The sequence below is a fragment of the Melospiza melodia genome, chromosome 17, assembly GCF_035770615.1.
Source record: "Melospiza melodia melodia isolate bMelMel2 chromosome 17, bMelMel2.pri, whole genome shotgun sequence".
Classification (NCBI taxonomy): domain Eukaryota; kingdom Metazoa; phylum Chordata; class Aves; order Passeriformes; family Passerellidae; genus Melospiza; species Melospiza melodia.
In genome coordinates this window covers 11653390-11708384 of record NC_086210.1, presented here as the reverse complement: position 1 = coordinate 11708384, position 54995 = coordinate 11653390, and the positions used below count along the sequence as shown (strand labels likewise).

Here is a 54995-nt window from a genome sequence, read left to right as displayed (position 1 = left end):
GAAATTTTGATGCATGCAACATGCAGGAATGCTTTTCCCGCAATTTCCCTGGCTCCAAGATGGACCACGGGAGTGGCACGAAAAAGTGCGGAGGCCTTTTCATCCTAAACATCGGCAATTGCAGTTTTGATTCAAATTTTAATTAAAGGCTGAAGTGTTGCTGATACTGCGATAGAGTCAGGGCCTTTCTCTACATTGTTGTCATCAAGCCAATTCCCAGGAGACATTCGAGGGGCGCTTGGAGGCCAGCTGGGGGATCATTAAAGGGTCTGGAGGGGCGCTTAGGGGGCGGGGAGGCAGGTGCAGAGCACTTGGGGGTCCGAGGGGACACACAGGCAGCATTTGGCGGCAAGTAGGGGTCGGTGGAACTTCGGGACCCTGAGGGGCACTTGGGGGTCAGGAGAGGGAAACTGGGGGTACTTACGGGGCCCCGGGGCGCACTCACGGTTCAGGGGAGCACTCGGGGAGCAGCTGGGACGGTGCTTAGGGGACAGTCCCGGCCCTGACGGGCCTCTCGCGGGCCGCGGGGCATGACGGGAACCGCAGTCCCGGCTCTATCGGTGTCCTACGGGGCACCGCGGTCTTTTGGGAGTTGTAGTCCAGGAAGTGAGTAAACTGGCGCGGAACCAGAGGCAAGTGGGAGGCGAGGGGGGGCCACGAGGGATTTTTGGGGGCTCAGGGGGAGCTTCTGACCCCCCCCTTCCCCCCCCAGCGCCCTCAGGGGCGGAGAGCCACCAGAACCCCCCGGCGCCACGTCAGTCGTGTGAAGGTGAAGAAGACAGGTGAGCTCCACTCCCACGGGTTTGGGGGCTCCCTGCTCCGAAATGCCCAACGAAGCCCCAGGCACCCCTATAGACTTGCTGGTCCCCATAGACCTCCCAACGCCGTCCTGGGCCCCCCAAAACATCCCACAGACCCCCGGACCGTCAAAGATCTCCCAAAGCCCTACCTGGACCCCCAAATCCTTTCACAGATTTTCCTCAGCACTCCTAGAGTCTCCCCCAAAAATTCCACAGACCTCTTCTAGATGCCCTATAGATACCCAGTGCGCCCCTAACCACTCCCGATTTCCTGCACTCCCCATACATTTCCCCCAAATCCCTTCTGAAATAAATAACGCAGGAGATCTTTCTCCTTTTTAACGCCTTTATTAAAAATCAGCTTGGGTGGTGTGAGAGTCTGTCCGAAATATCCCTCATCTGCCTCACGATTGTCATTGGGGGACCACTGAAGAGAAGACCCCACTGTCTAGGATCTCTGGCTCTGAAGGAGAAAGTCTCATGCCAAAGGCCCTGAGACCTGAAAGCACAGTGTTAGTTGTTTTCACAGGAGTGTTTGCTGTATTCTAAGAAGGGGGCACCATGCCCCGTTTGCAACAATAGCCTTGGAAGCTGTCCCACCTCTCGGCCTGGCCGGACTTCTCCTGAGTTTCAGGTGGGCTCCCACAAAAGACCCTCACCTGTTTTACAACCACCGTGACAGACAGACTGGGATGTAAGAAGCCTCTCCATCAAGGACTGAGACATGAAACTCCTATGTGAAAATGCCCCTCTGCTCCTTCCAAGGACTGGGACTGAAACCCCCAGCCCGGGGGAGGTGTGTGGGGGAAGCAAGCTGACCAAAGCGAGATGTTTGCCTGCAGGTTGTGACCACTGGACCAAGAAAACAATGGCTCTCATTTACTGCTGAGAACATAGACTACCTGCTACATCTATTCCCTATTGTATCTGTTTCCCCACCCCTCACAATTTTCAATAATAAAAACCTCTGAGTTAGCTAGAGATTTTGAGATCTCCCCGGACATGGCCTGGTGAGCTTTCGATGGCTGGACCTTCGAAGGACAAAAGCAGCATCACGTTTCGGTAGTTATATCCATCTCCCCTCTTCTCCTCCTTTTCCTTATCTTCTCCTTTTTTCCCCAGTTCCCCCTTACCAACGCATTTCTGTTGTGGTTATTTTAATAAAACTGCATTTGTTGATTCTGTTACTGTAAATCCCCTGTGCCTTTGTTGGTTCTTTTTGCACCTTAAAATCATCGCATCACCCGTTCACTGGAACAGATCGCGACATAATTGGCGTCATGGACAGGATTCTGGTAGCCAAAGAGATTTGCAGGTTCTGTGTAGTCTGTAACAGGGGAGAGAGAGTCTACTCCAAAAGGGTGTGATTCGAATCTCTCGCAAACTGCACACGCCTAAAAGGCAAATCTCATGCTCAACTGAGCGCTCAGGCTCCGGAATTGGCACAAAAGATTTTTCGGTGCAAAACGGGGATAACTGTTACTGTTGTATTTGTGTGTATCTGGACTGTGTAGGAAGGAAGGGACAAACTTGAAGCAGCCACACAGAGCCTCCTAGACAGATTTTGTCCCTTCACCTACACAGGGGAGTGAGGGGCGGCGCAGCAAAGGCTGAGTGACTTTCCCCCTGATGTAGGTCCTGGTGCCCTCACAAAGGAATCATGTGTGTGCGTGTGTGCATGTGTATACACTGTCTGGGAAGGAAGAGACAAACTTGATATAACCACACAGAGCCTCCCAGCAGATTCTGTCTCTTCAACTACCCAGGGAAGCAAGCGGACACTAGTAAGGCTGTGTGATTTGTGTAACTTGAGTTTACAATTAACTCCCTGGTGTAGTTTTGGTCCCCTCACAAAATGACTAAAAACTTCAGTGCTAAAGCAAAAGCTGACTTTTACTCATTGCTTGCTAAACACAATGCAAAACCATCACCTGGTGGAGAAACTTGGGCAGAGAACAATTGGTTTAATTTGGAAAATGTCATTGATAGAATATGTTCTCTGCAACACGAATCAAAATTCAAACTGGGCACAAATAATAAAACAATCCTCTGCTCAGTTTTGGGAGCCTGCCTCACAGCAGCCATAGAAACTCGCTTTAAGCGGAAAAGTGAGGAAAATGCTATCATAGACTCCCTCCAAAACCTAGTTGAAGTTTTGCAAAAACAATTAGATGAAGAAAGAAATGTAAATAACTTGTTACAGGCTGCCCTGAGAGAGGAACATGTTAAAAATTCACATAATGGAGATTCCTCAAAGGAAACGGAGGAGAAAGAAACTCCTCACATTAATCAAAATTGCTCTCAAATAGAATGCAACCATATCTATAATGAAGATCTTGACCCGCACATAACCACTAAAGAAATTCCGTACACTGCTACTGAATTAACAAAACTTGCAAAGCAGTACGGGCTTCTCCCTCAAAAATCTGAAACAGAACACATTTGTCAAGTGGCTCTCACTGGGGGAGATCAGATTCTTTTGTCAGAACAAGAAGTCGGTGGGTGCTGGGGACATGGGGTGTTCTTAACAACAGCAGACAGACGCATCCCATGGTCCCTAACTCAGCACACAGCTCATTGGGCAGGGGGGCTTAACCCCTTAGAAAGGAGAGACCCTTTGATTGGTACCCCCGACCAACTCCAGGAAAACATTCACAAAGCCACAAATGCCTGCAATTGATCCATGAAAAGAAATTAATTCCTGGTTTTGAGTCAACAATGAAATCACCTGTAAAGCCTGAAATTATGACCTCTTTAACTCAAGGGCTTCCAGGAACACTTAAGCCTACAGCAATTCTCCTTCAGAAAACCATAGTAGCTCTGTCTCCTATAGAAAGACCAGATAAACTTCTTAGTAACCAGAATGACCTTTTTGTTCCCTTTTATGACTTGCTGAGAAAAAGAACAAAATGTGATTTGACTTCTTCTCAGGAAGAAACATTGCAATTACTGATTTTTGAAGTGACAGCGCACCAAGCACTGGACCCTATGCATCCTACAGATCCCTTTCAGGTGGAGTGGGGATTTGCCTTCTCACAGCTTTCAGTACACATTTGGCAGTGGGGTCCTGAGGGTCTGACAAAGCTTGTTGGTTTTTATTCCTGTGGTTTCAAAGATGCTGAGAAAAGGCATGCTACGTGGGAAGGAGGGTGTTTGTGGTTGGCTTGGCTCCCAGGGAGGTGGAGGAGAACTGGGCGATCCAAGAAACTGGGAGCTTGGGTAGCAGACCTCTGAAATTTGGGGGTGGGGATGTCTTACGAGAGGCTTCCCCTTACAGCCCAGCGGTGGCATCACAGCATCCAGAGGAGGAGGTCCCCAAGAGGGCCTGGGGGGGCTGCATGTCACGGGAGGTGGCAGTCTCACTAGAGACTTCCTGAGCAAGAAGTGTCTCCCCAACCCACAAATGCCCCCTCAGCCCCTCAAGTGGCTGCTGACCCACAACTGCCCAACTGCCCCCCCCCCCCCCCGCCCTACAAGTGACCATCCCAGCCCACAAATCACCACCTGGCCCATCGGTGACCCCTCTGACCCACAAATGCCCCCCAGCCCCACAAAAGTGCCTCATGACCCTGAGTAGCCCCCAGCCTTTGAGTGACAACCTTGTGACGGTGTTCATAGGGGTCTCAGGTTGAGGAAGGGACAAGAATTTGACTCTATATTTCAGAAGGCTTGATTTATTACTTTATGATATATATTACATTAAAAGTATACTAAAAGAATAGAAGAAATGATTAAAGGATTTTCTCAGAAGGCTAGCTAAGAATAGAAAAAGAAAGAATGATAACAAAGATTTGTGTCTCAGACTCTCTGTGTGAGCCATTAATCAGAAACAACCAACATGGGCAAATAAAAAATCTATCTGCTGCATTCCACAGCAGCAGACAATGAATGTTTACATTTTGTTCCTGTGTCCTCTCAGCTTCTCAGGAAGAAAAATCCTAAAGAAAGGATGTTATGAATAAGAAGCACGACTAGGCCAATATTCAAGCAGCAATCAATTTATTATTTAATATGGTAAAGTATGAGGAATACAGCGCTGGGTACAGTGGGGGAAGTTTTCCCTCCAACTGCACACTGATAGCTGAGGCTTACAGGTATTTATAGGGGTACTCACAAGCTTTCTCAGCAGTTTCTATTCCCAATTTTTACTCATCAGCAATTTCTATTCCAAATGCTTATGTCACAATTCTATACACTATTGTGATTTAATTTTTCTCAGGATGTATCTCAAAAGGAGTATCCCCAGATGGTGACGGTCCAGTTTCCGAAAGAAGAAAGATGAATCCCATCTGGTGGAGTCCAGGTCCCCAGATGTGTGTCCACCTTTTAATTGCAGAGACTCTAAATCTCATAACAGTGATGTGCAGCTCCCCTTTGGTCGAAACTATAAATCCTTGAGGTGATGTTCATCTTCCTTTCTCAAACTGTTTTTCTCTGCTTCAATAAGGCGTGAGATAAGCATATTTCCTTTATATATATTCCAAAGCTATAGTTTCGAGGATACAAGTAATATTCTAAAATTATACTTCAAAAGGTTATTATTGCAGAGCTTTTTATGGATTAAATGCAAGCAAAAAGCAACATCCTTAACACCTTAAATCCAACGCTCCTAAATTAACCAGGGTTAATTGCAAACAAAAGACAGGTTCAAAGGCCTTTTTCCATTCTTTATTTTCCTCAGTTATTATTAGAATTCCCAACTGTCCCATTCTCAGTGTCCACATATTTCGCATTCACAAGTACGCACGTCGCCTGTTTGTACCTGACACGAAACACAGCTTTGCATCTCACACCAGCATCTCCCATGCCCGCTTTTGTGAAATACAAAGCTGTGTTTTGTGTCAGGTACATACAGGCAACGTGTGTATTTGTGATTGTGATATCTGTGGAAACCGACCATGGGACAGTTATAAAGACGAATTCTAATAAATAACTGAGGAAGTAAAGCATGGAAGAAGGCCTTTGAACCTATCCTTTGATCACTATTAATCATTATAAGTCTTAAGCTGATTTAGGAGCATTTGAATTAAAGCTTTAAGGATGTTGCTTTTTGACAGGAACTTTCTGCTTGCAGCTAAGCCCAAAAGAGTTTTGCAATAATAACCTTTTGTCCTGGGGTGACGTTATGATGCTTGTATCCCCATTCATCTGTTCTGTGCCTTTAAGACCGGCTCTGAAGAGTGAAAGTTTTGTTTGGGTTTCTCTTATCAGGGACACAGAGACGGGCAGTACATAGGGCTGTTTTTCACTTCTTGCTTTTGGCTTGCTGCTTTGCTTGCTCTCTTTCTGCTCTTGCTTTTGCTTCTGCTTATTAGCTAGCTCTAGCTAATCGGTCCAAATTCCTTCCTGGACTGTTTCTCCTCTCCTGTTTCCGTGACCATCTCGAACCTGCTCCGGACTGGGACCTGGGAACACCAAGGGTTTGCACCGTTGCCCCAGCGCCGGAGGGACTGAGAACAGAGCAACCACCCCCGAAAGAGACTTTCTGATTTTGCCATCTTTCTCAGAGTGGTGTCATCTGGTATTGTTCATTTTGTGTGCTGGAGGTGCTGTGTCTGTCAAATAAACAGGTTCTTTCCACCTCTCTCCCTCTCTCCAAGGAATTCTTCCCAAACCAGTTGGGGGGGGGGTGGGGGTGTGCGCGTTTGCTTTTCTGAAGGGGCCCTCCTTTGCAGATTCTTTAACAAATTTGCCCTAAACCAGCACAAAATATTGGCACCCATCCTGGGGGCTCGAGAGAGTGGAAAAACCTTGTTTTGACTGCATTTTTGTTGCTATTACTCTGTGTTCATTTAAATCAGCTAATAGCCATGCTTTTTGGATTCATAATGTCTATTGGGGTGAAGGTTTGCATACATTTCTGGTCCCTAGAGTTTTTTGAGATTTTAATACCTCTCTGGTCCCTAGGTTTATTTTCTTATCCAGAAATAGCTTTAGTATTGTCCCTAATATGTAGTTTTTACATCAGAGGGGTAGTGACCAGAATAGCTATCCTGCTGGGCTTGGTGGCAATGATGTGCAAGTAGTTTATAAACATGCTAGGGTCTGCTCCAGGTATGAATGGTTCATGGCTGTGGTTACGCATCCAGTTTGTGGCAGGAGGAGCAGGAGAGAATGAGGTTTTTCAGCCTCTGCTTTCCTTCTTCTCCTATGAATCAGTTGCATCACTAGTGAAGACTGTTCAGTTTCCCCTCAATGTTAAAGAAACCATCTTTCTGGTATTCAATCTGGTAACCTTCCTCTATACAGCCTGCTGCTTCTCTAGAATGAGGGCTGAGATTTCTAGACGGGCTGATGAGACCCCTGACTCAGGAGTAAACCCCGGTGTGGAAAATCCTAAGTGGTGTGGAAAATGGGAGGATATGGGCCAAATCCTGAAGGAATTCTCTGACCCTATAGTCTGGGATTTTCCCCATGAACAAATTCAGAACCCAGCTGAGGTGGGGAAATATCTGAAAGAGAAGTACCAGGACGAGCCTAATGAGAGGAAGGTCATTGCAGTGAGCGGGGCCCTGGCATATGCTTATCTCACTCTGTTAGAGACTGTCGGGCAGCAGACAGAGGCAGGGGGCAGGGAGATAAGTCAGCAACTATCCCAGTGACTCAGGCTGCAGCTAACACTCCAGGCTCGAAGCCAGCAGCCAAACCAGATAGTGAACCTAAGCCAGCAGCTAAACCCATGGCTGTTGCTACCAGCACTAGAAGTGGGAAATGCACGGACAAGACCAATCAACCAGTGGATAATGATGATGATGATGATGATGATGAAGGAGAAGGAACCTCAATGCCTCCTCACATAAAATCAGGAGTCAAAGCGGCAGGTGCAAGATCAGAAGCAAATATTGAGTCTTATTCCCTGAAGGACCTTCGTGGCTTACGGAAGGATTACACACGACGACCCGATGAATCCATAATTAGTTGGCTGGTCCGTCCCTGGGATGCTGCAGGCGAGGCTACAATTCTGGATGGCACTGAAGCGAGGCATTTGGGATCCCTGTCACAGGACCCTGTCATCGACCAAGAAATGATGAGGGAGGCTAATCCACACAGCCTCTGGGCACGGGTCTTGGACAGTGTTGCACAAAGATACCTGTGTGCAGATGATCTCTATATGCAACAAACTCAGTGGAAGACCATAGAGCAAGGGATCCAATGCCTGAGAGAAATGGCAGTGGCAGAGATTATCTTCTTAGATGATGTAACATCTAGGAACCCAGACTTAGTGCCATGCACGTCTGTGATGTGGCGAAAACTTGTACAACTTGGGCCACATGAATATGCTTCTGCCTTAGCCATCATGAAGAGGGATGAGAGGGATGAGACTGTGCTTGACATGGCAAGGAAGCTCCGAGCATATGCAGATGCTGTGCAGGGCCCAACACATGCCAGAATCGCAGCGGTAGGAACACGTCTGCAGAATTTAGAGGATAAGATAGAGGAGAACCATAAGAAGCTTAGAGAGGAGATTAAAGAAGACCTTCTCCAAATTTCAGCAGTACAGATCCAAGGTTCTGGTATCCAAGGCAGACGTTTCCCAGATGGTGAGAGAAGGTACACCCCATGAGCTGAGCTGTGGTTTTACCTGCGTGATTGTGGGGAGAACATGAGAAGGTGGGATAGGAAACCTACTGCTGTTCTGGACGACAGGTGCGTGAACTGAAGGAAGCCACCAGGAGGAAAGCAGCTCCAGTTGCCCGTAGCCGAACAGCCAGGTATGATGATGATATGTCTGATCCCCTCAAAGGAACATTCAAAAAATATGCCCAGGGAAAGAAGGATAACCAGGCTTAGAGGGACCCTGCCTCTAGCCAGGTAGAGGCCAGGGAAAATCGTGTTTTCTGGTCTGTGTGGATTCGTTGGCCTGGCACATCGGAACCACAAGAGTACAAAGCTTTGGTCGATACTGGTGCGCAATGCACATTAATCCCATCAAGACATGTGGGGACAGAGTCTGTTTCTATTGCTGGTGTGACAGGGGGATCCCAGGATTTCACTTTGGTGGAAGCTGATGTGAGCCTAACGGGAAATGAGTGGAAAAAGCATTCTATTGTGACTGGCCCAGAGGCCCCATGTATTTTGGGCATAGACTACCTTCGAAGTGGGTACTTCAATGACCCAAAAGGACTCAGATGGGCATTGGGAATAGCTGCTGTAGAGACAGAGGGCATCCAGCAATTGAACACCTTCCCTGGGTTGTCTGAGAATCCATCTGCAGTAAGATGCCTGACGGGAGAAGAGCAACGAGTACCAATTGCCACTTCCATAGTGCATTGATGACAGTATAGGACCACTCGAGATGCTGTGATCCCCATGCATAAGATGATCCGAGAGCTGGAGAGCCAAGGGGTGGTCAGCAAGACCCACTCACCCTTCAACAGCCCCATTTGGCCTGTGAAAATCTGAAGGAGAATGGAGATTGACTGTGGACTACCGTGCATTGAATGAAGTGACTCCACCACTGAGTGCTGCCGTGCCAGACATATTAGAGCTCCAGTATGAGCTTGAGTCCAAGGCAGCAAAGTGGTACGCCACTATAGACATTGCCGATGCATTTTTCTCCATTCCTCTGGCAGCAGAATGCAGGCCTCAGTTTGCTTTCACATGGAGGGGAGTGCAGTACACCTGGAACCGACTGCCCCAGGGGTGGAAGCAAAGCCCCACCATCTGCCATGATCAAGACTGCACTAGAAAGGGGTGAGGCTCCAGAACATCTGCAGTACATGCATGACATCATTGTGTGAGGGAACACAGCTGCGGAAGTGTTTGAGAAAGGGAAGGAAATCATCCAGATCCTCCTGGGAGCTGGTTTCGCCATTAAAAAGAGCAAAGTAAAGGGACCAGCTCGTGAGATTCAATTCCTAGGAGTGAAGTGGCAAGATAGACGGCGTCAGATTCCTACAGATGTCATCAACAAGATCACAGCAATGTCTCCACCCACCAATAAGAAAGAGACACAAGCTTTCCTGGGTGCCATAGGTTTTTGGAGGATGCATATTCCTGAGTACAGTCAGATCGTGAGCCCTCTTTACCTGGTCACCCGCAAGAAGAACAATTTCCAGTGGGGCCCTGAGCAGCAACAAGCCTTTGCACAGATCAAGCAGGAGATTGCTCATGCAGTAGCCCTTGGCCCGGTCAGGACAGGACCAGAGGTAAAGAACATGCTCTACTCTGCAGCTGGATACAATGGCTTGTCCTGGAGCCTTTGGCAGAAGGTGCCTGAGGAGACTTGGGGTCGACCACTGGGATTTGGAGTCGAAGCTACAGAGGGTCTGCAGCCAACTACACTCCCACAGAGAAGGAAATCATGGCTGCCTATGAAGGAGTCCAGGCTGCCTTGGAGGTAATAGGCACTGAAGCACAACTCCTCCTGGCACCCCGACTACCACTGCTGGTGTGGATGTTCAAAGGCAAGGTTCCTTCCACTCACCATGCCACCAGTGCTACATGGAGCAAGTGGATTGCTCTCATCACTCAGTGCACCCGTATAGGTAAACTGAATCGCCCTGGGATTTTGGAGGTCATTACAAATTGGCCCGAAGGTGAGAATTTTGGTGTCACAGATGAAGAGGAACAAGAACCAGTGACACGGGCTGAAGAGGCTCCTCCCTGTAACCAACTGCCACCAGAGGACACATGCTACACTCTTTTCACTGACGGTTCCTGTCGCATCGTAGGGATGAACCGGAAGTGGAAAGCAGCCGTATGGAGCCCCACACGACAGGTTGCACAAGCTACCAAAGGAGAAGGTGGATCAAGCCAACTTGCTGAACTCAAAGCTGTTCAACTGGCCCTAGACATTGCTGAGAAAGAGAAGTGGCCAAAGCTCTACCTCTACACTGATTCATGGATGGTAGCCAATGCTCTGTGGGGATGGCTGGAGAAGTGGAAAAAGGCCAACTGGCAACGTAGAGGGAAACCAATTTGGGCTGCTGATGAGTGGAAAGACATTGCTACCAGGGTAGGGAGGCTACCTGTGAAAGTCCACCATGTAGATGCCCATGTACCCAAGAGTAGGGCCAATGAGGAGCACCAAAACAGTGAGCAGGTAGACCAAGCTGCAAAGATAGGGGTGTCCAAGATAGACCTAGATTGGGAACATAAGGGAGAGTTATTCCTAGCTCGATGGGCCCATGATGCCTCAGGCCATCAGGGCAGGGATGCCACCTATAAGTGGGCACGAGACCGAGGGGTGGATCTAACCATGGACAGTATTTCTCAGGTTATCCATGACTGTGAGATGTGTGCTGCCATCAAGCAGGCCAAGCGAGTGAACCCCTCTGGTACGGTGGGCGGTGGTCCAAGTACAAGTATGGGGAGGCCTGGCAGATTGACTCCATCACACTGCCCCAGACACGCCAGGGCAAATGCTACGTGCTGACCATGGTGGAAGCCACCACTGGATGGTTGGAAACCCACCCTGTGCCTCATGCTACAGCCGGGAACACCATCCTGGGCCTTGAAAAGCAAGTCCTGTGGAGACATGGTACCCCTGAGAGGATCGAGTCAGACAATGGGACTCATTTCAAGAACAGCCTTATCAACACCTGGGCTAGGGAACATGGCATTGAGTGGGTGTACCATATCCCTTACCATGCACCAGCTGCAGGAAAAGTGGAGAGGTACAATGGACTACTAAAAACCCAGTTGAAAGCTTTGGGTGGGGGATCTTTCAAAAATTGGGAGCAGCATTTAGCAAAGGCCACCTGGTTAGTTAACACCCGAGGTTCCACCAACCGAGCAGGTCCTGCCCAGTCTGAGTTCCTGAATGTAATAGAAGGAGACCAAGTCTCAGTGGTACATATCAGAGGTTTGTTAGGGAAGATTGTGTGGATCAATTCTGCCTGGAGTACAGACAAACCCATTTGTGGGGTTGTCTTTGCTCAGGGACCAGGTTGCACATGGTGGATAATGCAAAGAGATGGAACAGCATGATGTGTACCTCAGGGAGATCTGATTGTGGGGTGAGAATGATATGCAATATCGCTGCTCATTGGATGTTACTGCCATTGTCTGTACATTAAACCATACAGACATGAGATAGAAGGAAATGTGTAAGTGTTGAAGGTCTGGGCAAGTGGAAGATGGAGAAGGAAATGTGTAAGTGTCGAAGGTCTGAGCAAGTGATAGATAGAGCTTTAAGTGAGAAAAGTAAAAGGGGGGAATCCTGCAGATCTGTAATATAGGGCCTGGATTCAGTGGTCCAGTGTGGGGATGTGATGAAGGCATGATGGGTATTGCTTGTAAATTTTGGGGGAACAGATGGAAATTTTGTATGAATAATGCATGATGTGTTGTAGTATGTTGATGATATGGTGATAAGGGGTGGAATGTCCTGGGGTGACGTTATGATGCTTGTATCCCCATTCATCTGTTCTGTGCCTTTAAAACCGGCTCTGAAGAGTGAAAGTTTTGTTTGGGTTTCTCTTATCAGGGACACAGAGATGGGCAGTACATAGGGCTGTTTTTCGCTTTTTGCTTTCGCTTTTTGCTTTTTGTAGAAGTCCATCCGAAAATCCTTCATGTTTTGCCTCACAATTGTCATGAGAAAAAGACTACCGAAGGGTTAAAGCTGCTGAGCTGGTTGGGAAAGAAAGTCTCCTGCTTATCTAGTGATGTTTGCAGAACACGCCATGCTGTACTCGAAGGGGGCATGCTGCCCTTTTCTGGACAATTGAACTGGACTTTCTTCCAAACTCCTGACCTGGCTGGACTGAGCTCTGGGGTTGTTCCCCTCCGCTCCATGAGAAGACCCCTCTTGCCTGTCTTCAACCACCGTGACAGACCAACAGAGATGCAAATCCCCTCGTCAAGGAACCAAGAACCCCTTTGGCACCCTACTGGCACCCCCATGGCACCCCCCTGGACTGTACTCCCTCCCAACTCAGGGAGGGGGAAAACCCTAACGTACCTGTGAGCATTCGGCCATGAAAACAATGGACTTCTCCCCTCCATGGAAACCTAATTTCAGCTACCTTCCCCCAACCAAGAACAGTATATATATTGAGGTTCGGCCCGACTGTCCTTTGAGATCTCCCCAAGACGTAACCAGTGAGTTTCGCTGGCGGGACCCCGAAGACATCACGTTTTGGTAGCTATACCCCATTCCCTGACCTCCTTTCCTCCCTTTTTCCTTGTCTTACCCTTCTCTTCCCCGGATCCCTTAACCAAATGCATATTTAGCTGTGGTTATAATCAATAAATTGCACCTTGTTGATTTGTTACTGCAAAACCCCTGTGCCTCTTGTTGGTTATTTTTGCACCCAAAAATCATTCGTCACCCGTTTATTTCGGGCGGACCTTCACAGCTTGCTGCTTTGCTTGCTCTCTTTCTGCTCTCGCTTCTGCTCTGCTTTGGCCTCTGCTTATTAGCTAGCTCTAGCTAAACAGTCCAAATTCCTCCCTGGACTGTTTCTCCTCCCCTGTTTCTGTGACCATCTTGAACCTGCTCCGGACTGGGACCTGGGAACACCGAGGGTTTGCACCGTTTGGCTGCAGCAGCTGCCCCAGCGCCAGAGGGACTGAGAACAGAGCAACCACCCCCAAAAGAGACTTTCTGATTTTGCCATCTTTCTCAGAGCGGTGTCATCGGGTATTGTTCATTTTGTGTGCTGGGGGTGCTCTGCCTGAAATAGACAGGTTCTTTCCACTTCTCTCCAAGGAATTCTTCCCGAACCATTTGGGGGGAGGGGCTGCGTGGGTTTGCTTTCTGGAGGGGCCCTCCTTTGCAGATTCTTTAACAAATTTGCCCTAAACCAGGACATATTATTTTATATAATTTTATATACATTTTATATAAATATAAATTATATAATTTTAGAATATTGCTTATAGTAAGGATCTTTGAAACTATAGCTTTAGAATATATAAAAAGGAAACATGCTTATCTCACGCCTTAACAAAACAGTGAAAAGCATCTTGAGAAAGGAAGATGAACATCAACTCAATGATTAATAGTGTAGACCAAGGGAAGCTGCACATCACTGTTATGAGATTTATAGTCCTTGCAATTAAAAGGTGGACACACATCTGGAAACTGGAACTCCATCAGATGGGATATTTTTTTCTTCTTTCAGAAGCCGGACCACCATTATCTGGGGATACTCCTTTCTAGGATACATCCTGAGAAAAACTAAATCACAACAGTGTATAGAATTGTGACATAAAAATTGGAAGTAGAAACTGCCGATAAGTAAAAACTGGAAATAGAAACTGCTGATGAGTAAAAATTGGGAATAGAAACTGCTAAGAAAGCTTATGAGTACCCCTATAAATACCTGTAAGCCTCAACTATCAGTGTGCAGATGGAGGGAAAACTTCCCCCACTGTACCCAGCGCTGTATTCCTCATACTTTACCATAATTATTAATAAATTGATTGTTGCTTGAATATTGACCTAGTCAAGCTTGTCATTTATAACACTTTGTACTAAAATGAGGTCATTAGTCCTTCATGAGTGCACATTTCTTCTCTTGAATTGGGTTGGTGGTCCTGAATTGGGTCAGTGGTCCCAGGGAAGAAGACAGGAAGGTCTTGGTCAGGTCTCTGTGACCCTCTGGCACGATCCAAGGCCCCCTGCTTCCTGATGGATTGACACAGAGTCCAAGTGCTGGGCATTGTTCTACTGGTTTCAATATGCTCCTATAATGGTTCACTTGCTCCACTTCCTTCAACAAATGAGCTCATAATATAACAATTAGCTTCAGCTTAAGCATCTAATAATCATTAACCTATCATTGGTTTATCTAACTTCAATATGAACTGGTTCTAACTCTCACGTAAAATCCTAAATTTTTAAATCATGATTCACGGGTGCTGATGTTTGGCTCGGGCTCTCTCGCTGCTCCCGGCTCCTGCAGGATCCCAGCGTGAGCGGGCCCCAAGCGCCCGGCGCCGCAGGGCCTCGAGCCCCAGCTCAGCCCAGGGTCAGTGTCCATGGCCAGCCCCTGCCATGGGCTCCGGCCACTGCCCGCCCCGGCACCACCTGCATCTCCCAGGGCAGCTGGCTCCAGCCACCACTGGAGGTTCCGCAACGAGGCGGAACATTCAGCTCATGGAATCTTTGTTATCTGTGCTTACAAGTGCAAAACCAGCTGCTGCTGAGACAATGCTAGCTCTGAGTGAAGGCTTTCCACCTGTTAGAGATGCATATTATAATAATGGCTTTTGCCAATAAAAAACGGATTTTGTATGTGTAATGTTAAACTAACTTTGTTATACGGTTTTTCTTTCTATTGTTAATTAAGCTTAGACATAGAAGTGAAATAGCCATGCTTGTGTTAAAATGCCTGCTTGGATGGGATAACATCCAATGAACATAGGATGAGGACACCTGCTACAGGTATGTCAAATATCAGCACTCACCATATGAAGACAGTGTGGACCAAGACCCAAAAACTGGAGGTGATAAAAAAGGACTAAATCCACAACCAAGGAATCTGCATGCTGTAAAAAGGTGAACCCAAGGAAGAGCCATGCTAAATAACTCTTGGAACATGTAAACTAGTTTGGGGGAAAAGTTTACTATGCATAAGGATCTATGAATATGCAACAGGCTGATGTAATGGAAAAGGTATTTAAGGGGTATCCCCAAAGGTAACGGTGGTCTTGCCTGAGTGCCAAGGTGCACCCGGCCAGAATACCCTTTGCTCTATGGTCCCTGTCTCCTATTGTCCTTTATTACACTTTTTAAATTTTCACAGGAGACTGAACATGTTTTTCACACTACCCAAAATGCTGCATTCAGTTCTGACACACCATTAAGAAATCCCAGAGCAAACTGAAAGCTGACTACAGAATCTTGCAAAATCACATCCAAGAACATTTTGTCATAAAATCACAAATATTAACAGATACTGGGAAAGTCAACAACATTACAAAACAAGGTTCCAACAGCTGGGCCTAGAAGAGTTCAGGCAATGCATTTGATTGGAATGAGCCCTCTCTTTCTGACATGTGAGCAATGCCATCGAATTTCCCAAACCAGGGAAATGGGGAGCCCTGGCAGCAGCAGCTTCACACACAGCAATGACACAGAACAGGGCAGGGCAAGAGGCTGAAAAAAGGATAACTTCTACTTGCAATTAAGAGCTCTTGTTTCAAGTTCTACTAAAGACACTCTTAATATAGAGTCAAAAAGATTAAAAAATACAAGTAGTAACTGTAATATTAAGAGCAAAAGTAGCCAAAATAGCAATAATAAGAATGAATAATGGTAATAAAACCCGACCATACTTATACTAGGATTGCATGGCCAGGTTTTGGTAAGAGGGGGCTCTAGGAGCACCTTCTGTGAGAGGATGATGCAAGCAGCTGCTCCTCCATGTCCCACAGAGGAAATTCGAGGCAGCTCCAGGACAGACCAGCTGCTGGCCAAGGCTGGGCCCGTTAGAAATGGTGGTAACACCTTTGGGATAAGAGATTTATGAAAATAGATTATCATGTAGTTGTAGCTGTGACCAGGGTGAGAACATGTGAGAGAGGAACAACTCTGCACACCCCAGGGCAGGGCAGGAAAAGGGGCAGGAGCTGCTCCAGGGGCTGGAGCTGATTGCCCTGAGATTCCCTGGGGCAGCCCCTGGGGAGGCAGCTGGGCCCCTGCAGCCCATGGAGGGCACGGAGAGCAGAGATGCACCTGCAGCACCTGGAGGAGCCCTTGCTGGAGCAGGGGGTGCCTGAGCAGGGGCTGTGAACCCATGAGAAGCCTGTGCTGGAGCAGGGACCAGGCAGGGGCCTGCAAACCCATGGAGAGAGGAGCCCATGCTGGAGCAGGGTCCTTCCATGTGAGCCCATGGGAGAGTGAGGCACGCTGCAGCAGTTTGTGAAGAGCTGCTGTCCCTGAGATGAACTCACCTTGGAGAAGTTCATGGAGAAGTGTCTCCAGGAGGGACCCCATGGTGCAGCAGGGGAATGACTCCTCTCCTTGAGCAGCAGGAGAAACAACAGGAATGAACTGAGCAGAATCCCCAATGCCTGTCTGCCTGCACCCACTGGGGGAGGAGGCAGAGCTGGGAGGGAGGGAGGGAGGGGCAGAAGGTGTTTTTAAAGATTTATTTTACTTCTCACTATCCTGCTCTGATTGATAGTAATAAATTCAATTAATGTCTCTAATTTTGAACTGTTTTGCCCATGATGGCATTTGTTGAGTGATCTGTCCCAGTCCTTAATTCAACCCATGAAGACTTCATTCTATTTTCTCTCTCCTCTCCATCTCTGGAGGGGAGTGAGAGAGCAGCTTTGGTGGGTGCCTGACATCCATCTCTGCTCCTTGTGATGTCACAGGCCCATGAGTGTCCCAAGTGTGAGAAGAGCTTCTGCCAGAGCTCAGCCTTGACCCAACACCAGTGGAGGCACCACTAAGGGCAGCCCTGTGAGTGTCCTGAGTGCGGGAAGAGCTCCGTGCACTGCTCCAGCTCCATCCCCCATGGGACAGTCCACGCTGGATGATCCCCAGTGACCCGAGGTGGGCAGAGGCCCGGTGATCCTTGGTCCTGGTGATCCATTTTGGGAAGACACCTGCCTGGGGGCTCCAATTCATCCTGGCTCCCTGTATTGTCTTTTAATTTCTCTTTGTCCTTTCAAACAACCCAAAAACTGGGTAAAAATAAAGATGTTGAACTAAGGCAAGGATTTGGACATGGGGGAATCTTTCAGGGGATGATGTGGGGGATGCTGGATTAGAGGGAGCTGAGGTTTCCTGGGAGGGACTTGGGGGTTGCTCGGGCCTTTGGGCACCCCAGGCCGAGCAGCTCCAGCTGCACTGGGAGACTCCGGTGGAAGTTCTGGGGCAGCTGATCAAGGAGCCCTTGGCCCAGGACTGTCCCCATGTCCCCCCGTCTGCTGTCCCGCCCGGCTGCTGTCCTTGGCCAGCTGCAGAGAGCACAAGGCTTTGGGCATTTCTCAGAGGGCCCCAGGTGGCCGGAGCAGCCCCTCGTGCCAGCAGCCGCTGTGCCTCAGAGCCCTCCCTCACGCTGGGGCCATGCAGGGGCCATGGGCCTGGAGCAGGCTCCTGTTCTTGAGACAGGAGCGAGGCTGCAGCTCCCGCCTTTGGGCCCTGGGCCGCAGCAGCGCAGGGGAGGCCCAGCTGCAGAGCTCACTGCCCCTGCTGGGATTCACTGGGACACTTTGGAGCACCAACCCCCAGCCCATATTCTCTCTGTGGTTGCTCTTTCCATGTTCCCTGTCCCGTTCCCATATTCCCATCCCAGGTCTTATTCACAGTCCCTGTCCCCATCCCCGGTCCCTCTCCCCATTCCCATCCCCATCCCCGGTCCCCGTCCCCATTCCCGGTCCCTATCTCCATTCCCTGTCCCCATCAGCGGTCCCTGTCCCCATTCTCATTCTCATTCCCCAGCCTCATTCCCACTCCCGGGTCCCCTCTCACCGGACGCCGCCGCCATCGCTCCGGCTCCCCCGGCCCTCACACAACCGAGCAAACCCCGCGCTGCTCCCGCCCACCAATCCCAGCGCGCGAACGCTCCCGTATTTGCATAACCACTCCCTGCGGTTTGGCCCCGCCCATCGCCGGCTGCAGCCGCCTCCGGGCGCTGTTTGCTCCCAGCTCCCTCACAGTGCTCCCAGTAAGAGCGGGACTCCAAGGGAAAGCGCTCCCAATTCCTTCCCGCTGATCTCAGGATCGCTCTCGGTGCTCCCAGGATCGCTCCCAGTGCCGCGCGGGACGGGCCCGCTGTGAAACCCGCCCAGGGCAGAGCGCGGCTGCTTTTGGGGGTCTGCATTGCCCGGGCCGGGCTGGGAGCGGAGGAGGAGTAGGAGGAAGAGGAGGGACAGAGGAGGAGGAGGAGGAAGAGCAGCACCAACACGCCGCGGTTTCCCCGCTCAGCCCGCCGCTCCCCCGGATCCGCCAGCATCGCCCTCTCCGCCGGAACCGGCAGGTGAGCGGGATGGGGGAGCTGGCCCCAAATCCATCCCATCGGAGGGGTCTCCGGGATGGTTTTTTTGCGAGGCAGGGAATGTTTGGGATATTGCAGGGCCCCAAAGCTGGGCCGGAAATGCCCTTGCAGGGATCTTGGGGGGGATCCCACGTGGCCATCGCCCGGTACCGGCGGGCACAGCGGCAATCACGGATTTTGGGGATACGCGGGAGAGCCGGGGGGAACGCGCGAGCCCCGGAGCGGGGAGAGCGCACAGGGACGATCCCGGAGCCGGGGGACAAACCGGCTGCCTGGAGGGGTGCGGGAGGCTGGGGATGAGCGGGCTCCGGTCTCCCCGAGGCTGAAAGGGGCGCTGACTTCTCCAGCTGCACTTAGGCAGCGGGACCGTCAAAGCCAATTCAGTAAGCCTTGTTTTCCCCCAAACCAGGATTCGTTATTCCCAAACCTTGGCAGGATGAAAAAGGAGGAGGCCGTGAGCAAGAGGAAGATGGCCCGGGAGCCCCAGGCAGGTGAGGAGGAAGTCAGTGCCCCTTTCCCCCTCTGTCCTGCTCCATCTCCCAGCCCAGCACGGCCCCCGGCTGCAGGACAACCCTGCTGCCAAAGCTGTCCTGCTGGGGGCGCACTGGGAGGATCTCCTTGTCCTTCCCTGTGGCACGGAGGCAAATCCCATCCTCGCCTTGTCCTTCCTCCCCCAGAGAAGGAGCTGAGGATGGAGAGCAGGAGGGACAAATCCCCACAGCAGAACCTCGTGGAAGAGGCTGTTTTGAGCAGCTCCACAGCACAGGAATCCAATGGGGAGGAAAAGCCCCGGAGATCCCTCCTGAGGAGGGGCTGCAAACGCAGATCACGGGGATCCGAGGAGGAAAGACCCAACCTGGACCAGGGAGGCGGCCGGAGCTCAGAGCTGGGGGTCCATGAGCAGCTTCAGGATGGGGAGAAGCCCCAGAAGTGCCCAGAATGTCGGAAGAGCTTCAGCAAGAGATCCTACCTGATCTGCCACATGAAAATTCTCACAGGGGAATGGCCTTATGAGTGTGATAAATGCAAGAAGAGATTTCAGAGCAGCTCCTCTCTCCTCCAGCACTATTGGATTCACACAGATGAGAGGCCCTTCCAATGCCGTGAGTGCGGGAAGGGCTTCACCCACAACTGCGATCTCGTCACCCACCGGCGCATCCACACCGGGGAGAGGCCCTATGAGTGTTCTGAGTGTGGGAAGAGCTTCAGTGTGAGCTCCAGCCTGATCGTGCACCAGAGGATCCACACTGGGGAGAGGCCCTACGAGTGTGATAAATGCAAGAAGAGGTTTCAGACCAGCTCCCTTCTCGTCGTGCACCAGCACATTCACTCAGACAAGAAACCCTTCCACTGCCCTGACTGCGGGAAGGGCTTCAAGCACAACTCTGCTCTCATCAGCCACCGGCGCATCCACACTGGGGAGAGACCCTACAAGTGTGGGCAGTGTGGGAAGAGCTTCTCCCACAGCTCTCAGTTGACTAGACACCAACGGAGCCAGCACTAAGGGCAGCCCCGTGAGTGCCCTGAGTGCAGGAAGAGCTTCCTGCGCTGCTCCAGCTCCATCCCCCAAGGGAGGATCCATGCTGGATGATCCCCAGTGAGCCATGGTGGGCAGAGCCCTGGTGATCCGTGGCGCCGGTGATCCATTTTGGGAAGACACCTGCCTGGGGGGCTCCACATGATCCTGGCTCCCTGTGGCCTGAATTTTCTTTTCATTTCTCTTTGTCCTTTCCAAACACACAAAACCAGGGTAAAAAGAAAGACGTTGAACTAAGACAAGGTTGGAGATATTGGTGGGATCTTCTGGGGATGTGAGGGATGCTGGTTTCAAGGGAGTTGAGCGTTCTTGGGAGGGATTTGGGGGTTGTTCAGGGCTTTGGGCACCCCAGGGCTGGTGGCTATGGCTGCGCTGGGAGACCCTGGTGGAGGTCCAAGGCAGCTGATCAAGGACCCCCTGCCCTTGAACTGTCCCCATGTCCCCCTGTCCTGGTTCCTGGTGTCCCCTGTTCTGGATCCCCCTCTCCCTGCTGTGACTTCCCTTGCCCTGCACTGGTTCCCATTTGTTTGCTATGATTGACATTTAGTGAGGAAGAAAGAAGTCACCCATAGAAATTATCTTTTCTGAAAAGAGCTGATGAGAGCTTCTCTTGGCCTAGCAAAACCAATTGCTGCCTAGCTTTGAGAACAGGCATGTTTATAAGCCAATTAAAGCTAGATTCCCTTCTGTGACATTCACACAGCAGGCCATTGCTGAGCCCCACCTGCAGTTGCTGGGCTGTGCTGGCTCCACCGCTGGATTTTTGGCAGCTTGGTGAAGATTCTGCCACTGTTGAACTTCATCCTCACCCACCAGGCAGGGGAGTGAAAGCCATCGATCCCTGGTGTGCTGCTGCTGTGTTCCAGCCTGGCTCCCCTGATCCCAGCCTCCCCTGCAGGCTGGCCCACGTCTCAGCTGAATTTCACCAGAAACTGCCGAGCAGAGGGAGGGGAAGCCGTCAGCCCCTGGCATGCTGCTGTTCCAGCCCAGGCCCTCCTGAGACCCTGACACAGCCCCCTCAGGGCAGCCTGAAATAATGCACTGCGACTGCTCCAACCACTGCCTGGCAGGAATCACAGAACCAACAACAAGAATGGTGCAATGCCTGGGTAACATCAACTCCTTCACTGCACAAATGAAACTTACAGACCTTCAATCCTCTCTCAAGTGAGAGAAAAAGATAGATGGACATATAGAAGACAACATAAAGACACCAAAGTCAGTAAAAAAGGATTCAAGTCCCAGATAGAGAAAAAATGAAGAAATGCATTAGTCTTAGGCTGAAATCCTCCTGTAAGGCTATAGAGAAGAATGCAATCGGTACATCAGATTCTTTTTCCCTGTAACTCATTAAAATGCTTTAGAAGGATATAGGGTTTCAAGGGCCATCATGAACAGAGGCACCAATGCTAAAGTGAACAGCTGTTGAAGCAGCTGCAGTCCTCATGAGAAGCTTGAACAGAGAGAGACAAAAGTAATGAAGCCCCTTTGCTCCCAGGAAAGAAGAAGAAAACCTCTGGTCTAAGAGATGAAGATGATTTCAGAGATACAGAAAAAGAACCTTTGTTTTTTAACAGTTCAGCCTTAAAATTAGCTCCCTAGTAAGTTAACATAGCCCAAAAACACAGCTGTGGGAAGGCTGTGAAAGATGAGAAGGACTTCACGAATGCAAATTCCCAAGAGGCTGCTATTCATGTAGATTGAAGCCACAAGAACACTGTTTCTTGTAGAGAAATCTCCATAGCCAAGGCAAGAAAGACTCCTCTCCCTAAGAAAACTGATGAAAGATTGTTTTAGAAGTAAACTGACTGAGAATACCAAATTTGTCTCTGGACATTGTCAGTGAGAAAGATAAAATGTGGGGAGAGGAGGAGAAGTTTTCTAAAAGTTTTATGCTCGTTCTTACTAGTTTTTCTTTTAGTCCTGTTACTAAAGTTTTCATTATACCCTGTTAAAGTTTTCATTAAAACCTACTTTACCTTTCTTCTAATTCTGTCTCCCAACAAGAAATAAGTAAATAATTCTAGAGAGTACATGAGCATTTAGCCAACGCTGAACCCACAACACCGTGTCACCCCACTGTTGGTCCTGTCCCGGATCCCACTCCCTGTCTCATTCCCAGTCCCTGTCCCATATTCTCTGTCTGGTTGCTGTTCCCATATTCCCAGTCCTATATTTCCTGTCCTGTTTCTGTTCCCATATTTCCAGTCCCACTGCTATTTCCTGCATTTTTTATTTCTATGTTCCCTATCCCGTTCCCATATTCCCATTCCCAGTCCTGTTCTCATATTCTTATTTCCCATCCTGATCCCATCTTCCTAATTCCCATCTCATATTCTCTGTTTGCTGTTTCCATATTCCCTGTCCTGTTCCCATATTCTGAATTATGATCCTCTTCCCGGTCTCTCTCCTGTGTTCCTGGTCCCTGTCGCCGTTGCCAGTCCCATTCCCAGTCCCTGTTCCCAATCCCGGTCCTGTCCTGGTCCCATTCCTGAGGGCTGCAGAGCTCGGGCTGGCTGTGCCACACGAACCGTTCAGCCCTGCTGCTGTCCTTGGCCAGCTGCAGAGAGCACAAGGCTTTGGGCATTTCTCAGAGGGCCCCAGGTGGCCGGAGCAGCCCCTCGTGCCAGCAGCCGCTGTGCCTCAGAGCCCTCCCTCACGCTGGGGCCATGCAGGGGCCATGGGCCTGGAGCAGGCTCCTGTTCTTGAGACAGGAGCGAGGCTGCAGCTCCCGCCTTTGGGCCCTGGGCCGCAGCAGCGCAGGGGAGGCCCAGCTGCAGAGCTCACAGCCCCTGCTGGGATTCACTGGGACACTTTGGAGCACCAATCTCCAGCCCATATTCTCTCTGCGGTTACTGTTTCCATGTTCCCCCTCCCGTTCCCATATTCTCCCCCTTGGTCCTTGTCTCCGTTTGTGGACTCTGTCTCCATCTCTGGTCCCATTCCTGGTCCCCTTCCCCGGTCCCGGTCCCTGTCCCCATTCCCGCTCCCTGTCCGCATTTCCAGTCCCATTCACGCTCCCTGTTCCCATTTCCATTCCCGGTCCCCATTCCCGCTCCCGGTCCCCATCCCCGCTCCCTGTCCCCATTCCCGGTCCCTATCTCCATTCCCCGGTCCCGTTCCCGCTGCCGGTCCCCTCTCACCGGACGCCGCCGCCATCGCTCCGGACCCTCCCGGCTCTCACATAACCGAGCAAACCCCGCGCTGCTCCCGCCCACCAATCCCAGCGCGCGATCGCTCCCGTATTTGCATAACCACACCCTGCGGTTTGGCCCCGCCCATCGCCGGCTGCAGCCGCCTCCGGGCGCTGTTTGCTCCCAGTTCCCTCCCAGTGCTCCCAGTAAGAGCGGCACTGGCCGGGAAAGCGCTCCCAATTCCTTCCCGCAGCTCTCAGGATCGCTCCCAGTGCCGCGCCTGGGGCGGTTGTTTCGGAACCCGCCCAGGGCAGAGCGCAGCTGCTTCTGGGTGTCGGCACTGCCCGGGCCGGGCTGGGACGGAGGAGGAGCGGGAGGAAGAGGAGGGAGACCGGAACAAGAGAAGGAATATGAGCATCCCCAACACCACGGGACTCCCCCGCCCGCACGCTCCGGCTGCATCGCCCCCCCGGAACCCGCAGGTGAGCGGGGAGGGGGAGCCCCAAATCCATCGGCGGGGCGGGGCAGGCGGGGTGGGGCGGGATGGGGGCGCTCCAGAAGGATTTTTTTTGTGGGGCAGGGGATGTTTGGGTCTTGCAGGACCCCAAACCCGAGCCGGAAATGCCCCTGCAGGGATCTTGGGTGGGGTCCCACTTTGCGATCGCCCTGGACCGGCAGGGAGAAGGGGATGTCGGGTTTGGGGATACCCGGGAGAGCCGGGGGGAATATTAGAGGTAGGAGCAATTTTAATTGAATAGTTTAGAAAATATATAAAATTGGATACACTTGAAATATTGACAATGTCATTTGATTGAAAGAAGGGATAATTTGGTTCCAATAATAGCGCATATTTGGTTGCAATATTAGCGCATACTCTGCAGGGTACGGAGTGCAGGGTTCTGGACCCTTGCCACCTCACATACGAGCTTGCCAAGTGAAGATTCCCCCCTTATATGCCATGTGTCAATGCCATCTCTTCCCATTTTCGATTCATCATTCTTCTACCTCCGCCCTCATCACCTTTACCGTGCATGCTCCACCACTCATTTTGGTGGTCGCACAAGTCTTTGGGGGTAGTTTTTGATGAAGACCTCTCCTCTTCTTCGATGTCCTTCAACTCACCCCTGGGTTACACATGTGCCCCAAGCCATACGATGTAAGCCAAAAGTAACATTTTATTACATTTAAGTATCAAAGCAATAAATCTCTTATAGCTGGCTTTTTCCTGAGACCCAACCAGATTTTCCCTTCTTTCTGTTAATTTTTAGTAACTGTTATATCTTGCTTTTTCCTGTCCTTGAACATCTGCAGGGAAGGGGGGGGGTGGGGTGGAACCCCTCCTCTCCCTTTCTTTCTTGGCATTACAACTTTTAACTGTTTTATTATTATTTCAAAATATTAATTACTGTATCAATATTGATTACTGTTTCAATTTTGTCAGCACGAATCACACCTATTTACCACAGCCCGGAGCAGGGAGAGCGCAGAGGGACGATCCCGGAGCCGGGGGACAAACCGGCTGCCTGGAGGGGTGCGGGAGGCTGGGGATGAGCGGGCTCTGGGCCCCCCGAGGCTGAAAGGGACGCTGACTTCTCCAGCTGCACTTGGGCAGCGGGACCATCAAACCCAACACACTCAACCCTTGTTTTCCCCCTGTTATAAATGATCAACGAGAAAGCCAAATTTATAAATGGGAAAGATTTTATTTTTGCGACCAGAAATACGGTCCTCTAAAAGCCACAGTCAAAGAGAGCGTCAAGCCCCGGGGTCGGCTCTGGGTGAACCTGGACCCGACCTCTATCGCATCGGATCTCCCTCTGTTCACAAATGCCGTCTCCGATGGGGCTGTTTTTTACAGTTTTTTCTGCCCGAGTCAGAGGTGTCCCGATTTCTTGTCACCCCGCATAAGTATGAAGTTTCTTTTTACTGTGCAGGGCTGGACAATTCCTATTTCTTGGGCGGTGGCGGGTGCTGATCATGTCAGGAGAACTCATGTATTCAGATGTATTTTTTTGACTGTTATGCTGGCAGTTTATATACAGACGTGAACAGGACGGGGCTACTGGAAACAGTGTCTTGAGCTTTTATTTTTCCAGCATCAATCTCATTACATTGTTATGACAATGGAGAGGAAAGATGCTACAGCTCGCTGGTCCAGCAGGCAGAAAGCCAAAGAAACTTAGTGTTACAACATACCATAAGACAGTCTCAATCTCAGTCTCAGCCAATCACATAGAGCAAAAGCATATTGACAGTAGTTCTATCCAATAATCTGAAGCACACGTAATTCTGGTTAAAACAATAGCAGCCTATTCTCCATCACAATGGCTCGTTTATAAGAGACAATGCACAGAGCTCTATTCATAATTAACCTTCTAAAATATACACTAAATAAACTTGTTGCAACTTAGAAGGCCCATCTACACAGCTCTTATTGTTCTATTTCCCATGTCTTCCCTACAGCTTAGAAAACTTTTCTGCTGCCTTAGCACTGTTCACAAATCTGCTGTCTGAGGCCTGTATTTAACCACCTTCCTAAAACCTTCTGATTTTTATGGATTCCCACATTTGACGACTTTGGTTATCTTTATTGATGATACTTATGAAGTACTGATGGTCCTGGGGTGTTCCCGGGTGGTTCCAGGGGAAGCTCATCTCTGCACCAGCCACGTTCTTTTATTTGATAACGAGGCATTCTTTTCCTGCTGCCACCAGGAGTTTCACAACTTCAGTGAGGTAATCTGTCTCTAGGTTGTCCATGGTCAGAGGCTCCTGTGATGTTTAATTTATTTTACAATTTTATTTTTATACATTTTCCCCCTACACATGAATTACTTTACATTACATATTACACCTCCACACCAGGATTTCCCATTCCCAAACCTTGGCCTGATGCAGGAGGAGGAGGAGGCCGCGAGGAAGATGTCCCGGGAGCCCCAGGCAGGTGAGGAGGAAGTCAGTGCCCCTTTCCCCCTCTGTCCTGCTCCATCTCCCAGCCCAGCACGGCCCCCGGCTGCAGGACAACCCTGCTGCCAAAGCTGTCCTGCTGGGGACGCACTGGGAGGATCTCCTTGTCCTTCCCTGTGGCACGGAGGCAAATCCCATCCTCTCCTTGTCCTTCCTCCCCCAGAGAAGGAGCTGAGGATGGGGACCAGGGAGGACAAATCCCCACAGCAGAACCTCGTGGAAGAGGCTGTTTTGAGCGGCTCCACAGCACAGGAACCCAACGGGGAGGAAAAGCCCCGGAGATCCCTCCTGAGGAGGGGCTGCAAACGCAGATCATGGGGATCCAAGGAGGAAAGACCCAACCTGGACCAGGGAGGCGGCCGGAGCTCAGAGCTGGGGGTCCATGAGCAGCTTCAGGATGGGGAGAATCCCCACAAGTGTTCAGAATGTGGGAAGAGCTTCAAGTTCAGATCCAAGCTGATCCGCCACATGAGAATCCACGTTGGGGAAGGGCCCTACATATGTGGGGAGTGTGGGAAGAGCTTCAGGATGAACTCTGAACTGACCATCCACCAGAGAAACCACACCGAGGAACAGCCCTACGAGTGTGATAAATGCAGGAAGAGGTTTCAGACGAGTTCCTGTCTCGTCAGGCATCAGCGGAGTCACAGAGATGAGAGGCCCTTTTGCTGCCCCCATTGTGCAAAGGGCTTCAAGGACAAGTTTGTCCTCATCACCCACCTGCGCATCCACAGCGGGGAGAGGCCCTACAAGTGTCCTGAGTGTGGAAAGAGCTTCGCCCAGCACTCCACCCTGACTGCCCACCTGAGGACCCACACGGGGGAACGGCCCTACGAGTGTGCAGAGTGTGGGAAGGGCTTCAGGACGAGCTCTGAACTGACCATCCACCAGAGAAGCCACACTGGGGAACGTCCCTATGAGTGTGAGGAGTGTGGGCAGAGCTTCCACAAGAGCTGCCACCTGACCCGGCACATGCGAATCCACACAGGGCTGGAACGGCCATACAAGTGTGGGGAGTGTAAGTGTGGGCAGTGTGGGAAGAGCTTGAGGTCGAGGTCTGAACTCATTGTCCACCAGCGGAGCCACACCGGGGAGAGGCCCTTCGAGTGTGGGGAGTGCGGGAAGAGCTTCATGTCAAAGTCCCACCTGGTTGGCCACCAGAGGATCCACACTGGGGAGAGGCCCTTCGAGTGTGATAAATGCAAGAAGACGTTTCCAATCAGCTCCAGTCTCATTCTGCACCAGCAGCTTCACACAGATGAGAGGCCCTTCCGCTGCCCTGACTGCGGGAAGGGCTTCACCCGCAACTGCAATCTCATCACCCACCGGCGCATCCACACCGGGGAGAGGCCCTAAGAGTGTTCTGAGTGTGGGAAGAGCTCAGAGAGGTCTGCCTTGACCAGACACCAACAGAGCCACCACTAAGGGCAGCCTTGTGAGCGCCCCAAGTGCAGGAAGACCTTCGTGCCTGTGACACCCTTTGTCCTCTGATTTTGGGTCCTTTTCCCCCACTTTGATATGTTTCTCTCTGTTTTGGATCCTTTCCCCCTCTTTTGCGTCCCTTCTCCCTATTTTGTGTCTTTTCCTCCCTATTTTGGATCCTTTCTCTGTCATTTGGGTCCTTTCACTGTTTTGGGTCACTTCCCCCCTATTTAGCGTCTGTTCCCCCCTATTTTGGATCCTTTCCCTCTTTTTCATCCTTCCTCCCAATTTTGGGCATCCTCCCCTTTGACTTTGGCAAATTTTTGGGTGCATCTCACCCTGCAACCCCTCCCCACTCCTAAACCCCCTTCACCCCCCACCCCTGTCCACCCAGGCATGTCCCCAGCTGTGTTCCTAACTGTCCCCCCATGCCACATGGACTCAGTGCTCGCTATCCTGGATGCCCTTGAGTCCCCAGCCCAGGACTGTGGATCTCCTTTTCCAGGAGTTCCAGAGCTGGCCTGGCTTCCAGGGCACACCAGTGGCACTGGGGCTCGGGGTGGGTGGCCTGGTGGGATTGCTGGGACGGGGTTTGGGGTCATCTTGGCACTGACTGAGGGTCTTGTCCAATCTGCAGTGAGGAGTGGCCCTGGCCAGAGAGTATGGGATGGATGGGAGCAGGAGAGGTTGGACCCTGGTCCAGATGGACACGAGACCATGGATCCCACTCTGGATGGACACTGGTCCAGATGGACACCAGAGCCATGGATCCCACTCTGGATGGACCCTGGTGCAGATGGACACGAGACCATGGATCCCACTCTGGATGGACCCTGGTCCAGATGGACACCAGAGCCATGGATCCCACTCTGGATGGACCCTGGTCCAGATGGACACCAGAGCCATGGATCCCACTCTGGATGGACCCTGGTCCAGATGGACACCAGAACCATGGATCCCACTCTGGATGGACACTGGTGCAGACGGACACCAGAGCCATGGATCCCACTCTGGATGGACACTGGTCCAGATGGACACCAGAGCCGTGGATCCCAGCTGGATTCTGATCTGGATAGTGCCTGGCCCTGCAGCCCTCCAACCTGGCCTGTCCCCAGGCCAGATGACCACCAGCCTGGCCACATCCTGGCCCATCCCACTGTCCCACCAGCCCATCCCAGTAGCCCCCAACCCAAAATCCCCCAAAATAAACCCAATGCTATAACATCAGCTCCACATGGTCCCTGCAGAGCGAGAGGGAAACTGAGGCAAGGCCTGGGGAGGTGACTTTGTGGTGACAGGAGGGGACTTTGGGACCCACCCTGGAGACCCCAGAAAGAGCACCCACCCCCCAAATTGTCGCCACAGCATTGGTGTCACCCAGCTGTCACTGCAGGAGCCATCAGCTGTCCCTCCAGGACCCACTGTGACCCTGCAGTCCCTTTGAGGGGTGACCCACGGTGTCCCCTCAGTGTCACTGGCATGTCCCCAGTGGGAGCAGCGGCATCACCTCCTGGGGCACAGGTGAGGGAGGAGGAGGTGGGGGGGGGGGCAGTGGCATCCTTGGGGGCATGGAAGTGGTTAGGGAGACACCAAAAATGTTGTTGTCACTTGCCCCCCACTGTAGGATGTGGGCCACTCTCTGTTTTAGGGCACTGGTGACAAATTGGAGGGTGGCGGTGACAAAAAGCACAGGTGCCACCTCGGGGATGGCACAGAGAGGGGTCCTGTGGTGCCACCAAGCCCCCCCCCAGGCTGAGGGAGTGACAAAGGGGGGGTTGGCAGGGGGGAGGGCAAGCGTGGCAGGGGTGCCACAGAAATGCCCCCGGTTCACCTGTGCCCGGGATGTGGGGGTGGCAGAGCTCCGGTCACCCTGTCTCCCTGGCAGCCTGTCACCGTGACCGTGTTCACAGGGGTCTTAGGATGAGGGAATAGACAAGGATCTGACTCCATGTTTCAGAAGGCTCGATTTATTATTTTATTATATATATTATATTAAAACTATACTAAAAGAATAAAAGAAAGGATTTCATCAGAAGGCTAGCTAAGAATAGAATAGCAAAGAATGATAACCAAGGCTTGTGGCTTGAACTCTCTGTCCGAGCCAGCTCACTGTGATTGGCCATTAATTAGAAACAACCAACATGGGCCAATCAAAGATCCACCTGTTGCATTCCACAGCAGCAGATAACCATTGTTTACATTTTGTTCCTGAGGCCTCTCATCTTCTCAGGAGGAAAAATCCTAAGGAAAGGATTTTTCATAAAAGATGTCTGTGACATATCACCCTTTTTGTTTTAGTTAAATTAAAAAGGAAAGTGTTTGTAATTTCGTCTGCCATACCCATGCAGAGGAAAGAAAAAACACTTGAAGGGTTATCTGTTGCCAATGAAAAACCTCAATCAAGTGCTGATGTGGAATGATCAGGGAAATTCTTCACTTGGAGAACAGAAAATTCTACCATATCACTAAAACAATCTTACAATATAAGAAAATGCAAAAACAATGCAAAGAAATTCATTGCTTCAACTCCAAACAGCTGAGTTTCAGGAGAAAGTCCATGGACTGAAGATGTTCTTCTTTGACATTTCTGAAAGTCCCTTTTGGTCCTGAAACAGGCTTGCAGAATCCTGAAACAACAAATTGCTGAAGAATAATCATCAATAATTATCAAAAATCCATTGACAGTTATCAAACAATTTTGAGAAAATTTCTTTAATGTCTTGGCCACACCCCTTTATGGAACCACTTGTAATTTTTTGCTCTACAATGCTTATGAGCTGCTACTAGCTCTTTCAACTTTTTTTTTTTTTTCTGGAAAGAGCAGCAGCAGCAGAGAGGAGCCTGAGAGGCCCTGAGTGGGCCCTGGCCACCGTGGAAGGATCAGGAACCCCAGACCTGCCCCACAGAACAGTGGTCCAGGTCCTGACAGGGGAAGCAAAGCCCCCAAACCCAACAGCCGGCTGGGCAGTGGCCCTGGCCCAGGGAACCGAGCCAAACAGCCAGGCCTGGCCTGCGAGGGGGGCTCTGTGTTGTCACAGCCTGGCACCACAGTGCCAGTGCAATGGCAGAGCAAGTGACCAAACGCTTCCTTCCCCCAAAATCACCAATGCATGCTGGCAGTGGGGGGACAGAAGCTGTCCCGAGAATCTCCATCTCGGGTGTGGGAATGTTTGTTCCCCACAGAAAACAAGAGATGATGGTTTTTCGCCATTCCCTCTGCCTCTGCAATGCAAATGCAAAAGGTGTTCCTCCCATCTGCCTCCCAGTACCACCCCCACCCCATCTGGCTGGGGACCAAAGGCAGAACTTTCAGGACCCACCTTCCCCTCGCCACTGGGGCGCGCAGGACAGCAGGGAGATTCGCACCCCCCAAGGGGAAACAACCGACCAAACACCCCCCAACCCACCAAGAACGCTGAGCTAGAAAGAAGGCAGCCGGGCTGCACCCGCACTCAGCTGTTGAGCCATCGGCCGGGGACGGTCTGAGCTCGGATATGCCGCCGGTTCCAGGGCAGCCTCTGACGCAGACATGGAGGATGGAGTTCCCGAAGGCGGCAGAACTGCCGGGGCGTCTGGTGGGGGCGGCGAGGCCAGAGAGAGTGCAGTTGCAGCAGGCTGCAGGGGAGGACGAGGGCAGCGGCGCCGGGTCTCTGGTCTCAACTGCAACCTCCGGCATTGGCACTGCGGGCAAAGGCAGGGCCACCACGAGCAGGGCTATGGGGACCCACATGGGGTCAGCTCTTGGTGCATCCGCAGGCGGCTCAGCCTCGGACACACGCTGGCAGCAACTGCCATTGTCACTGAGTGCGTCGCCTAGCAACACAGGCGCAGCCGCGGGAAGCGGTGGAAGCGGTGCCTGAGCGCTGTTGCCTAGAAACACCGGCACAGCCGTGGGAAGCAGTGGAAAGCAGTGTGTCTGAGCTCACAGACACAGGCGGGCCGCCGCACCCACAGGCTCTGATGGAGGGAAGGGAGAGGCCATGTGGGGAAGCGCCCGCACCCGCGGGGAGGGTTGGGGAAGCCCTACAAATTCGGGAGCTGGGACCTCGTGCACCGACGCCGCCCCCAGGTCTGAGCGATGCGAGGTCCAAGAGGCTGGCCGGGGCGATGCCTGCACGGCTTCCAGTGACAGCTCAGCCCACTCAAAACTCCTCTGAGAGCAACGGAGGACAGAAAAAGTGGCTCCATCTGAGCATTCTCCAAAAATGCAGGGGAAAAACTTCTTCGGCTTCGGGCAAGACTTCACGCCTCTGCTGTGAGCCAGGGAGACTGGGAAGCAGCAGATCGTCTCCCCAAAAAGGAACTTCTCCCGCGGGAATTTGGGGGAATAGGGCTTGCCTCCTGCAGTCAGCAATCCAGGGAAAGGCAGCCCCTCTCTGTTTCAAAACCAGGAAGAGTGCCCTGAACATAGGATAAATGCGGGGGTACCCGAATCCACGGTTCAAAACGGCTTGGAAAATGGATTCCATGCATTCCCATTCAAGCATATCAAGGGCATAGAGCACATTCATAAAAACCCAAAGAACTTTGCCCATCGAAAAAAACTCATACAAATATCTCTCCAACAGGGGAATTCACCCCATTTTTGCCAGAGGGCAATAAGTTTCTCCTCTGAGGGGGAGAAATGAACATCTGCCTCTCTGGGAGAGGTCCCCCACATGTGCAGCCACAATCTGCGCATGGCAGCACCTTCAGGAAAGGAAAAGCTAACAGTACCTTGTGACAGTGTCCAGCACACTCTGGCCAGCTGCTTGGTCCTTCTAGGCTTTCCAAACACCTTCCCGGAGGCTTTGCAAAAGGTTCTCTCTGTGATTAGCCTTGCTGTGAACTCTGTCCAAATCAGGATCTTCAGTTCGTCAGCTCCTGGCTAGAGTCCACTTCTGTGGTCACTTGTGAGGTGACCATTAATGCCACATACCCAGGGTTTACCCAGAAGTACCAATGCTTCTCTGGTGGTCTCACCAAGTGATAAATTTCTTCCTCATTCACTTGAGGGTCACCATCTGTGACAGTGGTCACGGGACTTTTCAGATGAAGGGAGAGATGAGAATGTTGACTCCATGTTCAGAAGGCTGGATTTATTATATTATTATATATACATTACATTATAACTATACTAAAAAGAAATAGAAGGAAAGGTTTCCTCAGAAGCTACCTAAATGAAGAATAAAAAAGAATTAATGACAAAGGCAGCAGGCTCGGACAGAGAACGAGAGCCAATTCTGCAGTGACTGGTCAATAAATGCAAACATCTACAAGAGACCAATCACGAATCCACCTGTTGCATTCCACAACAGCAGATAACCATTGTTTACATTCTGTTTCGGAGGCCTCAGCTCCTCAGAAGACCAAAAATCCTAAAGAAAAGATTTTAACAAAAATGTGTCTGTGACAACTGGTAAAATCTTAGGTGGTCCATCCACCCATAGATGAGGTCTCCAAATTTGCCCCAAAAGTGGGTCCAGCTTTTATAGGGCAAAAAGAGCAAGTCCAAGTGACTGGATGATATTTTTTGGCCGGGATAGCCCTTCAGCTGACGGCACACTTCACAATCAGCCGGGGACACAACTAGGCCAAAGCCCAGACCTCTGCTGGGAAGCTTTCTCTTCAAACACCCTTCAAACAAGCCTCCATGCAAGTCAGTTGGGAAAGGTTTTTCAAATTATACATTTCTGGCGCCTAACTACACAGGGTTATGTGAAAGATTCTAAAGCAGCCGCTCTGGAGTCAAAGAGCCAGCCCTAAGAGTCCTTGTCATCTATTTGTAGCTAAATCCCACTTTGGGGGAGTTGAAGGAATTTGGAACGAGCTAGAGAGCAGACCACTGAGTTTTTTAGATGATGCCATTGCTTTTTCTTCTCTTCTACATAGGCAGGAAGGGTGAGTTGGGCTCACATCTCCACCGCATGGCTCACAGGGCCGCAAGACTTGTAGTTACAAGAGCTTTGAAGGATTTCTTGGCCAAGAAGACACGGCCAACAAGGATTTTTATGTTTTGGACCCAATCTTCAAGATTTCATCTTACGGACTCATGCTCTCCGAGTCTCTAGCTGGTCAGAGTGACCCCGAGATAAGTTAGAAAGTCTCTTTTCCCAGCCCGGTGGTCGAAGAAGGAGTCAGAGCCCTTCATTTGTCAGTCTCAAGGTTGTTTATTGCATCTTATCGATAAAATTCTTTCTCCTGTCCTGCCGAGGTCCGCTCAGCAAGACAGTCTAAGGCACTCTGCCTCCCCTGGGGTGGTGTTATCTTTTTATACTAAAAACTACCTGTACAATATTTACAATTACTTTCCAATCCCTATCATCTATGTTAGACAGTGAGCTTCTGCTCTAGACCAATCTCAAATGCCAACATCACAGCAGAAGAGGGAGGCCAAGAAGAAGGAGAAAGGCTGGACATGCCCAGATTCCTCCATCTTGCCCCCTGAAGCCCCATTCTAAAAACCCTCAAAATCTAGTTTTCCACTCTGGGATAAATTCACTATCATTCTACTTCAACTTTTGTGGCTGGTCATTCTTCATACAAGGTTGGTGATTGTTTTTTCCAAGGGCTAAATCAAAGGCACAGGGGTCTTGGGCTCTGTGCCAAGGTCTCTGAGCCCTCTGACAGGGTCTGGAGTCCTGCAGGGCAGCCAGAGTTAATTTCCTGGGTTCCCCCATCAAGCTAACAGTGTAAGCTTCCTTAGCCAATCATGCTATGACACACAAAACTACAGCACTGCATCCTAAACTTCTTGTTTAGCATTGTAACTACTTTGATTTCTTCCTAGATCTTGAACTCTAAAACTCTAAACTTTCCTCCACTTCAACTTTCCTCCCCGTGTCGCTGCTATAGACTAGAAATCCGCATTCTAGCTTCTAGCACCTTAGTTTAGAAGCCCTTTCCAAAGTCTCAGATCAAATCCTGTGTTTAATACTAAGCTTTGCTGACAAGACCAAAGGTCTGAGATTTCTCTGCATTTGGGTTTCCAACAACACTGATGCTGTTAGTTGCAGAGTGCCCAGGATGCGTCTTGCAAGTCAACTCTGGCAGGAACAAGACGGTTGCCAGGGCGCTGCTTGTGGCCTCTGACAGCCCATGGCCCGGGGCTTGCCAGCGCCCCAGCCCCTCAGGGGCTGCCCCAGCCCGGCCAAGCCGCCCGGCAGCAGCGCCGCAGCCCCACAGCAGCTCCAGAGCAGCCCCATCCAGAGGCACCTGGGAGCCCTCAGCAAGGCAGCCAGCAGCACACGGGCAGGAGGACACGGCTGGCGCTTCCTGCCTGGCACAGGGCTTGTGACCATCTCCCGGCACCGCTCTGGCAGGGATCCCCGCAGCTCCGGCCCCTGCCCAGCCGCTCTCTGGGCAGCACAAAGGCTTCAGCAGAACCACCAAAGGCCAAGGGGCTTCTGGCCATTTCCCCTGGCCCACTGCACGCCTGGGCAGCTGGCTGAGTGCGAGCATCCTTTTCCCCCTCCTCCCCTATGCCCTACGGACCCTGGGCAGCAAAAGAAAGATCCTGGGAGTCTGTGTATGTTAACATAGTCTATATTTACATGGTAAAAGAAAAAAAAAATGAAAAGAAAATTCTTGAAGAAAAACAAAATTCCACCTGACTCAGGTGGCCCCAGCAAAAAGAGCTTCTGCGATCAGCTCTCCGCAGAGCTCTGGCAGGGCAGGCAGCCGAGCCATGACAGACGGGGCCGTGTCTTCCACGCCCTGCGCAGGTGATTTTGGAGCCACTGGAACCTGGAGATGGGAGCCCGCTCTCCTGACCTGAGGATGCACATTGTTTGAATTGCCAGGCTTCCGACGGCGAGGCTGACGTCATTCGTTTTGTCTTCCAGAGCTGCGAGAGAGAGGAACAGAGGCACGGTCAGAAGCTGGAGCTGCAGGGAGCCGAGGAAGAGCCCCCTGCAAGGGCCATCCCAGCCAGCTCTTGCCATGGCCAGGAGGGAGAAGGGAGCAAGGGGATCAGCCCGAAGCTGCTGGCCACAAATGGCCCGCGTAGCCCTGAAATCTCCGTGTGCTCTGCCCACGGGAGCAGAGCCCTCCGCAGCCGGGGCAGGGCTTGCAGCTCCCCCCGGCAGTCCCCGCTGTCAGCCCGCTGCCCTCACTCACCGGTGCAGATCAGCTGCAGCTCTTGCTGCTGCCCCCTCAGGTGCCGCCCGGCCATGCCTGTGAACACAGAGCCTGTCACGGCCCCAGCCGCACAGCTCCCTGCCAGCAGCGCTGCCGGCGCTCTGGCCACACGGGCTGCTGGCCCGGCAGCGCTCAGCTCAGCCCATGCAGCGCGCTGTCGCCCCAGGGCACGGCTGTCAGAGGGCGGCAGCAGCAATGCCCAGGCCAGGCGGGGCTCCACGGCGCCGGGCCCGGCTGGCGCTGCCGGGGCAGCAGGCGGGGCTGGGGCCGAGCTGCGGCGGGCTGGGGAGGGAGCCCGGGCTCGTAACTCACTCATGAACCTGATGGCCGCCTCTCGCAGGGGCTCCTGTGGGCTCTCCAGGTAGCGCAGGGCCCGGCGCAGGTGCTCGGCCGCTCTGCTCCTGTCCTCTGCCAGCTGTAGAGAGCGGCAGGAGGGAAGGGTTGGCGTGGGCTCAGCCCCTGGGCCGGGCGCTGCCTGCGGCCAGTCCCGGCCTCCCCTGCCCGCACAGCCCTGAGGCGCGGCCAGCAGCCGCTGGCGCCGGGCTCCCGAGGGGAGGGGGAGGGGGCCGGCTGCTGCCCGGGGAGCCGCGGTGCCGCCCCTGCCCCGCAGCCCCGCTGGGCCGGGGTTTCATGGGCACCCGGCACGGGCCCACGGGAGCCTGGAGAAGAGCCCGCGCGGCCTCTGGCTGCAGCAGCGCGCAGGGGCACAGCTGCCCGGCCCGCACACTGAGCACCGCCCTCAGGGGCCTTCTCCTGGCTGAGTTGGGGATTCCAGGCCGTCCTTACCAGGCACTTGCTGAACTTCCACAGTTTCTGCTCCTTCACCAGCTTTTTGAGATCCCTCCTCTTCATGAACTTGACCGCATAAAGCAGCGTTTCCCGAGAAGCCTGGAGAGCAGCAGAGACGCGGAGATGGCCCCGCAGCCCAGGGCACAGGACCCGCCTCCCCCTGCCATGGCCTGGAGGAGGCTGCGGTCCAGCAGGCGCAGGGCAGGAGGCAGCTGAGCCCCCTGCCAGGCGGACAGCAGCAGCCCAGGAGTCCTCACCTCTGCCACATGCTGATTCTCATCATTGCAGTGGAAGAAGAGTGGAAGCAGGCTCTGTTGCACAGGGCTTTCCAAAGGTTTTTCTCTCTCTTCCAAATACTCCATCATGTCTCGGAAGAGTTTTATGGAGAGCAGCTGTACCTGGCTATTATCCTAGATGAAAAGAAGAAGAAAAAACACCTCAGCATTGGCTCCTCCAGGGCGCCCTGGGCACAGGGCTGGAAATGCACAGGGCACACAGTTTCCAGGCAGCAGCCAGTGGCTGTAGCTGGGGGCACAGAGCCTTACGTGGTCAAAGAGTGGCAGGAGTGCCTCAGCCAGCTGCACGGCAATGGGGGTTGACATCAGAATGTGTTTGTGCAGGAGTATAAAGCTGAGTGTGATGAGTGTCATCCCAGCTATCTCTGCATCATTGTCCCCCAGTAGGTGCATGAGGCTTTTGGTCAAGCTCCACATTCTTTCGGCCTGTGCGGAACACAAGTCTGTGAAGTCCCACCCTACTGCTACAGGGCCCAGAGGCCAAAGGACTGTCCTGAAGCACTGGGCTAGCTGAAGCAGGAGGCAGGAGAGCTGGGAGCAGCTGCCCCAGTGCCTAAAGGCCAGGCCAGGCCAAGTGACTGCGTTCCCAGCGCAGCTTCAGCCACCGCCCCCTTCTCACCATTGAGGGATCATCAATGAGCTCGAGAAGGGCCCTGAGCGCCAGGCGACGCCTCTCCCTGCACTCGCTCTGCAGGTACCTTGAAGAGACCTTCACAACACTGTCACCACATTCGCTAGAATCCAGGCACACGAGGACCTGAAAGGCACAGGCCAGTGACGGGGGAGCCGGCCGGCAGGAGCCCACAGCTGCACAGGGCTGGGCCCAGGACGCAGCAGCAGCAGCAGCAGCACAGGGTGCGGGCACCGTCCCAGGCGGCTGCTGCCACGAGAGGGCAGAGAGCTGGGAGGCTGCTCAGCCAGGCAGCGCTGGACACCCGGCTCACCTCCACAAGGAATGCCAGGGCGGGCAGATCCCAGTGTGGCTCCTGTGTGCTGAGCAGCCAGAGGAGGTGGAGTGCAATACTGGAACACAAGCGATGACAAGCATGGCGCATCTCCCTAGGAGGGCAAAAAAGGGAGCAGGAAGCTGAGCAAATCTCTCCAAGGACAGGCTTACAGAGCCTGGTGGTCTTTTACCACCACTCTGCATGGGGACGTGGGCCCTTTAGGAGGTGTCTCCTCCTGTGCTCTCTCCCCTCCCAGCCTTTTCCAGTCTGCTTGGCCGTCCCTCAGTGTGTCCTTAGCTGTCCCTCAGTGTGTCCCAGGGCCTCAGGGAATGTGTGGGACAGCTTGGGCACAGAGCACAAATGCCAGGATCAATGGGGAGAAAGAGAGTCTCACCTGGCCAGCAGACCCACGGCATAGTGGCGGGTGTAAGCACAGAGCAGCGTGTCCCAGCCACGCTTGCCTTCCACTGACAACACCACATCCTTGTACTGCTTTTGGCAGAGCAGGGACTTCAGGGTCTGCACTGCAAACCTGTGTGCACAGCAAAGCCCGGGTCACACTGGCAGCACTGGCTCCTTTGCAGGCCACGTGTCAGGGACAGGAGGAGTGGGATGGAGCACCTGTTGGGGCTGGTGGCAAGACCGTGCTCTTCCAGGCAATCCTTCCAGAAGGTTTGGACCTCCTCTGGCATCTCTTCTGTGCTGGAGAACACTTGGAAGAGCAGATGAACAAAAAGGCGGGGGAAATATGGCCTCACTACACGTGGGACAGAGGACTCCTGGAGGATCTTCCACATCACCACGGTCGCCTGCAAAGGACAAAGCCCCCCGAGACAGCGCTCAGTGCCGAGGTGTCCGTGTGGCAGGGCCCGAGCGTGCCAGAGAGATTCCCGGAGAGAGGCAGGGGGAGCGCGGGGCCTGGTGGGCCTGATGCTGCCCCTAGGCCAGGTTTCCGGCCAGCGCCTGAGGCAGGCAGATGCAGTGGGGGAAGGAGGATGGAGAGCTGCTGGAGAGGCGGCCTTGGGGCCAGCAAAGGCCAGTTGCGGAAACTCACAGCCAGGGCAAGGACAGCCGTTTTGTCCCCATCCGAGGTGCACGTGCTGTACTCTGGCCAGCTCCCCAGCACATCCAGGAGGATCAGCTGCACTGGCTCCGCAGTCCTGGACGAGCACATGATGGTCTTCCACATGGAGATGGCAGCTCTGCGGGGTTAGAGCTCTGTCTCATGAGGGGTCTCAGACACAGCCCCGTGGCCTGGGCATCCCTAGGGGCCTGGGCTGACTGCCGGCTCTTCCTCTGCCCACTGGCCCTTGCTGGCAGCAGCCAGGCAGCCCAGCTCTGTGAGGACAGGCCCTGAGGGGCAGCAAGGCAGCATGGCAGCAGGCTCAGGGGCTGACGTGCCAGGGCTGGGAAAGGCAGCAGCCAGAGGGTTCTGGAACTCTCTGTTGCTCAGACAGCTGGGCCAGGCGGTACAGGGTGATGGGCTTGGGAGGCCTGAGCCTTCTGGGCAGGTGGGCCCCATACCTGTCACAGGACGGGGCCACACGCAGGAGCGTCACGACTGCGTCAGCCGGGTGTGCTTTGGTGAGTTTCAGCAGGGCCTTGTCCAGCCTGTGCTCGGCAGAATTGTTGGCCAGGAGCCATCGGTGAATGTACCTCACCATGTCAGGCACCTGCAGGAGGCACGGGGCGACTTGGAAAGCTGCCAGAGAGAGCAATGTCCCCAGGCTCCCCAGAGAAGTGCTTCCCTTGCCAGCGCACTGCCATGGCCTCAAAGGCTCTGAGGGACCAGCAGGCGTGGCTGGGGAAGCCACGTGACTCATGGGGGAATTGAAGCCTGGCCCCAGGCTGCTTACTTGTTCTGGCCTGGCAACACCCTTCTCCAGGAGCAAATCCAGCAGGGCGGCACTGGTCTCATGCTTGAGGAGCTCGCAGTGAGCTCTGAGCCCAGTGCCCATGGTGCGGGTCTCTTCCGGCCGAATGCTCCGGATGAAGTCGCAAACGAGCTGTAGGAGAAGGGCAAGAAGCCGGGGATGTTGCATGGAGTGCTGCACACACGGTGCTGGGCTGAGCAGGGAGAGCAGGCCCAGCCCAGGTGGGGGTGGCTGCAGGTACCTGCGCTGTTCTGTGGAAGCGGCCACGGCTGGATTCCTGCTCTTGTGTGCGCTCCACAGCTTCATCTGGCAAAGAGGGAGCGCAGCCAGAGCTGAGGGGCTGCGGGAGAGGCCGGAGAACACAGCCCAGCCCTGCATCCCTGCGAGGCTGCTGTAGGGTGTCTGCCTGGCTCCTCTTCCGGCCTGTCCATGGGCATTTCCCCAGAGGATTGCATGGCATGGCATGGCATGGCATGGCATGGCATGACATGGCATGGCATGGGGCCAAGTTGGCTGCAGGCTCCAGCCCTGCAGCCCAGTTCTGCCACTCACCCCCCTGTGCTGGATGGAAGGGCACCACCTCTTCAGTCTGCTGTGCTGGGGCTGCTCCAGGTCCTTCTTCCTCCTCCTCCTCCTCCTCCTCCTCCACCCAGGCCATCTTGGGCACTCTCGGGGGTCTCTGCTCCATGTCTGTGATTGGAGCTACTTGCAGGAGAGATGCCTTGGGAAAGCTCCGGGGCACCAAGTCCCACACTCTGGCCTTGAGGGCAGCTGCAGAATAGAAGCCTCGGAAGGCCACGGGTCACCGAGCTCTGTGCTCTGGCCGCGAGCTCAGCTGCAGGAACAACGCTGCAGAAAAGCTCCTGGTCAGACGGGAACGAGTGCGCTGTGTGGGGGCTCCTCACAGCACTGCTCTGTCCCGTTGTGCCCCGTTGCTTGTTCCCAGCACCGGGCAAGCTTCTATTTCCCACGTGTCACAAAGGGGCCTTGGAGACCGGGTTCCGTTCCATGGCACGGTGACCGTGCTGCAGCGTGCCACCCAGGGCTCTTGCACACACTGCCTCCTGCCCTGGGGCTGGCCCCAGCCCAGCCAAAGTGGCCCAGCTTGGAAGGAATCCCTGGCCCCAGCCAGACAGAATCTTTAGGAAGGGCTCAGACCATAACCAAAGGCCGGCCTGATCTGCGGGCTCAGGCCTATCCCCATATCTTTCCCTGAGAGCATTTGAATTTCTAAATGAGAATCATTTGAAGGGAGGGGATTTCCATGTTCCATTCCAGAGAAGACTTCTGCCTTCCTTAGCAGACACCTCTCTCTTCAAACCAAGACAATTGTTTGTCATCTTGCAGATGTGCAGTTGCTGGACAGCCCCGTTTTACTCCAGGAGAACCATTCCCAGCAACTGGGAAAATCCTAGGTGGTCCATCCACCCATAGATGAGGTCTCCAAATTTGCCCCAAAAGTGGGTCTAGCTTTTATAGGGCAAAAAGAGCAAGTCCAAGTGACTGGATGATATTTTTTGGCCGGGATAGCCCTTCAGCTGACGGCACACTTCACAATCAGCCGGGGACACAACTAGGCCAAAGCCCAGACCTCTGCTGGGAAGCTTTCTCTTCAAACACCCTTCAAACAAGCCTCCATGCAAGTCAGTTGGGAAAGGTTTTTCAAATTATACATTTCTGGCGCCTAACTACACAGGATTATGTGAAAGATTCTAAAGCAGCCGCTCTGGAGTCAAAGAGCCAGCCCTAAGAGTCCTTGTCATCTATTTGTAGCTAAATCCCACTTTGGGGGAGTTGAAGGAATTTGGAACGAGCTAGAGAGCAGACCACTGAGTTTTTTAGATGATGCCATTGCTTTTTCTTCTCTTCTACATAGGCAGGAAGTGTGAGTTGGGCTCACATCTCCACCGCATGGCTCACAGGGCCGCAAGACTTGTAGTTACAAGAGCTTTGAAGGATTTCTTGGCCAAGAAGACACGGCCAACAAGGATTTTTATGTTTTGGACCCAATCTTCAAGATTTCATCTTACGGACTCATGCTCTCCGAGTCTCTAGCTGGTCAGAGTGACCCCGAGATAAGTTAGAAAGTCTCTTTTCCCAGCCCGGTGGTCGAAGAAGGAGTCAGAGCCCTTCATTTGTCAGTCTCAAGGTTGTTTATTGCATCTTATCGATAAAATTCTTTCTCCTGTCCTGCCGAGGTCCGCTCAGCAAGACAGTCTAAGGCACTCTGCCTCCCCTGGGGTGGTGTTATCTTTTTATACTAAAAACTACCTGTACAATATTTACAATTACTTTCCAATCCCTATCATCTATGTTAGACAGTGAGCTTCTGCTCTAGACCAATCTCAAATGCCAACATCACAGCAGAAGAGGGAGGCCAAGAAGAAGGAGAAAGGCTGGACATGCCCAGATTCCTCCATCTTGCCCCCTGAAGCCCCATTCTAAAAACCCTCAAAATCTAGTTTTCCACTCTGGGATAAATTCACTATCATTCTACTTCAACTTTTGTGGCTGGTCATTCTTCATACAAGGTTGGTGATTGTTTTTTCCAAGGGCTAAATCAAAGGCACAGGGGTCTTGGGCTCTGTGCCAAGGTCTCTGAGCCCTCTGACAGGGTCTGGAGTCCTGCAGGGCAGCCAGAGTAATTTCCTGGGTTCCCCCATCAAGCTAACAGTGTAAGCTTCCTTAGCCAATCATGCTATGACACACAAAACTACAGCACTGCATCCTAAACTTCTTGTTTAGCATTGTAACTACTTTGATTTCTTCCTAGATCTTGAACTCTAAAACTCTAAACTTTCCTCCACTTCAACTTTCCTCCCCGTGTCGCTGCTATAGACTAGAAATCCGCATTCTAGCTTCTAGCACCTTAGTTTAGAAGCCCTTTCCAAAGTCTCAGATCAAATCCTGTGTTTAATACTAAGCTTTGCTGACAAGACCAAAGGTCTGAGATTTCTCTGCATTTGGGTTTCCAACAACACTGATGCTGTTAGTTGCAGAGTGCCCAGGATGCGTCTTGCAAGTCAACTCTGGCAGGAACAAGACGGTTGCCAGGGCGCTGCTTGTGGCCTCTGACAGCCCATGGCCCGGGGCTTGCCAGCGCCCCAGCCCCTCAGGGGCTGCCCCAGCCCGGCCAAGCCGCCCGGCAGCAGCGCCGCAGCCCCACAGCAGCTCCAGAGCAGCCCCATCCAGAGGCACCTGGGAGCCCTCAGCAAGGCAGCCAGCAGCACACGGGCAGGAGGACACGGCTGGCGCTTCCTGCCTGGCACAGGGCTTGTGACCATCTCCCGGCACCGCTCTGGCAGGGATCCCCGCAGCTCCGGCCCCTGCCCAGCCGCTCTCTGGGCAGCACAAAGGCTTCAGCAGAACCACCAAAGGCCAAGGGGCTTCTGGCCATTTCCCCTGGCCCACTGCACGCCTGGGCAGCTGGCTGAGTGCGAGCATCCTTTTCCCCCTCCTCCCCTATGCCCTACGGACCCTGGGCAGCAAAAGAAAGATCCTGGGAGTCTGTGTATGTTAACATAGTCTATATTTACATGGTAAAAGAAAAAAAAAATGAAAAGAAAATTCTTGAAGAAAAACAAAATTCCACCTGACTCAGGTGGCCCCAGCAAAAAGAGCTTCTGCGATCAGCTCTCCACAGAGCTCTGGCAGGGCAGGCAGCCGAGCCATGACAGACGGGGCCGTGTCTTCCACGCCCTGCGCAGGTGATTTTGGAGCCACTGGAACCTGGAGATGGGAGCCCGCTCTCCTGACCTGAGGATGCACATTGTTTGAATTGCCAGGCTTCCGACGGCGAGGCTGACGTCATTCATTTTGTCTTCCAGAGCTGGGAGAGAGAGGAACAGAGGCACGGTCAGAAGCTGGAGCTGCAGGGAGCCGAGGAAGAGCCCCCTGCAAGAGCCATCCCAGCCAGCTCTTGCCATGGCCAGGAGGGAGAAGGGAGCAAGGGGATCAGCCCGAAGCTGCTGGCCACAAATGGCCCGCGTAGCCCTGAAATCTCCGTGTGCTCTGCCCACGGGAGCAGAGCCCTCCGCAGCCGGGGCAGGGCTTGCAGCTCCCCCCGGCAGTCGCCGCTGTCAGCCCGCTGCCCTCACTCACCGGTGCAGATCAGCTGCAGCTCTTGCTGCTGCCCCCTCAGGTGCCGCCCGGCCATGTCTGTGAACACAGAGCCTGTCACGGCCCCAGCCGCACAGCTCCCTGCCAGCGGCGCTGCCGGCGCTGTGGCCACACGGGCTGCTGGCCCGGCAGCGCTCAGCTCAGCCCATGCAGCGCGCTGTCGCCCCAGGGCACGGCTGTCAGAGGGCGGCAGCAGCAATGCCCAGGCCAGGCGGGGCTCCACGGCGCCGGGCCCGGCTGGTGCTGCCGGGGCAGCAGGCGGGGCTGGGGCCGAGCTGCGGCGGGCTGGGGAGGGAGCCCGGGCTCGTAACTCACCCATGAACCTGATGGCCGCCTCTCGCAGGGGCTCCTGTGGGCTCTCCAGGTAGCGCAGGGCCCGGCGCAGGTGCTCGGCCGCTCTGCTCCTGTCCTCTGCCAGCTGTAGAGAGCGGCAGGAGGGAAGGGTTGGCGTGGGCTCAGCCCCTGGGCCGGGCGCTGCCTGCGGCCAGTCCCGGCCTCCCCTGCCCGCACAGCCCTGAGGCGCGGCCAGCAGCCGCTGGCGCCGGGCTCCCGAGGGGAGGGGGAGGGGGTCGACTGCTGCCCGGGGAGCCGCGGTGCCGCCCCTGCCCCGCAGCCCCGCCGGGCCGGGGCTCCATGGGCACCCGGCTCGGGCCCACGGGAGTCTGGAGAAGAGCCCGCGCGGCCTCTGGCTGCAGCAGCGCGCAGGGGCACAGCTGCCCGGCCCGCACACTGAGCACCGCCCTCAGGGGCCTTCTCCTGGCTGAGTTGGGGATTCCGGGCCGTCCTTACCAGGCACTTGCTGAACTTCCACAGTTTCTGCTCCTTCACCAGCTTTTTGAGATCCCTCCTCTTCATGAACTTGACCGCATAAAGCAGCGTTTCCCGAGAAGCCTGGAGAGCAGCAGAGACGCGGAGATGGCCCCGCAGCCCAGGGCACAGGACCCGCCTCCCCCTGCCATGGCCTGGAGGAGGCTGCGGTCCAGCAGGCGCAGGGCAGGAGGCAGCTGAGCCCCCTGCCAGGCGGACAGCAGCAGCCCAGGAGTCCTCACCTCTGCCACATGCTGATTCTCATCATTGCAGTGGAAGAAGAGTGGAAGCAGGCTCTGTTGCACAGGGCTTTCCAAAGGTTTTTCTCTCTCTTCCAAATACTCCATCATGTCTCGGAAGAGTTTTATGGAGAGCAGCTGTACCTGGCTATTATCCTAGATGAAAAGAGGAAGAAAAAACACCTCAGCATTGGCTCCTCCAGGGCGCCCTGGGCACAGGGCTGGAAATGCACAGGGCACACAGTTTCCAGGCAGCAGCCAGTGGCTGTAGCTGGGGGCACAGAGCCTTACGTGGTCAAAGAGTGGCAGGAGTGCCTCAGCCAGCTGCACGGCAATGGGGGTTGACATCAGAATGTGTTTGTGCAGGAGTATAAAGCTGAGTGTGATGAGTGTCATCCCAGCTATCTCTGCATCATTGTCCCCCAGTAGGTGCATGAGGCTTTTGGTCAAGCTCCACATTCTTTCGGCCTGTGCGGAACACAAGTCTGTGAAGTCCCACCCTACTGCCACAGGGCCCAGAGGCCAAAGGACTGTCCTGAAGCACTGGGCTAGCTGAAGCAGGAGGCAGGAGAGCTGGGAGCAGCTGCCCCAGTGCCTAAAGGCCAGGCCAGGCCAAGTGACTGCGTTCCCAGCGCAGCTTCAGCCACCGCCCCCTTCTCACCATTGAGGGATCATCAATGAGTTCGAGAAGGGCCCTGAGCGCCAGGCGACGCCTCTCCCTGCACTCGCTCTGCAGGTACCTTGAAGAGACCTTCACAACACTGTCACCACATTCGCTAGAATCCAGGCACACCAGGACCTGAAAGGCACAGGCCAGTGACGGGGGAGCCGGCCGGCAGGAGCCCGCAGCCGCACAGGGTTGGGCCCAGGACGCAGCAGCAGCACAGAGTGCGGGCACCGTCCCAGGCGGCTGCTGCCACGAGAGGGCAGAGAGCTGGGAGGCTGCTCAGCCAGGCAGCGCTGGACACCCGGCTCACCTCCACAAGGAATGCCAGGGCGGGCAGATCCCAGTGTGGCTCCTGTGTGCTGAGCAGCCAGAGGAGGTGGAGTGCAATACTGGAACACAAGCGATGACAAGCATGGCGCATCTCCCTAGGAGGGCAAAAAAGGGAGCAGGAAGCTGAGCAAATCTCTCCAAGGACAGGCTTACAGAGCCTGGTGGTCTTTTACCACCACTCTGCATGGGGATGTGGGCCCTTTAGGAGGTGTCTCCTCCTGTGCTCTCTCCCCTCCCAGCCTTTTCCAGTCTGCTTGGCCGTCCCTCAGTGTGTCCTTAGCTGTCCCTCAGTGTGTCCCAGGGCCTCAGGGAATGTGTGGGACAGCTTGGGCACAGAGCACAAATGCCAGGATCAATGGGGAGAAAGAGAGTCTCACCTGGCCAGCAGACCCACGGCATAGTGGCGGGTGTAAGCACAGAGCAGCGTGTCCCAGCCACGCTTGCCTTCCACTGACAACACCACATCCTTGTACTGCTTTTGGCAGAGCAGGGACTTCAGGGTCTGCACTGCAAACCTGTGTGCACAGCAAAGCCCGGGTCACACTGGCAGCACTGGCTCCTTTGCAGGCCACGTGTCAGGGACAGGAGGAGTGGGATGGAGCACCTGTTGGGGCTGGTGGCAAGACCGTGCTCTTCCAGGCAATCCTTCCAGAAGGTTTGGACCTCCTCTGGCATCTCTTCTGTGCTGGAGAACACTTGGAAGAGCAGATGAACAAAAAGGCGGGGGAAATATGGCCTCACTACACGTGGGACAGAGGACTCCTGGAGGATCTTCCACATCACCACGGTCGCCTGCAAAGGACAAAGCCCCCCGAGACAGCGCTCAGTGCCGAGGTGTCCGTGTGGCAGGGCCCGAGCGTGCCAGAGAGATTCCTGGAGAGAGGCAGGGGGAGCGCGGGGCCTGGTGGGCCTGATGCTGCCCCTGGGCCAGGTTTCCGGCCAGCGCCTGAGGCAGGCAGATGCAGTGGGGGAAGGAGGATGGAGAGCTGCTGGAGAGGCGGCCTTGGGGCCAGCAAAGGCCAGTTGCGGAAACTCACAGCCAGGGCAAGGACAGCCGTTTTGTCCCCATCCGAGGTGCACGTGCTGTACTCTGGCCAGCTCCCCAGCACATCCAGGAGGATCAGCTGCACTGGCTCCGCAGTCCTGGACGAGCACATGATGGTCTTCCACATGGAGATGGCAGCTCTGCGGGGTTAGAGCTCTGTCTCATGAGGGGTCTCAGACACAGCCCCGTGGCCTGGGCATCCCTAGGGGCCTGGGCTGACTGCCGGCTCTTCCTCTGCCCACTGGCCCTTGCTGGCAGCAGCCAGGCAGCCCAGCTCTGTGAGGACAGGCCCTGAGGGGCAGCAAGGCAGCATGGCAGCAGGCTCAGGGGCTGACGTGCCAGGGCTGGGAAAGGCAGCAGCCAGAGGGTTCTGGAACTCTCTGTTGCTCAGACAGCTGGGCCAGGCGGTACAGGGTGATGGGCTTGGGAGGCCTGAGCCTTCTGGGCAGGTGGGCCCCATACCTGTCACAGGACGGGGCCACACGCAGGAGCGTCACGACTGCGTCAGCCGGGTGTGCTTTGGTGAGTTTCAGCAGGGCCTTGTCCAGCCTGTGCTCGGCAGAATCGTTGGCCAGGAGCCATCGGTGAATGTACCTCACCATGTCAGGCACCTGCAGGAGGCACGGGGCGACTTGGAAAGCTGCCAGAGAGAGCAATGTCCCCAGGCTCCCCAGAGAAGTGCTTCCCTTGCCAGCGCACTGCCATGGCCTCAAAGGCTCTGAGGGACCAGCAGGCGTGGCTGGGGAAGCCACGTGACTCATGGGGGAATTGAAGCCTGGCCCCAGGCTGCTTACTTGTTCTGGCCTGGCAACACCCTTCTCCAGGAGCAAATCCAGCAGGGCGGCACTGGTCTCATGCTTGAGGAGCTCGCAGTGAGCTCTGAGCCCAGTGCCCATGGTGCGGGTCTCTTCCGGCCGAATGCTCCGGATGAAGTCGCAAACGAGCTGTAGGAGAAGGGCAAGAAGCCGGGGATGTTGCATGGAGTGCTGCACACACGGTGCTGGGCTGAGCAGGGAGAGCAGGCCCAGCCCAGGTGGGGGTGGCTGCAGGTACCTGCGCTGTTCTGTGGAAGCGGCCACGGCTGGATTCCTGCTCTTGTGTGCGCTCCACAGCTTCATCTGGCAAAGAGGGAGCGCAGCCAGAGCTGAGGGGCTGCGGGAGAGGCCGGAGAACACAGCCCAGCCCTGCATCCCTGCGAGGCTGCTGTAGGGTGTCTGCCTGGCTCCTCTTCCGGCCTGTCCATGGGCATTTCCCCAGAGGATTGCATGGCATGGCATGGCATGACATGGCATGGCATGGGGCCAAGTTGGCTGCAGGCTCCAGCCCTGCAGCCCAGTTCTGCCACTCACCCCCCTGTGCTGGATGGAAGGGCACCACCTCTTCAGTCTGCTGTGCTGGGGCTGCTCCAGGTCCTTCTTCCTCCTCCTCCTCCTCCTCCTCCTCCACCCAGGCCATCTTGGGCACTCTCGGGGGTCTCTGCTCCATGTCTGTGACTGGAGCTACTTGCAGGAGAGATGCCTTGGGAAAGCTCCGGGGCACCAAGTCCCACACTCTGGCCTTGAGGGCAGCTGCAGAATAGAAGCCTCGGAAGGCCACGGGTCACCGAGCTCTGTGCTCTGGCCGCGAGCTCAGCTGCAGGAACAACGCTGCAGAAAAGCTCCTGGTCAGACGGGAACGAGTGCGCTGTGTGGGGGCTCCTCACAGCACTGCTCTGTCCCGTTGTGCCCCGTTGCTTGTTCCCAGCACCGGGCAAGCTTCTATTTCCCACGTGTCACAAAGGGGCCTTGGAGACCGGGTTCCGTTCCATGGCACGGTGACCGTGCTGCAGCGTGCCACCCAGGGCCCTTGCACACACTGCCTCCTGCCCTGGGGCTGGCCCCAGCCCAGCCAAAGTGGCCCAGCTTGGAAGGAATCCCTGGCCCCAGCCAGACAGAATCTTTAGGAAGGGCTCAGACCATAACCAAAGGCCGGCCTGATCTGCGGGCTCAGGCCTATCCCCATATCTTTCCCTGAGAGCATTTGAATTTCTAAATGAGAATCATTTGAAGGGAGGGGATTTCCATGTTCCATTCCAGAGAAGACTTCTGCCTTCCTTAGCAGACACCTCTCTCTTCAAACCAAGACAATTGTTTGTCATCTTGCAGATGTGCAGTTGCTGGACAGCCCCGTTTTACTCCAGGAGAACCATTCCCAGCAACTGGGAAAATCCTAGGTGGTCCATCCACCCATAGATGAGGTCTCCAAATTTGCCCCAAAAGTGGGTCCAGCTTTTATAGGGCAAAAAGAGCAAGTCCAAGTGACTGGATGATATTTTTTGGCCGGGATAGCTCTTCAGCTGACGGCACACTTCACAATCAGCCGGGGACACAACTAGGCCAAAGCCCAGACCTCTGCTGGGAAGCTTTCTCTTCAAACACCCTTCAAACAAGCCTCCATGCAAGTCAGTTGGGAAAGGTTTTTCAAATTATACATTTCTGGCGCCTAACTACACAGGGTTATGTGAAAGATTCTAAAGCAGCCGCTCTGGAGTCAAAGAGCCAGCCCTAAGAGTCCTTGTCATCTATTTGTAGCTAAATCCCACTTTGGGGGAGTTGAAGGAATTTGGAACGAGCTAGAGAGCAGACCACTGAGTTTTTTAGATGATGCCATTGCTTTTTCTTCTCTTCTACATAGGCAGGAAGGGTGAGTTGGGCTCACATCTCCACCGCATGGCTCACAGGGCCGCAAGACTTGTAGTTACAAGAGCTTTGAAGGATTTCTTGGCCAAGAAGACACGGCCAACAAGGATTTTTATGTTTTGGACCCAATCTTCAAGATTTCATCTTACGGACTCATGCTCTCCGAGTCTCTAGCTGGTCAGAGTGACCCCGAGATAAGTTAGAAAGTCTCTTTTCCCAGCCCGGTGGTCGAAGAAGGAGTCAGAGCCCTTCATTTGTCAGTCTCAAGGTTGTTTATTGCATCTTATCGATAAAATTCTTTCTCCTGTCCTGCCGAGGTCCGCTCAGCAAGACAGTCTAAGGCACTCTGCCTCCCCTGGGGTGGTGTTATCTTTTTATACTAAAAACTACCTGTACAATATTTACAATTACTTTCCAATCCCTATCATCTATGTTAGACAGTGAGCTTCTGCTCTAGACCAATCTCAAATGCCAACATCACAGCAGAAGAGGGAGGCCAAGAAGAAGGAGAAAGGCTGGACATGCCCAGATTCCTCCATCTTGCCCCCTGAAGCCCCATTCTAAAAACCCTCAAAATCTAGTTTTCCACTCTGGGATAAATTCACTATCATTCTACTTCAACTTTTGTGGCTGGTCATTCTTCATACAAGGTTGGTGATTGTTTTTTCCAAGGGCTAAATCAAAGGCACAGGGGTCTTGGGCTCTGTGCCAAGGTCTCTGAGCCCTCTGACAGGGTCTGGAGTCCTGCAGGGCAGCCAGAGTAATTTCCTGGGTTCCCCCATCAAGCTAACAGTGTAAGCTTCCTTAGCCAATCATGCTATGACACACAAACCTACAGCACTGCATCCTAAACTTCTTGTTTAGCATTGTAACTACTTTGATTTCTTCCTAGATCTTGAACTCTAAAACTCTAAACTTTCCTCCACTTCAACTTTCCTCCCCGTGTCGCTGCTATAGACTAGAAATCCGCATTCTAGCTTCTAGCACCTTAGTTTAGAAGCCCTTTCCAAAGTCTCAGATCAAATCCTGTGTTTAATACTAAGCTTTGCTGACAAGACCAAAGGTCTGAGATTTCTCTGCATTTGGGTTTCCAACAACACTGATGCTGTTAGTTGCAGAGTGCCCAGGATGCGTCTTGCAAGTCAACTCTGGCAGGAACAAGACGGTTGCCAGGGCGCTGCTTGTGGCCTCTGACAGCCCATGGCCCGGGGCTTGCCAGCGCCCCAGCCCCTCAGGGGCTGCCCCAGCCCGGCCAAGCCGCCCGGCAGCAGCGCCGCAGCCCCACAGCAGCTCCAGAGCAGCCCCATCCAGAGGCACCTGGGAGCCCTCAGCAAGGCAGCCAGCAGCACACGGGCAGGAGGACACGGCTGGCGCTTCCTGCCTGGCACAGGGCTTGTGACCATCTCCCGGCACCGCTCTGGCAGGGATCCCCGCAGCTCCGGCCCCTGCCCAGCCGCTCTCTGGGCAGCACAAAGGCTTCAGCAGAACTACCAAAGGCCAAGGGGCTTCTGGCCATTTCCCCTGGCCCACTGCACGCCTGGGCAGCTGGCTGAGTGCGAGCATCCTTTTCCCCCTCCTCCCCTATGCCCTACGGACCCTGGGCAGCAAAAGAAAGATCCTGGGAGTCTGTGTATGTTAACATAGTCTATATTTACATGGTAAAAGAAAAAAAAAATGAAAAGAAAATTCTTGAAGAAAAACAAAATTCCACCTGACTCAGGTGGCCCCAGCAAAAAGAGCTTCTGCGATCAGCTCTCCACAGAGCTCTGGCAGGGCAGGCAGCCGAGCCATGACAGACGGGGCCGTGTCTTCCACGCCCTGCGCAGGTGATTTTGGAGCCACTGGAACCTGGAGATGGGAGCCCGCTCTCCTGACCTGAGGATGCACATTGTTTGAATTGCCAGGCTTCCGACGGCGAGGCTGACGTCATTCATTTTGTCTTCCAGAGCTGGGAGAGAGAGGAACAGAGGCACGGTCAGAAGCTGGAGCTGCAGGGAGCCGAGGAAGAGCCCCCTGCAAGAGCCATCCCAGCCAGCTCTTGCCATGGCCAGGAGGGAGAAGGGAGCAAGGGGATCAGCCCGAAGCTGCTGGCCACAAATGGCCCGCGTAGCCCTGAAATCTCCGTGTGCTCTGCCCACGGGAGCAGAGCCCTCCGCAGCCGGGGCAGGGCTTGCAGCTCCCCCCGGCAGTCGCCGCTGTCAGCCCGCTGCCCTCACTCACCGGTGCAGATCAGCTGCAGCTCTTGCTGCTGCCCCCTCAGGTGCCGCCCGGCCATGCCTGTGAACACAGAGCCTGTCACGGCCCCAGCCGCACAGCTCCCTGCCAGCGGCGCTGCCGGCGCTGTGGCCACACGGGCTGCTGGCCCGGCAGCGCTCAGCTCAGCCCATGCAGCGCGCTGTCGCCCCAGGGCACGGCTGTCAGAGGGCGGCAGCAGCAATGCCCAGGCCAGGCGGGGCTCCACGGCGCCGGGCCCGGCTGGCGCTGCCGGGGCAGCAGGCGGGGCGCCGGGCCCGGCTGGCGCTGCCGGGGCAGCAGGCGGGGCTGGGGCCGAGCTGCGGCGGGCTGGGGAGGGAGCCCGGGCTCGTAACTCACCCATGAACCTGATGGCCGCCTCTCGCAGGGGCTCCTGTGGGCTCTCCAGGTAGCGCAGGGCCCGGCGCAGGTGCTCGGCCGCTCTGCTCCTGTCCTCTGCCAGCTGTAGAGAGCGGCAGGAGGGAAGGGTTGGCGTGGGCTCAGCCCCTGGGCCGGGCGCTGCCTGCGGCCAGTCCCGGCCTCCCCTGCCCGCACAGCCCTGAGGCGCGGCCAGCAGCCGCTGGCGCCGGGCTCCCGAGGGGAGGGGGAGGGGGTCGACTGCTGCCCGGGGAGCCGCGGTGCCGCCCCTGCCCCGCAGCCCCGCCGGGCCGGGGCTCCATGGGCACCCGGCTCGGGCCCACGGGAGTCTGGAGAAGAGCCCGCGCGGCCTCTGGCTGCAGCAGCGCGCAGGGGCACAGCTGCCCGGCCCGCACACTGAGCACCGCCCTCAGGGGCCTTCTCCTGGCTGAGTTGGGGATTCCAGGCCGTCCTTACCAGGCACTTGCTGAACTTCCACAGTTTCTGCTCCTTCACCAGCTTTTTGAGATCCCTCCTCTTCATGAACTTGACCGCATAAAGCAGCGTTTCCCGAGAAGCCTGGAGAGCAGCAGAGACGCGGAGATGGCCCCGCAGCCCAGGGCACGGGACCCGCCTCCCCCTGCCATGGCCTGGAGGAGGCTGCGGTCCAGCAGGCGCAGGGCAGGAGGCAGCTGAGCCCCCTGCCAGGCGGACAGCAGCAGCCCAGGAGTCCTCACCTCTGCCACATGCTGATTCTCATCATTGCAGTGGAAGAAGAGTGGAAGCAGGCTCTGTTGCACAGGGCTTTCCAAAGGTTTTTCTCTCTCTTCCAAATACTCCATCATGTCTCGGAAGAGTTTTATGGAGAGCAGCTGTACCTGGCTATTATCCTAGATGAAAAGAGGAAGAAAAAACACCTCAGCATTGGCTCCTCCAGGGCGCCCTGGGCACAGGGCTGGAAATGCACAGGGCACACAGTTTCCAGGCAGCAGCCAGTGGCTGTAGCTGGGGGCACAGAGCCTTACGTGGTCAAAGAGTGGCAGGAGTGCCTCAGCCAGCTGCACGGCAATGGGGGTTGACATCAGAATGTGTTTGTGCAGGAGTATAAAGCTGAGTGTGATGAGTGTCATCCCAGCTATCTCTGCATCATTGTCCCCCAGTAGGTGCATGAGGCTTTTGGTCAAGCTCCACATTCTTTCGGCCTGTGCGGAACACAAGTCTGTGAAGTCCCACCCTACTGCCACAGGGCCCAGAGGCCAAAGGACTGTCCTGAAGCACTGGGCTAGCTGAAGCAGGAGGCAGGAGAGCTGGGAGCAGCTGCCCCAGTGCCTAAAGGCCAGGCCAGGCCAAGTGACTGTGTTCCCAGCGCAGCTTCAGCCACCGCCCCCTTCTCACCATTGAGGGATCATCAATGAGCTCGAGAAGGGCCCTGAGCGCCAGGCGACGCCTCTCCCTGCACTCGCTCTGCAGGTACCTTGAAGAGACCTTCACAACACTGTCACCACATTCGCTAGAATCCAGGCACACGAGGACCTGAAAGGCACAGGCCAGTGACGGGGGAGCCGGCCGGCAGGAGCCCGCAGCCGCACAGGGTTGGGCCCAGGACGCAGCAGCAGCACAGAGTGCGGGCACCGTCCCAGGCGGCTGCTGCCACGAGAGGGCAGAGAGCTGGGAGGCTGCTCAGCCAGGCAGCGCTGGACACCCGGCTCACCTCCACAAGGAATGCCAGGGCGGGCAGATCCCAGTGTGGCTCCTGTGTGCTGAGCAGCCAGAGGAGGTGGAGTGCAATACTGGAACACAAGCGATGACAAGCATGGCGCATCTCCCTAGGAGGGCAAAAAAGGGAGCAGGAAGCTGAGCAAATCTCTCCAAGGACAGGCTTACAGAGCCTGGTGGTCTTTTACCACCACTCTGCATGGGGACGTGGGCCCTTTAGGAGGTGTCTCCTCCTGTGCTCTCTCCCCTCCCAGCCTTTTCCAGTCTGCTTGGCCGTCCCTCAGTGTGTCCTTAGCTGTCCCTCAGTGTGTCCCAGGGCCTCAGGGAATGTGTGGGACAGCTTGGGCACAGAGCACAAATGCCAGGATCAATGGGGAGAAAGAGAGTCTCACCTGGCCAGCAGACCCACGGCATAGTGGCGGGTGTAAGCACAGAGCAGCGTGTCCCAGCCACGCTTGCCTTCCACTGACAACACCACATCCTTGTACTGCTTTTGGCAGAGCAGGGACTTCAGGGTCTGCACTGCAAACCTGTGTGCACAGCAAAGCCCGGGTCACACTGGCAGCACTGGCTCCTTTGCAGGCCACGTGTCAGGGACAGGAGGAGTGGGATGGAGCACCTGTTGGGGCTGGTGGCAAGACCGTGCTCTTCCAGGCAATCCTTCCAGAAGGTTTGGACCTCCTCTGGCATCTCTTCTGTGCTGGAGAACACTTGGAAGAGCAGATGAACAAAAAGGCGGGGGAAATATGGCCTCACTACACGTGGGACAGAGGACTCCTGGAGGATCTTCCACATCACCACGGTCGCCTGCAAAGGACAAAGCCCCCCGAGACAGCGCTCAGTGCCGAGGTGTCCGTGTGGCAGGGCCCGAGCGTGCCAGAGAGATTCCCGGAGAGAGGCAGGGGGAGCGCGGGGCCTGGTGGGCCTGATGCTGCCCCTGGGCCAGGTTTCCGGCCAGCGCCTGAGGCAGGCAGATGCAGTGGGGGAAGGAGGATGGAGAGCTGCTGGAGAGGCG

The 54995-nt window shown here is 54.2% G+C and overlaps 2 protein-coding genes and 1 long non-coding RNA gene across 3 annotated transcripts; 2 read left to right on the top strand and 1 right to left on the bottom strand.

The window, feature by feature from the left end:
- The first annotated feature begins 5893 nt into the window (after window positions 1-5893).
- Window positions 5894-14186, top strand: LOC134426003 (uncharacterized). The gene is made up of 2 exons (XM_063170995.1): window positions 5894-13389; window positions 13874-14186. Exon 1 carries the CDS (start codon window positions 10105-10107, stop codon window positions 11176-11178), a length of 1074 nt encoding a protein of 357 aa, XP_063027065.1. The 5' UTR covers window positions 5894-10104; the 3' UTR covers window positions 11179-13389; window positions 13874-14186.
- A 1762-nt stretch (window positions 14187-15948) lies between these two features.
- LOC134426008 (uncharacterized) lies at window positions 15949-18246 on the bottom strand. Its single transcript, XR_010029826.1, has 3 exons — window positions 18181-18246; window positions 16650-16718; window positions 15949-16203 (listed from the first exon to the last, which is right to left on the bottom strand). It is a non-coding gene; the product is annotated as an uncharacterized LOC134426008 (long non-coding RNA).
- Window positions 18247-18336: 90 nt separating this feature from the next.
- LOC134425975 (zinc finger protein 271-like) lies at window positions 18337-34263 on the top strand. Its single transcript, XM_063170974.1, has 6 exons — window positions 18337-18688; window positions 19116-19197; window positions 19384-20201; window positions 23383-23859; window positions 26243-26321; window positions 26508-34263. Exons 2-6 carry the CDS (start codon window positions 19143-19145, stop codon window positions 27698-27700), a joined length of 2622 nt encoding a protein of 873 aa, XP_063027044.1. The 5' UTR covers window positions 18337-18688; window positions 19116-19142; the 3' UTR covers window positions 27701-34263.
- Window positions 34264-54995: the final 20732 nt, after the last annotated feature.

Coding starts and splice junctions, on each gene's coding strand:
- LOC134426003 (XM_063170995.1), top strand. CDS start 10,105: ATGGCTGCCTATGAAGGAGTCCAGGCTGCCTTGGAGGTAATAGGCACT.
- LOC134425975 (XM_063170974.1), top strand. CDS start 19,143: ATGAAAAAGGAGGAGGCCGTGAGCAAGAGGAAGATGGCCCGGGAGCCC. Junction 19,198..19,383: donor GGCCCGGGAGCCCCAGGCAG/GTGAGGAGGAAG, acceptor TTCCTCCCCCAG/AGAAGGAGCTGAGGATGGAG. Junction 20,202..23,382: donor TGACTAGACACCAACGGAGC/CAGCACTAAGGG, acceptor GCCGGTCCCCTC/TCACCGGACGCCGCCGCCAT.